The following is a 71760-nucleotide window of genomic DNA, read 5'->3' as shown; positions in this document are numbered from 1 at the left end:
GCTGCTAGAAGGTCTCCCCGGAGTCTTCTCTTCTCCAGGCTGAAGAGCCCCAAATCTCTCAGCCTGTCTTCATAGGAGAGGTGCTCCTGATGTCAGGAGATGTCAGCTCCTGACCTGAGTAACGGTCACAGCAAGAACTCAATCTGCACTGAATTTTGCAGCTATTTCCCTGCTTGCTGTTGGACTCCAAACCACGCTGGACACACCAGCTCCCATTCCAAAACGTTATATTCATCGTAGTGCTTGTCATATCAAACCAATCACCCAGACGGTGAATCAGTGCTTGTTCACATCCTCCTGGATTGGCAATCGTGTCGATGGCCACAGGCAGGGCAGAGACCAGACATGCAGACCGAGCCTTGCCGGAGGCAGGGCTGCAGGCCGGTCTGCGTGCCCCCTTCCCATGCCACTCTGCTCCCCCGGTTGGAGATAACTCTCCATAAGGAAGTAGAAGCTGCCTTCCCACTAACAAAACCACACCATAATCCCCATTCTGCTACAGCAAAATTAAAGAAAAATGACTCATCTATCATAGTTATTTTGAGAATCAAATAAATGTCAGGTAGTCCTAAAAAAAAAGGCCTGCATTAAATAGTCAGACCTGGAGCATTTGATGTCTAGTGTCACTCAGCAGCATTTTTGTTTTGTTCATGTATTTTTTCCCCTTGAAAAAGTGTTTTGGATGACCTGTGGATCTGCTTTCCTTGGATGAAATGGATGCCCTTCATTTCAATTGTCATTTTCAATTGCCTTAAGTCTGTGTGTTAATAAAGCAGACAAAAACTGATTATTATTTAAATCAGGTTTGACTTCAGGGAAATGTGTTTTGCCTTAAAATAAGGCATTGGAAATTATGACTATCTATCTATATGGAAGAATAAACTAATATAATTAAATTCATTGAACTTAAAATAAATGTTTACTACTTCAATTTTTAAAGAAAGGCAAACTGATGAATTGGTTGAAGCTACCAACTTGTTACCTGAAACCAGAATTTGCTCAAGTTATAAAACTATTTTGGACATTTGGACTCTATTTTCCAAGTGATAATATTAATTTTCCACAGGGAAAATATTAATTTTCAATTAATCAAGTATCAGTTCGGTAACTCTTTCTTTCAAAATATGGATAGAAAAAGTATAACAGTTTGTCTTCTTCCTCTGGTTTAGGACAAAAGATACAATCAGAGAAGATAAGATCCAGTAGTTTTAAAATCTTAAAGGGCATGATGACAAGAAATAACAAGATTCACTAACTAGTTAATGGTGATATTTCATTTGTTTATTAAATGATATTTTGAATATGAAATATTTTTCATTAACATTTTTCCCTGATAGATCTACTCACTGAAGGTAGTTTTATTAAATTCATCATTAAAATGTTTCTGTGCATTTAATTGAATTTTATTCCCATTTAAATGTAATTTGACACAAATTGCACATAAAACATTAATCATCTAGTAGAAAGGAAATAGATCATTCATCATCTTATATAGTGGAAGTGTGAGACATAACAATCATCAGAATACGTAAGTATATGTTAAGCTGTGTTACTACTTACAGACATAAAAATCCCATATATATATCTATATGGGTATAGATGTATGGCTCCACATTCATGTACATAAGGTATATGTATACAAATATTGTCTTGGTTAGCAGAAAAATACCAAATTTATTCTAAAGATCTATTAATTCCCAAATCAAGTTGTTTTAATGGTTATTCATCAGTAAGGAATAACCTGTCATTGGTAAAATAATTATAATTATAAATTCAAAACAAGATAATAACAGATTACTTAAATCAAGGCTCCTCACTTACTGTTTTAAATTATTATTAGAATTAGCAATTTACATAATTTTGAATTAAACTAATTCAGTCAAGCAAGGATATTTTTTGTCGTGAAAGTCTTCTAAAAGATTTACAGAAAATTGAACTGGAATGCTATCCACTCAAAAAATCACAGCAAAATAACACAAGTTATTTAGAATTAAATATATTTGTATCAAACATGCTGTGTGTCACGGTTTAAAGCTGGGCTGGCGATTAAACCTGTGGCAGATGCCCTCTGTTATCCCTCCCCCCCTCCCCCCAGAGGGAAAGGGAAAGGGAAAAGGGAGAGAGACTTCTGGGTTGGAAAATTAAAACAGTTTTAATAAACTATAATAATGAAAAAAAAGTATAATAATAATAATAGAAATAATCAAATATATACAAATATATATACAAAACCAAGATTGAGCTCCCCTGAAGTCAGCCACGTCACCACCGGCACTGCAGGGCAGGCTCCGGGAAGGCCCAGCCTGGGCCTAGCGATGGTCGAGAGCTGGATTCAGGAACGCATGGATCGGGATCGGGGGCAGCAGGAAAACAGACGGAGTCCTCCCTGGACACCGGCCATAGCAGAAAGAGAGCGAGACCCTCGTGATCCCCCCACTTTATACCGAGAATGACGTGTATGGGATGGAATACCCTCGTTGGTCAATTTTGGGTCACCTGCTCTGTTCGCTCCCCTCTGCAGCTGCGACCCCCCCCTTCGGCTCTTCACTCGTAAGCAATGAGGAATTCAGCAGTGACCTTGGTTTCTCTCAAGAATAAGTACAGCAAGAGCCTTTCTGCACAACATCCCTACCGGTGCCTCAGTGATAACTACAAACTTCGAGCGTTATCAGTCCTGGAAGCAGACACTGTCTGCAAAAACATGCAGTTAGTTAGAGGAGACTTAGCTGAAAGTAAAAATCACTGAACGGAAAATCGGCCTGGTTTAGGCCAAACCAGGACACTGTGTAAAGAAAAATCATATTTGGGTTCAAGTTAGCATATCAGAGCCTGAGTGTGGAATATTCCTGAAGACTCTGTTTTCTGAGTCCTCCTTTGCCCTTTGCATGATGTAATATTTTTTACTTGAAACATTATTTAATATATATTTTCTGTTAAAAGATGGATCTAAGGCAAAACAGGAGAATTTAGAAACAAGTTATAACCTGACCTTTCCCAGGCTGCAGTGGAATAGATTATTCAAAATGAGAATAATCAATTGTGCCTGTATCCAAGCTCAGAGCTGGAACAAGCAGTAGGCGCTTTAGCATCTATCTGATCTCATTTTCATATCTTGTTTCAGGAACTTTTCTGCTTAAAATTAACCTCCATGACCAACATCTGACTAGACTCGGTCCCACTGTTTTACAGGAAGGATCATCTGTAGATCTTGGCCCAGATGCAGCAGCAGTTATTAGACATTGGAATGGGCTACCCAGGGAGGTTGTGGAGTCACCATCTCTGGATGTGTTTAAGAAAAGACTGGACATGGCACTTAGTGCCATGGTCTAGTTGACAGGGTGGTGTAAGAGCAACGGTTGGACTCGATGATCCCTGAGGTCTCTTCCAACCTGACTGATTCTGTGATTCTGTGAAATGATTTTGGATGGCTGTCTCCCCACTGCCCCCACAGTTACCATCTCCATCACATCTGGATTTTCAGCCTCTGAACAATGACAGTTCTGACTATGAGCAAAGAATGGCTCATGGACAAAAAGGAGGATATATGCCATGCTTTTCAGCAAAGGTTTGCCTTAGGTCTTTTATTACTCACCACTGCAAAAGACTCAGATGAAGGACGACAGAGTTTTTAATAAGCGTGTAGCACTACGCTAGAAGGAACTGCCAGTTCACTGGAGGACAGAACTGTTATTGAAAATCATCCTGAAAAACTGGAGAAATATGCTGAGGGGGAAAAACATTTCTGCTGTTCAGCAGGGTGAGGCATGCCGCTTGGGCAGGAGTCATCCACAGTGCTCACACAAAAGAGGAGCAACCACTCACGTTGTGGTTCTGCAGAAACAGGCTGTACATCGTAGCGGACCATGATCTGAAAATAAGCCAGCAATGGCATGAGCAAGGCAAAAAGTAGCAGGAGACATAAGCAGGAAAATACTCTCTGAGAACACATGCCATGTCCATAGCTTCTGCTGGTCTGTTCTCTGCAGGTTTTCACCCTGCACTTGAGGAAAGATGTGGACCTTTGAACAAAGTGCAGAGGGTATCAATAAAAAGAACACAAGTTCAAGAAAAGAGAAAAAGAGTTGAGGGATATTTAGCCTGACGACAAAGTAGGGTAGTAACCAGTTCACCCATCCATTTCTAAACCCGTTCTGGACTTGATGTCCTAGGATTTACAGATATGTTGCCCCACGAGTGACACCATTCATTCTGTGACATTTTGTAATTCTAAGCAAACCACCAAGAAACTAAGGTAAGATTTACCTGATCGAACACAGACATAACAGTGCAAGCACATTACAGATTCTTTTGATAATTAGAGGGAAAATCATTCCAGCCTAAGCAGAGGTCCGTGTTTGTTCCTGAGAAGCATGACCTACAAATGCACTTCATTTCATTGACTAAAAGGGGAACCCAGGCTGATTAGTTTGGGTGTAAGTTCTTAAATGGTGGATATCTATTGAGTAGAGATGAATCTCACTCTAGTTATTCAGGAGAATAGTGCAAGAAGAAAGCCTCTTTAAAACAACAGCTTTTGCAGAAATAGAGATTGTGTCTGTCAAAGGAACTATATCTACTATCTGAAAAGTGTATGTTCAGCTGTGCTGTCACATAAAGCACTTTCCATTTTCAATACAGCTAATATCAGTGTCAATTAGCTAAATACAATTAATAAGCAGAAAGAAATGATGATCCACTGGGATTCAAGAAAACACTAGTATGGAATACGTGGTTCATTTTCTATTAAGGATGTACCAGCCAAGTAGTATGAGATGTGCTAAAATGAATGTTAGCTTAAGTATATTCCAAGTTAATAAGCTCCAGTGTTTCAGAGTAGAAAAGCCTGGTCTGCTGGGAGTTAAATGGCAGTACTGCTTATCTGCGAGACATATTGCTAACTGGAACAAATAAGAAGGAATATGCACGAAAAGTCAAAAAGGATCTGAAGACATTACAGAAATATTGGGCTTGCTGCTAAAGAAAACAAAGCATATTGTCCTTCAAACATATAAAATATAGTAGAGTTTAATCTTTTGGACTAAAATGTAACTTCTAGAAATCAGTTCATCTGGAATATACAAATCAGTATTCCTCTGTCTTTCCTTTCTGAGAGTGATCACTGCAGCCCGATGCTTACTGAAACCAAAAATCCAACATTTATGTACCAAAGCATTTCAGAATTGAGAGTCACTTTTCATTTCTTATGTATTGAAGTGATTACATCCTGAAGAAAACAACACGATTTAATAATCTCTTGTGATGAATAAGAATACCCTACAGCATGTTCTTTCCTGTCCTCATTGAAGGTTAGAAAGAATGAGTCTGAAAAAGTAGATCAAATCCAATGACTGTAATAAGGGACAAGGAAGGATTTGTTTTGAATGTATAGTGCTAATTAAGAACCCCAGATGAGCAATAGAGGGTCATACCCATGATATTTCACTGAAAGTAGTGCAGATGTTTATAAAGAGACTTTTAAAAACAGGGAAAATCTGTAGTGATCTTTCCCTAGTACATCTTCTCCACTTCTGGCTTCCTTACACTTTCAGCGAGATAGGGAATTCTTACAGCAGTGTTCCCATTTGCAACATGCTGTTTAAGAGCCATCGAAGGGTCCATTTTCCATGAATTCCTTTTATCTCTTTTTTAAATTCTTTACTTTTTTTGGCATATATATAATACCTTGGGGCGATGACCTCCACATTTTAGTTATGCACTTTTTGGAAAAGCATGCCTGGTGTTGTTTCTAAATCCACTGTCTGGAAATTCTGTTGGTTATACCTTTAACTCTTGTGCTGCAGAAGGTAGAGGTTCATCATTCTCTAGTCTTGTTCTCCTTTTCCTTCACTGTGGTATCCTTGCTCCTTGAATACTCTCTTTTGTTCTTCAGCAATGGAAGAAACTACATCCATTAAATAGTTTTGCCATTCTTCCTACTCTTCTAAATAGAATTTTGATCCACTGTGTCAATGAAAAGAATGACCAGAGCCACGAGCATCATGGGTTTGTCTGGGAACCTTTCTTCTTGTTTTCTTGGATTTTTGACCTCATATTCCTTATGTTCTATTTGCCTTTGTGCTAACAGTAGCACTTGAACTGACATGCATTTTTTCAAACTTTCTCTCTTCTCTATTCATCTGCTTCAAGATGCCTATCTGCACTGAAAATTAAATTTAACTAATGAAAGTCACCTCGGCTAGGGATTCTGTTGTTCACTCTGAGGCCTTCAACATTTTTGTCTTTGTGGTCCAAATGGAAATGCAGATGCCTGAACAGCAAGTCTGAACCTATTTACAAGGGACTTCAATGCATGGACCTTTTGGATTTAGTGTGTTGGCACCAGGGTGATCCTAGATGAAAATTGCTGCTACAGAGGATTAGCATCTGTGGAACTTTGTAATGGATTTAGACAATATGACTATGAATGAATAATATGGACCAAAGCCATATGCTGCATCATACTGTGCACATTGGGATGCCTCCCCTGCCTGCAATACTGTACACCTTATTGTAACGTCTGAGAAGTTGATCACATGTATCCATCTGTAAAGCTGTGCTTTAGCAAGGTCTGGTTGACTGGTGGGCCAGACAATCAGACACTTTAGCTGGTTTTACACATTCTTCACTAAGTGAGAGAAAGGTGAAGACTCTGAAAAGACAGAGTCTCTTTCATTTCTGGTGTGTATCCTGATTACTTAGAGGAATGATGATAGCAATGCTTATACCAGACCTAGAGACAATGAGAGAAATAATTCCCGTGGGCACCTCAAAGCCATACCAGCACCATCACTGTCTTTCATTTAATCAAATGTGGCTTTAACTATACGTTCAACCTGAGTATCTTCTTCGTATTTGCCCAGAGTCACAACAGTGGCAGAATTCTGGGCATTTTGCTCAGAAAGGGAACAGAATGGTTTGCTACAATATAAAAATTCTCTGTTTCCTCTACCTTGCCCATAGTGGTTAAAAATATTAACATCACATACTATTTTTTTGAAAATGTGGTGGAAGAGCATCCCAGTGCAGAACTGTCTGTCTCTGGAGACGTCTTCTGAGCATCCCCATTCAGTGAATACAACACAGCCTTACCTGACCGTTCAGCTCATACTGCTGAACAACCACGACGACAGCTCTCCTAATAGATAGCTTTGCAAGTGTACCCAGCGCTACACAATAGGTGAGCTGTGCAACACAAATTACACTGAGTTATGTTCTTTCTGCGGATGACTATAAAATTATATAGGGCTCTCTCCAAAAGGGACTTAACTTGTCTTCTGCAATGAACACGAATGTGCGGCATGAATCATGAGGACAAAGACGAAACTGATTCTTAATAGCTAATTGCTTCACAGGGGAGAGATCACCTTTGTGGGGAAAAAAGGGCCTGTAAATTTAATGCAAAGCTGATGACTCTTAAAGCCTTCACACAGAACTGAGGAGAGGATTAGTTTCCTCATACAGTATTCTGTGTCCTTTCTTCCTTATTTCTTGCATGTAAGGTAGCCAGCTGTTTTCCAAGCTCAGGACGTATCCCAACTGCGTCTGAGTTTCTTCCAGGATTCAGTTTCATTCTGTGATGTGATATAAAGTCAAACAGCTCCAAAATGTCATTTTTCTTCAGTACCTGTTCTTTTACTGATGTTCTTTTAGCCATTTTAGGGAAAACCCGGCCACTGCTCTCTCAAGCTTGAGTGTTATTCATGCTTACTAATGGTGTGTTTGACCATGTGAGAGGAGGGACAGCAGCAGAGCGTGGCCCCCATGGACTGTGACCATCCTTTGAGACCTCCGTTGCCCCTCTCCATTCTGCAATCCCGTGTGCAGGAGGTGGGCTTAGTCACAGATCAGGAGAGAGGTCACAGCACTGGAAAAGGGTCAACCATAATGTTGAGATTTGTCCAGGCCTGTGTAGACCCAGGCCTCCCTCTGAAGGTGGCAAGTTCCTGTCTTATCAGGACAAACTATAGAGGTTTTCTACACCTTTCTTAGAGTAATTACTGTTAAAATCCACAGAATTTTCCCAGAAAGTCAGTGTGGGCCAGCGTACTGGAACCACTTCCTTTCATGTCCTCTACCAGCATTGTAACATAAAAGGTGGTTAGATTGGGCTTTGCTTTTTCTGTCCACTAAAGTAAACGGTGAGGACTGAGCTGTCCTCCCATTCAACCCTTTCTTTTGTGCACACACACACACTCATGCACAAATACAAGCTCTTGATCAGCTCATCTGGATCTGTCCTAGTTTGGCCTAAACTGGGCCAATTTTCCTTTCAGTGATTTTTACCTTCAGCTAAGTCTCCTCTAAGTAACAGCACTTTCTGAAACTAACTGCATGTTTTGCAGACAGCATCTGCTTCCAGGACTGATAACGCTCGAAGTTTGTAGTTATCACTGAGGCACCGGTAGGGATGTTGTGCAGAAAGGCTCTTACTGTACTTATTCTTAGAGAAACCAAGGTCACTGCTGAATTCCTCACTGCTTACGAGTGAAGAGTCGAAGGGGGGTCGCAGCTGCAGGGGGGAGCGGACAGGGCAGGTGACCCAAAATTGACCAACGAGGGTATTCCATCCCATACACGTCATTCTCGGTATAAAGCGGGGGGATCACGAGGGTCTCGCTCTCTTTCTGCTATGGCCGGTGTCCAGGGAGGACTCCGTCTGTTTTCCTGCTGCCCCTGATCCCGATCCATGCATTCCTGAATCCAGCTCTCGACCATCGCTAGGCCCAGGCTGGGCCTTCCTGGAGCCTGCCCTGCAGTGCCGGTGGTGACGTGGCTGACTTCAGGGGAGCTCAATCTTGGCTTTGTATATATATTTGTATATATTTGATTATTTCTATTATTGTTATTATACTCTTTTTCATTATTATAGTTTATTAAAACTGTTTTAACTTTCCAACCCGGAAGCCTCTCTCCCTTTTCCCTTTCCCTTTCCCTCTGGGGGAGGGGGGAGGGTTAACAGAGAGCATCTGCCGCAGGTTTAATAGCCGGTCCAGCTTTAAACCGTGACAGGATCACACCCAAACATCCCACCCACACAAGCTGGTGTAGAGGGATGACATAGGTAGGAGGAAGAAGAGCCTTGATCTTACCTTATCTTCATCAGCCACTGCTGATACATGCAGAAGAGCTGATACTTTAGGAAGAGCTACAGTAGCTTTCTTCTTCTGGAATAAAAAATGACCCAGACACTGAGTCACACATCTTTTCCCATGTCCTTCTTGGCCTCACGCTATTATAAGCCATGCCATTACAGAGTAATGCATTTATCATTATTTTATATATATATATATATATAATATATATTAATATAGCTCTGGATGTCTGGTTGAATACAGTATGAAGATTCCCATGCCCTCACAAAAATCAACTGCTTCCTTAAAAAAATCGGTTTCCTTTAATAACCCAAACAAAGGCCTGACCTGAGTTCAACTGGTAAATCTATTGGACTTCTAGGGAAACACTGCACTCACTTTTAAAAAGGGTAGAAAGAAGGACCCTGGGAACTACAAACCTGTCAGCCTCACCTCTGTGCCTGGGAAGATCACAGAACAGATCTTCCTAGAAGCTTTACTAAGGCACATGCAGGACATGGGAAGTGATTCAAGACAGACAGCGTGGCTTCCCCAAGGGCAAGTCCTGCATGACCAACCTAGTGGCCTTCTGTGATGGAGTGACTACATCGGTGGACAAGGGAAGAGCTATGGATGTCATCTATCTGGACTTCTGCAAGGCCTTTGACACAGTCCCCCACAACATCCTTCTCTCTATATTGGAGAGATAAGGATTTGATGGGTGGATTGTTTGGTGGATAAGGAATTGGTTGGGTGGCCACATCCAGAGGGTAGTGGTCAATGGCTCAATGTCCAGATGCCGATCAGTGACAAGTGGTGTCCCTCAGGGGTCCACGTTGGGACCAGTAATGTTTAATATTTTCATCAATGACATAGACAGTGGGATTGAGTGCACCCTCACCAAGTTTGAAGATGACACCAAGCTGAGAGGTGTGGCTGACACACCTGAGGGATGGGATGCCATCCAGAGGGACCTGGACAGACTTGAGCAGTGGGCCTGTGTGAGCCTCATGAGGTTCAAGAAGGCCAAGTGCAAGGTCCTGCACATGGGCTGCGGCAATCTCCACTATAAATATCCCTGGGAGATGAACCTGCAGAATGAGGAATCAACATTTCTTGCTTCTAGTACAACTGTTCCTTTCACAGTAGACAGCTCCTCAATGATTTTTACTACTTGCCACCACCACCAACTCTTTGCTCAGTTTCACAGTTGATTATTTTCTTTGAAGATTCCTGTTTATTTAAAGTCATGCTACTCCTTTTTACTTTCACATAGCCATTCTAGGAAGAATGGCATAAGCCTGCTTGCAGTACAAACTTGCCAAGTGTAGAAACTTCTCTTTTGTATATTGTGAATGGACTTTATTTTTGGTTCAATTAATTTTCTTAAAGTGAAGATGTTTCTGCCTAGTCTTGGATTCAGTACGAAAAATTATTTGATCTGCAACTTTCCTTCCATTCAGTTGCATGAAAAGGATGCATTTCCTTAAAAGTAAAAGTAGTCTTTGTATATGCACCAGCTCAAGAATCTCAGAATCAATCCATCATCTATTTAATCATATTTAAAGACTCTTTTCTCTCTGTCCTGCCATAGTTCTTTTCTGCTACTCTAATTTCTCCTTTATTATATACTGGTGGCAAGTCTTGTCTACATTATTGATGTCACTAGAGCTATTGCATGAGTACTTCCATTTTGATATGAATAAAGTGTGGCAAAACTGGACGTAAGGGAATTATACCACAACTCAATAATGGTCTTGAGAAATATTTCAGTGAAGCAGTAGCCCCGCTTAACCTGCCCTCTGAAAAAGGGGGAAAAAACATTACTTCAGTTCATTTCTATGTGTGCCCACCATTATACTTCAGCAGTATTTTTAATTAAATGTGGAAACCCATAGAAATCTGTATAATCCTTAGTACATCTGGATACAGTGTCTGCATACAAAGGTGACCTCTTCCTAAAATTATTTCTGCATTCACTGTCTACAGTGATATCCTTCATAATTTTCTTCTATTTCATGCCTGTAACTAGAAGAGATGATCTCGAGAAAAACACTGAATTGACTAGAGAATAATCAGATCTACACTCTGTAAAAGAAACGAACGTTTAACCATTGCTATTTCCTCCAGAAGATCAAATTCTTTGTAGACAGAAAATGTTGCAATACACAGCTGTAGAGCTTGTTACTCATGAAAAGTATTATCTTACAAAGGAACCGCTAAAGCAGCATTCACAAAGGTGAAGCTTCGTTTTCAGCAAGGTCAGTTTGCTCAGGGCAAAGTCACAAAACATTCTTTTCCAGCTTTTGTAGGATGATATATCACCACATCAGTCATGCACAGAAAACGTACAGTTAGGGTTTATGTGCCAAGGGGAGATAATCTAGCCAAATCCCCACCAGCAAAACAAAACAAAACAAACTATATAATAGCTCCAATATCTGCGCAAAGCCTACAAACCTGACTGCTTTTCAGAGCTCCAAAAACAGATAGAATAAGATCCTGTGACTAAACAAACAAGAAAAATGGGGGATGCAAGTTTGCCTCTGCCAGAGAAGATCAAGGAAAGTATCTGCTGATGTAGCACTTCAGTAAGTAATTTCTATGTGCAGAGGCAGGGGACCAGCCACAGGGATTTAATGACAAACGAATACCTGTTTTCTTTTGTGTATCAGCCAGAGATGTGGGTGTTGGAGTAGGACCTGAGATGAGGACACAGGTGCACAATGAATGGTTTGTGTTTTCTAGCACTCTCACTGTCTAGAAGCCACACATCTTTCATTTAACCCAAATCTCTCCATCCATAAACTACCTGCAAATAAATATGTTATTCATGTAGAAAGCGATCCTCATCCCTCAAACTGGGGACAACAGGCTCACCACAAGATCCTCCGATAGCTCTAGGATCCCCCGCTTCTTGAATTCCCCATGAACGCAGAGCTCAAAACAGCAGACTGCGCACAGCATGTTGTTGGCTCGGTGTTGTTGCGTTTTGGACAGCAAAGTTGGGAACCATTGGCATGAATACTCAGAAAATTAAAAAAAGAAAAAAAACTACTTTGGGAGGCATTTGAAATTTGAAATTCTAGGTGAAGGTCTGTATTTAATATTCTCTAAATATTAGTCCTGCATGTTCTGACCAGCTGCCTGGTTTTGAGTGGACTCCATCACTTTCCATGGCAAGCTCCATTAAGCCTATCTGCAAGTATGGTATTAGGTCCTATGTGCCTATTTGGGGATAGGCTTCATGTTTGTTTTGGGTTCTTTTGGAGGCAATGCTTAGCCGTCAGACCTTTCAAACCTATCCACAAAGATGCAGGATCCTTAACAAAGCTCTGTGAATACAGTAGGGAAGAAACTCAACAGTATTAGTGCCCCTATAGTAAGAACTTAGTTTCAATATTCTTTTTAGAGATGGACAAGATGGGAGCTAAATCCAGCACGCTGCTTTTATGTACAAAAATTCCATGAAAAGGTTTTCCAAGGTTGGAAACACACAGCCAAGGCAGAAGCCCAAACCTCTCCTGAGGCTGTCACTTTTTGTGACAGGCTTTGGGGGCTGATAGAGTCTCAGGCACAGACAGTGTCCTGTGGTTTTTCTGAAGTGTATTTGTCTTGTCAGTGCACCTGTGTGGGCTGATAGTTTTCCAAGATGATCTTCCAAGCAGAAGCTGAGATATTGTCTCTCCAAGCCAAGAACGTCAAAACCTGTGACAATGTTCAATTAGAGTAGCTTTATTTCCATTATGTCTAACGTTTAATGTAGATATAATTGATTGTCTTCTGGATATTTACGCATGCAATAGCACAGTTATTCAATAGCTCTACTCTGCTTGGCTCAGAGAATAAGCTTCTTGCAATGCATGCATTGGACATTAAGAAGCATCTTCATTTGAAGAAATATTTTCAGGAAGACAGGGATTACTTCTACATGTGTGTTTCAGAACCAGGTACTGCTGGTGTCCTTATAGCATCAGCTCAGAGCATGCTACATCCTGCACCGAAAATACTCCCCAGAAGATAACACATTTGTCCAGATATTTCAGAGATATTGTTTACAGCTTGTCAGAAATGTCTCAACAGAAGGGTTTTGTCAGAAAAAAACGAAGCATCAAAATCAAAACTTTTTACTACCACCTACCTGTTTTCATGAAACTTTTGGTGAGGAGAGGTTCCTCAGCTGTATGACTGAGGTTTTAGATGAAGAAAAGGCAAAATAACAGGTGTTCTGCCTGAAAAGGTGGGGGTTTTTTTTAATATGGTCAAGACCTAGGATTTGACCTTGGCTCACTTAAATGCCAAACATATTTAACAGATATTGAAATCTAGCATCAAACGGGACCAATGCATATTTAGTTATTCACATTGAGGTGCTGGAGAGTCCAGAGAAAGGCAACGAAGCTGGTGAAGGGTCTAGAGCACAAGTCTGATGAGGAGCGGCTGAGGGACCTGGGGGTGTTTAGTCTAGAGAAAAGGAGGCTGAGGGGAGACCTTATTGCTCTCTACAAGTACCTGAAAGGAGGTTGTAGCAAGGAGTGTGTTGGTCTCTTCTCCCAGGTAACAAGCAATAGGACGAGAGGAAACAGCCTCAAGTTGCACCAGGGGAGGTTTAGATTGGATATCAGGAAAAGTTTCTCCACCAAAAGTGTTGTCACGCATTGGAACAGGCTGCCCAGGGAAGTGGTGGAGTCACCATCCCTGGAGGTATTTAAAGAACGAGTAGATGTGGTGCTTAGGGACATGGTTTAGTGGTGGACTTGGCAGTGCTCAGTTAACGGTTGGACTAGATGATCTTAAAGGTCCTTTCCAACCAAAACGATTCTATGATTCTATGATTCTATACAGTCAAGCAACTCCTGCTGAAGATACTGTTGAGCAGGAGTTCATAAACCCACAAATCAAAACAATGATGTTTCCTTGCCCGTTCCTCAAATGGCAGCCTCAAACATTCAGAGCAGCAATCATTACTATCTTTGTCTGCAGACAACGAGTTGAGGTAACAAGAATGCCCAGATTTCATTCTTCATCCTTGAGCACATTGATGAGTTCTTTGCCCCAAAAGTGATTCCCTGTTTGCATCCACAATACAATGTAGACTGGAACCTCTCATGGGCTGCAGGTTAAATTAATCACTCTGCTTCACTTGAAATGTTTTTTTTCAAGTAACCTGGTCTTCCTGGAAGAGAAACTCAGGACAGGTGTTCCTGGTAGAGAAACTCAGGACACCCCAGTGCCTAGAGCATACTTGCAACACAGTATGGGTGGCCCCAGGTCTGCTCCTGTCCCATCCGCCCTTGGTAAAATACCATCAAGCAGAAGTTACATCTTTCCTTCCAGAGATGCCAGAATCTTTCCTAGGAGCGCCTTAGGCTGCCTATTACAAGGGCAGAAAATATTGACAGCCACTCAGAAATCAGGTTGAGGCAAACTGCCAGTACACAAACCAACGCTGTAGCTTGTAAGCAGTTTAGGAGTCAGGGAGCACAACAGCTATTGCATGCAAAAAGAACAGCACAATAAAAACACAGATGCTTTGTATGGCCCAGAGGGCTGGCTGCAGTAACTCGACAAAGGCCTGCAAGGAAGTCACCCAGCCCAACCAATGTCCTCCACAGTTGTGGACTTCACTACTCTTGCTCACAAACTGATTTTTCAAGGCTCACTTGCACCCTGTACTTTCCAAGTGTCATTCACACATTCCTGCTTTGGAGAGGACAAACACAAGGACAGCACCACAATTGCACTTTCCTCAACAGAAAAAGCTGGTTTTCCTAGACTGGGCAAAATTTGTAAACGTGATATTCACCACTTCCCCTACATATAGCTGATGTTTAAAAGAGGCACGTAGAAAATGAACAGCCAGCAGATCCTTCCGACTACGCTAGCTATGCTTTCTGAAGTGTCCTCTGCTCAAACTGCAGCACAGAGCAGAATGTTCCGTACAGATAAAGTGTCAAAAATTGTTCAGAACCAATCTTCATATTCAAAGACATGTTTGCCTTTAATTTAGCTGTTCTGAATGGCCTTCAGCCACTTGAAGATGTTGAAAAGTACCACAAATGTAAAGAATTACAGCATTTGCTTCAACCATAGAAGCAATTAACTCTCCAGTAGTGTGGAAAACAGCTTTTGAGCTGTATTTATTGATGCATAGATTTCACTGTAGTGTGATATTTGAAGACAAATTGCTGTGCCCATAATTAAGACTGTTGAGGAATTGGCAAGTGAAATATAATGATGAAAGACCAGCTCAAAGGGCAAGTGAGTTAGATTGGTCAGGATGATACAATCTATATGACCTCCGTGCCCTATTCCTGCTCATTGATTTCCCAATTAAATATAACTTTTTATTCAATCAGTTAGAGTATACTGCAGGTTATTGATGCACTGCTAGTAGGAAAAAGCAATGAAGTAAAGATAAAACAGTGGGTGAGCACTGTCTCATTTTAACATTTTATTAACCTTAATGAGGTCATGATGAAGATGATGCTATCCTCTTGGATCTTTTTGTCTTTTTTTCATCTTTATTTTTTTCTTTTAGTTTAAAGTGAAGTTATTCTGACCTACCTAGGGCAGGCAAAGCCCAGTCCTGGGAGGTCTAAGGTCCTTTGCTCTCCTTTATTTGAACAGTGCTAACTTCCATTGTCAGTACTGCTCCTTCACCCCATCTCAGATAGATGAGAGACAAACAAGGAAATGCACAGACACAATCAGAGATGCAGAATAGTTTCTGTACAAGGAGAAATTGGATAGACTAGGACTTCAGCTTGGAAAAAAGCCAAAAGAATGAGACAATGATAAGGGTCTATGAAATGAAAAATTACATGGAGAAGGTGAATAGTACTGTTTAGCCCGGCTCAACTTAAGGTATCATCTGCAGAAAGGAGGTGGAAGGACTGGAGAAAAAGGTTTCCAGAAAGAGTACACCTGCATTTGGGCAAATTTGGCTGGACCAGAATGTTGCCAGAGGTTTATGAGAAAAATGCTTTTGACTAGCACTAATTTAAACTATAATCAGGTTTGCACGACAACTTGTTTCTGTTTTATGCTGCTATTTTGAATCAATCAGACCTTCATGCAACTGACCCATTATTATTTTTTCCAGGAGTAAGCCGGCACGGTTTTTTTTATCCTTGTATCGTAAACTATCTCAATCTTCACCTGTTGCAACACAAATTCAACATTCTCCCTATTAAGGAAAACTAGAATATGCTAAAAATTTCACAGACTTGGGGGGCAGATAATGGTAGAAATATTAGAATAGCAATTACTCACTACCACACTTTTCTCTGAACCCAGTATTTCACCCACGATCTGGGAAGACACTTAATTGAATACTACTGTCTTGTTTTTATTCTGGTGTTCTCCAGCTTGAAGGTGAGGAAATACCTTCTTTATATCCAAAATTAATTCCCTTCCAGATAGCAACATTTTCAGAAGATCGTGAATATTGACGGAATATGAATAAATCCCAGTGTAACACACGAATGAATCACTTTGTGCAGATTGCTATGTCCTAAGGACCTGGTCTGTCATGAGCTTACATTTGTGCACCAAGAATAACAGTCTTGGGGTCAATGGGACTGCATACAACAAATGAGATATAGAGTGGAGACAAGCCAGGCCTTGGGGCAGTGATTTTATTATGTGCATAGGCAACACATAAAACCAGCCCTTCTGTTCAGGAAATGTGGATTGTGAGATCCATTGAATTTGCTGTCTATTGAAAAGCTGCAAAAGCAGACAAGGAGAAACATTTTCCCACTGTTCTCATCCTCTTTCTTACGACAACACACACACATCTCTAGTGTATCTATAGAAACCAAAGAAAGCTCTATATGCCTTGAAGAACAGACACACATAAACACACAAAGAAATTCAGTACAAAACATTTTGCTTTTAAACTTCACTGAGAGACAGCAGATCAACAGTTTGGAGCATGGACAGATGCCCCTTCACCCGATAATGCACATGCCCTTTCCAGGCTCTTCCATTATGAACAATGCCTTCTACCAAAGCTGACTCACTGTCTAGCAATGATATTTCCATAAGACTCCATTTTCACAATAACTGAGAAACCTACCATGCATTTATCCTCATCGCTCCTTGCTGAGGTACAGAAAAAGCATTACTCTAAACTTTACAAAGAGAGAAAGGTAGAATGAGGCTAAATAATCTGATCTAAGTCCTAAAGTAAATGAATGAGAAATGGGATTTGCAGAACTGTGTTTGTTCAGTCTTAAGAAGGAAGGCAAAAGGGAGATGTTATTGCTGTCTGCTGCCTAATGGAAAGTGATAGTAATGCTGGAGCCAGACATTTCTCATAGGTGCACAGTGATAAGACAAGAGTCAATGGACCCAAGTAGAAACATGAAAAAACACCACTAGATACAAGGAAAAACATTTCACTAGGCAGTGGTCGAGCACTGGAATAGGGCGCCAGAGAGGCTGCTGAATCTCCATCCATTTTGAGATTCAAGTCTCAAAATGGATAAAGCCCTGAGCAACCTGACATGGTTGAGAAGGGGTTTGGACTAGGTCACCTTCAGAGATCCCCTCCTACCTACTTGATTCAGTGAGAGGCAGAGCAAGGACAGGGACCCAGCAACTCTGGAGTGCTGGAGATCAATGGTGTCTGTAATCCATCAGGCATCACTTCCCTGTGCACAGGGACCATGAGACTTCCTGAAACAACAGTAGTAGTCACTATTTCTAAGGGTATTACACTAAGTTAACAATGGGATAGTGCAATATTTGAGATCATTCTAGAGTTAAATTCAACTGCAAACATATTACCAAAAGCTCCAAAGTCATATAGGTCTAGATTTGAACTGCATAATGCGACAAAGGAGATATACTGAACTAATAGGAAATTACTATTTAGCACTTTCTAAAGAAATGAGCACAAAAATATTACCTCACATGGTTTTAGGAAATTCTAGCAAATCACCATAATTTGAATGTCAAATTTCTTAAGATAAATGGTTGTCTTAACATGTGAAGTGTATTTACCTACACAACAAACTTGTGGGAACTTCCATACTCTTCACCTTGTATTGCTGAACTTCCACACACTGATCTGTATTTCTCTTACCCACTATCACAGTTTATAAACTCAGATGTAGACCAGCTTCTCAAGATCTACAAAGGATTTAACCTGCGAAGAAATTCTGCTGTGCTCTGTAAAAATATTCTCAGTTGTACGATTGATGCTCCACTTAGACAGACTTAGGAACATGGTTTAGCGGACTTGACAGTGTTAGGTTTACAGTTGGACTCTATGATCTTAAAGGTCTTTTCCAGCCTAAATTATTCTATGATTCTATGACATAATCCCTCCAAGTCTCTGAAACCTCATACAGTGTAAATACAAGAAATGGCATTTTTCCTAGTCATTTTCATTGGAAAATAGACAATTTAAAAACACTGGATTTTATGGCAGTTTCATAGTCCCCAGACAAATTGCAGTTGTTGCCCACATCTATAAAAAAGGAAACATTAGAAGCATGGGGCATCAGAGAACAGTCTTGCATGACTGAAACCACATAACTCCCTTGACTCCGGCTGACCCATGCCACTTGGTATCAGGAGGGATCTGCCTCCAAATATCTCAGCACACTGTTGGTTAGGCCACACTCTAACGTTCTTACACAGGGTGGACTGAACTTCAGAGTGAGAAATAAAAGAAAAATTATAAGCTGAAATTGAGTGTGGGCTCAGAAATTTCCAAACAGGAATTCCAGTAATGTAGCTGAAGCATCTGTGAGGTTATTTGACCAACAGTTAATCACATTAAAAGAAAGACCCAGGGAAGACCAGAGGAAGGACGAAAGGTGGAAGATGCCCAGTAACAACAGAATCACCTACTCTGAGCCTTCCAGAGAAGAAGGATTAGATCGGGTGTGAAACCCAGCCAAAGAAAACTCTCTCACTGGGAGGCTGAGTGAACCGAAAGGGGTTGTTGTGTAAAGCAGGGTAGGACTTATTATGGGACATATGGAGATGGAGCAGAGAAAAGTTGAGAACTGTGTAAAATTTATTATAGGACATTTTAGCGGACTGTGGAAAGGTACAAAATTACTATGGGATGTTTAGAGGAAAGATCAAAGGTGGGGAAAGAGAGGGAACAAGGTGGATTGGGGAGGAGTAAGTGTGTAAAAACAGAGGAAAGGGGACAAAAAGGGCCAGCTGCATGTAAAGCAATTGCTGGTCAGTATTTTGATCCAATCTCCACACCTGATCACAGCAATGTCACAGCTAAACTCTCTTCTTAACGAGCAGTGTGAGTGTGCTCCCTGTTCCCTGTGTGTGCATGATCCCCTAGCAAGCTTCAGATTCACTGATCCCAGCTGATGTCTGCCAGCCACGAGTCTGAGAGGCTTTTAGATCTGGGTGCCAGCAACAGGAGGGGGTCAAGGTCTGAGGGACAGCTACCAGATAGACTGAATGTCTGTGCTGTGAGTGTGTGTTTGTGTGTGTGGGTGTGTGTGTATGCACCAACCAGGCGCTCAGACTCACTGCCAGCTGGACCTCAGGACCCAGCCTGTCTAGCAGACCAGGAAGGCAACTCCCTTGAATCCCAACATCTACATGACCTCTGACAGCATCATTTCTATACTAGCTCCTCCTGCAGCTTACATCACCCTTATACCCTGTTTTGCACTTTCCAGATGTCCTGCAGAAGAGTCCCTAGATGTGAAAGACCTTTTGCAGCTGCAGTGGATTCATATCCAAGGGATTTGGAAATCTGCTGGCTGTGCAACCTGCAGCCACCAGGAACCCAGAGGGTGGGGAGACTGCCTGGTGCATGTGCCAATGCTCTATGAAACTGGGCTGCTATCCTGTTTGTGGGTGTTACTACAGCTAGGGACAGTAGATAGTAGTAGATAGTAGTAGATACTAAGCAATAGTGCACCAGTTGAAATGAATGCATGTCTCAATGTTTTAGCCCTGATGAGCCTTACAGAGCTCTGTGTTGCTCCAGTCTACAATGTCAATGGACACTGGTGATCTAAATGTAGTGTACACTGGTGATTTAAAACACAAAGCAAGGGCTACACAAGGGTGAGTGCAATCTGCCATCTTAATTCATCCTCATGACCTGTGTTACCTTCTGTACACTCAATGAGATTTAGATTTTCTGGATTCTTTCCTGAAATGTGCCACAAACTTTGTGACATCTTGACTGAAACACTTGCAGTCTGATACAAAGCTCACTGCAGCCTGTGGAAATCCTTTTGTGTCTCACTTTTCCATTTGTAAAATGAAGACAATTGTTCAGATTTATCCTATCGATAGGCTTACCTGTATAAACTTGTCAAAGATCATGAGAAGATAAGAACCATGGAGCTACAAATGCATAAATAAAATTAGTTATAGAGACCTGCATATTCATACTATCCTATAGAACCAATGAATCAAAAGCTCAGTAGAAGGGGAACAGCTTTTCTAAGAAAAAAGGAAAAAAACAATTCTGCTCAGGGAACAAACCACAGTAACTTTTCACACAAAAAAATCACAGGACACCATTCCACCAATGCTCTTATCAAAATAATGGGGAACTATCTATCCAAGTTTTCTATTGCAAAAAAAAAGCACCCCATATAGCAGATCCACAAGGACACTGGAGTGAAGCACTGAAGCTAAAAATGAATAGTTAATTACCTGCCATAATTTATTGGACATAGACAACTGATTCCATGGATCTCCAAAATTAATTCATGATGACCTTGAAACGAAGAAACTGTGTGAAGGACTGTCAGACTTTCTTTTTTTTCCATAGATAAATTTCCAAAAGTTTTCAGGATTTGTTAAATATTTTTCATGATAGAAGAGGAGATAATCCTTCTCAGAGCCTCCAGACGTCCTGACCTGAAACCAGTCTGTTTAGGAGAGCAAATGATCCATGTTCACACCTTTTTATCCCCTTTTGAGGATCAATTAAAAGATATAGGTTCACTATACAAAAGGTATTAAAAACCACTAGGGTTTCAGCCTAATTCACTTAACTGTAGTCTGCTGTGTAGATCTCTATACCTGAGCTAGTCATCCTGGGTTAGCTTTGTAATAGATGGAAAGAAACTGGCACTTTATCCTTGTAGGGTATCACATCCTATAGCAAATATCTAGAATAGCTCAGATGAAAGCACATATTTCCTTCCATTAGCTGTAAAGGCAGTCCAGTCTACTGAGTTCAGTGACTCAGTAGATACCTACATTTGGTAGTCGTGATGGATCCTATGCAGTTGCCCCAGGATTCACAGATGTCTCTGACAGACCTGGTAACAAACTCACACCTCCCAGGACCCACTTCTGTGATGTTATCTCATTCTTAACTTCAGAAGAGAAAATGGTGCTGAGTCCTGTGACATTTCAAGACACCATGCTTTCCTACTGAGGCTAAGTCACTCCCTTTTTGAAATAGCTGGGGAATCCAACAGGCAGAAAAATCCACAGAAGAAACACCATGACAGAGAGAAATCTTTTGGGAAGATATTAAAGAGAGACCCATCTGCAAAATGGGATCTGGAGGAGACCTAGTCCTTGTGAAACTTTTTTCTTTTTTCTCTATTGTGTTGCCTGAGAGAAATTTTAACTAAGGTCTCTTCATTTCAGAGCTTAGCAGTATGAAAAAATTGTCCAGGAAAGCTATTCTGGAGCACATCACTCAGGACATGGAAAGAAGCAGTGCCACTACTGCATTTTGTTGCAGAGTTTTCTGACCTTCTGTAAATATAAGCCAGTCAAAACACACAGATGGATGATTGCTCTTCTACAGCATCTTCCCTTGTGGACTCCTTATTCCAAAATAAAAGTTTCTATTCCTGAAAATTGATTCTGTTCTGGGAGCAAACTAAGTACCTGCAATGAAATAATTTTCAGTCTGAAATAGGAGTATCCCCATAGTGATCTACTCCAGGATTACTCCAGTGGGAGAACTGTTCTGCTCAGGTTCACCATTCAGCCATTTTCCACTGCGTCTGTGCTGAAAACCTCCTCCCCTTCAAATGAAAGCTGAGCCTGGGATTCTCTGATTGCTGTCTAAATCTTGCTCTTTCCACAGTGATTCTGCCAGCAAGAAAAACAGATAAATGGTCTGCGATTACATTGGTCACACTGTCTGTATTTTTTGTACCTGTACTCATCACTGGTGGAGAAAAATGGTTCATATGCAGCCGTCTCAGAGATGCAACATCCTTCTCATCTGTTACAGATTTTCCCTTGATGCCAATGGAGCTTTAGTGATTTGCATCACTTAAGAATCTGCCTATTTGTATTTTGCATTGGTCAAAATAGTAAGAGAATAAGTGTGAAAAGAGTCAGTATTTTTGCTGTACTCAAGTGAGATCATTTGAAAACCCCTGGCTGTGGGCTCAGTGAGAACTGAGCAGTTCCTCTTGCAATGGATAAACACTCTTTCAAGGGAATCGTCTCTCTGAGGGGATCCTTCCTTTTACTGTTTCTGTCCGCTCTTAATAGCTCAGCCACATCACAGTATTTGCATAATACGCCTTCTCTGATTTGAGTGCGTCACGTCCATGCAGGGATCAGCATGATCAACCACTCTGGGCTCCTGCATAACGATCATCTGCTGAAGAAGCTTCTTTAGCAAGTCCAGCATTCACGGCTGAGCTGCGGCATTGCCTGCAGAGAAGTATAAAATCTTGCTTTAAAGTCTTCCATACAAATGATCTAACACAGCCCCTAGCAAGGTATTCCAGTAGCTAAGCATTAAAAACATGTGCTTTTTTTCTCCAAAATGCTTCTTATGTAACGTTTGGCTGCCTTGGGTAGAGACCATGATCAAGGCACAAACAAATGAGCTTTACACCACTACATGGTGTTCTGACTTTCCCTACAGGAGTTTCCTCATACAAATATCAATTTTTCACTGAATCTCCTGTATTAGCATTCCTAGAATTGGCTTAGCTTTACATTTCATCCCCAACCCCTTCCTATAAATAGCTAAGTCTCATGTATCATTTAAGGAGAATAAAACATTACTCCTTGCATTCATTTATTTGATTTTACAGCCTTGCTTGTATGTTAATCAAACGCATAAAGTGCTGAGGTGCAGAGGTGCCAAGTAAAAGTCAATATTTTACCATGAACCTCATTTATCTACATTAGCCTGAAACAAGGTAGATCTGTAAATTTGGACATTATTGAATTTAATGACAAAGATCAATTACATCATCTTTGACACAACAGGCATTTGTCAGATGAAGGGGAAAAAGCATCACTTCTTCCTAAGGGAGCTTATAAATGCTGGCTGGGTGGGACTGTCCATCTCTTCCAGTGGACTGATGCATGTGAATACTTAAGTAATATTAATTGTTTTTGAAATACATACCCACAGTTTAAAAGGAGTTTAAAACAGAGCTAAGTTATAGCGAGCTCTCTGAGGGATTGCTCAGCAGGATTGGCTGGAGTACAAGAAAAAAGAATAGAAAGTGTCTTCATGGAAGAGATACACAATTTGGCTGCAAAACTGAAAGCAATTCTGAATGCAGGCTTCTTCTTTCTGTGTCCAGTACACAAATATCAACCAAATTGTTTTATGAGCACTGTGGTAGTGCAGACTGTTAATTACAAAGCTCCCCAGAAGCACAAGCACCGCTCTTCTGAAGGAAGCTTGGGAAACATGGACAATAGTCTCCCTTGATGGAAACTGTCACATTTCACTGATGTCAACATCTAGAGACATGTAACACTTCCTACCCATCCTTCAGCCCTATGCCCTTTCTCCAGCATTGGGTAGGAAGTATTAGCCTGTCCAGGTTGTTGATACACAAGATGGTGTTTGCCAGTGGCCACTTACAGCTTGGCCTCACTGGAATGCAGGTAAGGTTTCCCAAAGGAAAAAGGATTTTTTTTCCTTGCTGATTTTCCAGACTTCCATCCAAGGGTTTCTGGGTCCCATAACAGCCTTTGAACTTATGAGGAATTGAAGAAGTTCAACACGTCTCAGGACTGACATGTATCTCAACACGATTTTCCAAATCCTGGAAGCTCAGGCAAACTGCATTCTTAATGCATATTTTTAGTTAGCAGATAGGCAGGCAGAGACTAGTTATTATGGATCAAGTCTTTAAACGTTCAGATCCTGTAGCCCTGATGGAACTTCATAATAGACTGCTTACACAAGGAAGGGCTACAAGGTTGTATTCCATATTTTCACTGGAAAGTCTTAAGTAATTACCCCCCAAAAAAGCAAGCTCTCTTGTTAAGAAAAGTTCTTTCATGTTGAACAAAACATTGTTTTAAAAGTTTGAGAGGTTCTAAAATGAACCCCTACAACACAAATAACTTTGTCTTCCTTTACATTTATCTTATTAAACAGCCCAAACCACCCAATAATCAACTCAGCTTGAGATGGCCTAGAGTATGCAGCTCAGATGTTGATTCTTCTACACGGAGGAATCCCACTCAAAGTTTTTAAAAGTACTACTGTTTCTCACCAACCTCTCATATATTTAGCCCCTCATCCCACATTTTTGCTTGCAAAGATAGCAGTACATTCATTGCGTAACACTGATTTATTAGCATGATAATGAGAGCAAGTGCTTCTTTTAGTTACACTTGCCCTTCACAGAGGTATTCCAACACACATGAACAGCAAGCTCAGATCCTGAATCCGGGTGCACCTTGGCTCAAGCCAACTGATCTCACTCCTAGTGTATCTAGTGAGATGAAACTGAACAAAAAGCCCTTGGACAGTTTTGAAATGCAACGGGAGCTTCTGGACATCCAAGTTAGCTCCACCAAGAGAGTTACTATTTGCAGTCATGAGTGAAGACAGAAAAAACAGTAAGCGCAAGGGATGTCAGCAAAGCTGAGGATTCAAAGCGCAGTCAAATGACCACACAGAGAGATTCTCCATTATGTCTGGGGAAGGAAAAAATAGTCAGATATGATGAAGAGTTACTACTACAGTTTCTAAGAGCAGGAATTAACAACCCATGCAGTGAACTACTAACTGCACATTGGCAAGGCTTAGTCCATTCCATATGCAGTGAGCCAGCAAGCTGGCTATTGAGCTGTCAGTTGAGACCTGTAGTTGTCATAGTCTACCTGACTGCATGCTGTAAAGTGAAATACAGGGAGGTTACCTTCTCATCTGGGACAGAATGTGTTCAGAAATGGTCAGCTATGATGTCTCATATCAGTCAAGCTGTAACAGACAAAGACAGGTGAAGTCAACCACCTGCAATCCTGTGAATAAACCCTCAAGATCTGTTCACGCCTCACTTTCAAGTAGTTGCACATTCCTCCCACCTTTTCCCAGCTCCAGCAGTGAACACAGTCATCCTGGTGTAGAATTTATTATTCATTCTTTTTCAGATCTCAGGCATCAAAGATCTGTTGGCTCTTGTGAATACTCCTGTTGGGAGAGTATCTTGCCTTGATCAGAAGTTGAGTAACTGCATTTAATGAGCTGTAGATGACATGACATTGCAAACAGGAACTAAGGGTGAGGAGCTCTGGTATGCATTGTGATCAACAAGTGACAGAAGAACAACACCTGAAGCTGCAGTGTCATGTTGTCCAGTGTTCATTTTACCCACTGACATGTTTCATTCACAATGTGCCCAGTTAGCAGAGATCTAATGCTTAATCTGTTTAAACTATTCCAGGTTATTTTGCACAAAACATCTTGGGGAACGCTTAGCAGGCAACCTGAAGAATCTCTTAGCTGCTTAAAAAGAAACAGCTGGATGGCCAAGCCCAAAGATTTGTGGTGAGTGGAGTTAATTCCAGTTGGCGGCTGGTGACAAGTGGTGTTCCCCAGGACTCAGTATTGGGGCCAGTTCTCTTTCATATCTTTATCAATGATCTGGATGAGGGGATTGAGTGGACCCTCAGTAAGTCTGCAGATGACACCAAGCTGGGTGGGAGTGTTGATCTGCTTGAGGGTAGGAAGACTCTGCAGACGGTTCTGGACAGGTTGGATTGACGGGCTGAGGCCAATCGTATGAGGTTCAACACCACCAAGTGTCGGGTCCTGCACTTGGGGCAGAACAACCCCATGCACCACTACAGGCTGGGGGAAGAATGGCTGGAAAGCTGCCTGGTGGAAAAGGACCTGGAGGTGTTGATTGATAGCCAGCTGAATATGAGCCAGCAGTGTGCCCAGGTGGCCAAGAAGGCCAACAGCATCCTGGCTTGTATCAGAAATAGTGTGGCCAGAAGGACTAGAGAAGTGCTTGTCCCCCTGTACTCGGCACTGGTGAGGCCACACCTTGAATCCTGTGTTTCAGTTCAGTCCAGTTCACTACAAGAAAGTCATTGAGGTGCTGGAGCAAGTTCAAAGAACGGCAGCGAAGCTGGTGTAGGGTCTGGAGCACAAGTGTGATGAGGAGCGGCTGAGGGACCTGGGGTTGTTTAATTTAGAGAAAAGGAGGCTGAGGGGAGACCTTATCGCTCTCTACAACTACCTGAAAGAAGTGAAGTGGGTGTCGGTCTCTTCTTCCAAGTAGCAAGTGATAGGATGAGAGGAAAAGGCCTCAAGTTGCACCAGGGAAGGTTTAGATTGGATATTAGGAAAAAAATATTCATGAAAAGGGTTGTCATGCATTGGAACAGGCTGCCCAGGGAAGTGGTGGAGTCATTATCCCTGGAGGTATTTAAAGGACGTGTAGATGTGGTGCTGAGAGACGTGGTTTAGTGGTGGACTTGGCCGTGTTAGGTTAACGGCTGGACTCAATGACCTTAAAGGTCTTTTCCAACCTAAATGATTCTGTGCTTCTATGAAAAAGCATAAACAGGAGGAGTGATGAATGTCTACAGTTGGGCAGAAGACACAAATCTGTGGAGAGAGCACAACTGGACCTAGAAAAGTATGTTTGCACAATACCTTTGTCACACATCAAAAAAGTCCAGAGAAAGAGGGTCTCGCTTACACTATAAATCAATTCAAACTTTTTCCTTAAGCAGTTGTACACTAGTTTTTATTCATGTATACAGGAAGGAGACAGAGCAACTTTAGATGAAATAATAGAATTAAACTGATGTTGTACGCTAGTTTTTATTCATGTGTACAGGAAGGAGACAGAGCAACTTTAGATGAAACAGAATTAAACTGATGTTAATAACTTTGGGGAAGCCAGACTTGGCTGTTTGAAGTGTTTAAGAAAAGCCATGCTTGGAGAGACACTCAGACAGTGCAGGTCTCAAATGGGGCTGTGTAAGTGAGAGGATTTTACATAACCAAATAGACACGTCTTCCAAAAAAATCATTACACAGTGATCTACAAAAAAGAATTTTGCTGTGAAGTTGATTTTAAACTCTAAAGGCAGATGGAAAGTTAAGCACTGGGATAGCACACCCAGAAAAGGTTGGTTTGGTTTGCTTGTAACCCAGACCTTGGGGTGTGGGGGGGTACATGTATCTCTGTGTGTGTGGCAAGAGGGGCACTGAGAATTCTTGGGATAAGCTGCAGAAAGGTGTCTGGAGCTTTAGTAACATTCTGTAAAGGTTCTAGCACTACAGTTTATCTGTTTTATCACTGGTTTTGATCTCGAATGTACAGTTCACTGGTTGCCAGTTAATTACATGTCATTAATACGTTTATAAACTGTTTCATCCTGACTATGGTTTAAACCAAACAGAGCAGTTTTTCCCCTGAGATACAATCAGAGCCAGTCTCAAGTCCTGACAGGAACAGTTGGGTTTTAATAGGGCAAACCCTGGTATTTTATCTCCATCTGCTGGAGGCAAAGCGTGGTTCACTTAAAAAAAATGTATTCAACCTCAGCCCTAAAACTTTTGACTTCATGGACAAAATAATCCTCTCCGTAAAGACTCAAAGATCTTAAAGGCAGCAAGGACGTGTGAGACCTCCATGGAACTCGGGTCACAAAAAGTCATCTGAGGAACAGATAGAAATTACATGATCTCCTATATTCTCCTACAATTAATCTGTCGTTGCTAAATCTTTCACTGAACCATAGTCAGGTGTTGTCAGAGAAAGGCTTCAAGGTTGTTGGTAAGTGAAATAAAATTCACAGCACAGACACCGATTTCCTCTGTCACTGGAAAATAAAAGAACATTCAAGGGCACTAAGCGAGGCATTTTCTTACCACTGTAAGACCAGTGATCATCTCTTTCAGTTGCCCAGAGGGTCTTAAAACTGTTTCTCAAACCTCAAAAAAGCAGCACCACTAAAAAGTAAACCATATTCTCCCTCCTTCCTGCCCCTTGCTGCTACCTAATGCCCTTATGACTTCCCCTAGTCTCACTATTCCTCCTTTCCTCTCTTTTACCTCCTATCACACCTAAACACCAGCACTGAGACCTGCAGAAATTATTGGATTCATCCCACTTAAATTCCAAGGTAACTGGGGCTCCTCAGTTAGAAGGCTGTACCTCCAAGATGTCTGCTGTAGTTACTGGCAACAAAGACGCTCTTCCAGAGGACTTAGAGGAGATGCCATCTAGAAAGAATGTAAGGAAAACATGTTTTTAATTTAGGTATTTTCTTCAGGTTAAATTAGGTGAGAAGGCCTCGGTACTCCCTTCTTGGCTTGGTGCTCAACCTAGAGGCAGCTACATAGGAACTTCTGCAGCCCCCGGTGAGACTTGTTCAGCATGGGTAGAGTCTGTGGTGCTATCTAAACTTCTCCTGAGCATGTACAAATTCTGGATTCTTCAAAAACATTGGATTCTTCAAATATTTCACACATAGATACAGGTGAGCTTATTTTCACGGCACCATTTCTGACTCAAAGCTACCTGTCACCAAATTGCAAGTCCTTTACAACACGAGGGAATTAGGGCTTCTGAAAGAAGAGGTCATCCAAATTTTTTTTTTTTTAGCTTGAGCAAAACAACGTGTTTTTTGACCCATGTCTTGGAAACAACAGAAATATTCTGTCTGAAACTTTCACATATAAAAAAAAATAACCTAAGGCAGGCATTTAGTGAAAAGAACCTCAGTCCTAACAGATAAAGTTTGGAAAGTTGAGAAGCAGCCCAGGAAAGGTTATTATAATAGCAAATTATACTGCACATTAAAATATCCTAATATCAAACAGTGCCACCAATTGCACCTGTGTTCACTGTCTCTGGATTTTGATTGCTTTACACAGTTATTTGAACAGACCCAAAAGAACACAGCTAGTCTGTAGTTAAGTTGGGCACTTTGGCTCCGTTTTCCAGCCTTCAAGTAAATATTCAACCTCTGCAGATTTATCTGGTAAATTTTCCTGATCACTGGTTCTATAAACAAAATGTTCACTGGCTCCTAAAGGGTGAGGATTAATACCACTTGGTCAACAGCACTGAGGAAAGCAGCAACACAACAAATACAGGCCACTGCCCATCAGAAAGACAATTAAAAGCTCTTTCTGAAATGACCTTAGAGTCACCAACCCTGAACCACTCAACATCGCATTCGTGCATGCTTCATGTAGCCTTGTTCCTCCGCTGTCTCATGAGGCAGCTCCTTCTTCACCATTACATAACTCCACCCTTCTTATCACATATTTCCATGACTGCAAATGCCCTCAGCCCTATTACCTGCTCACACCAGGGCATCTCTACGCAACCTCATCCAAGCTCTCAAGAAGCAGAGCTCTGAGATACATTAGCTACATAGAGGAAACCTGTTAACTCAGGAGAAGAGGTCAAGAGTCTGTTCTTCAATATCATCTGATCTCACATGGCTTTACCACCATCCCGAAATGGGAGAGACACCCACCCATGGGCAGATCTGGCTAGTGCCTATCTGACTGCTGACAGCTAGGACTGGCAACAGGGCTGACTGCTCTCCTGCAGTGAATCGGGGGGAAATGGACCACGGGCAGCTTACTTAGCCTGCATCTGGTAGATACATAGTCAGGCATCTGCGGCTGCCTCAAACACTGGGAACATTAAGAAGAAATTCTCTCCTGTTCCTTTCTCACTTGTAGAGCAGCAGAGGGGAAAAAATCTGCCCCTGGAAAAGCAGATGCAAAGCCCCAACTTCTTTGCAATCAAGAAATGACAAGAACAACAAAAAATATGGAACAACGGTACAATAAACAGTAAACCAAGAGAAACAGGTATTCAGAGAAGGAGGAAAGGAGAAGGACTAAAAAACCTACCACACCAGTCTTTTACAAGCTATTGTTGCCTTTGCAACTGTGACTAATTTGAAAAGACCAACCTCAAAGTACAAGAAAATTACTCTTTATTCAGGAAAAAAGTTACTTGTCACAGCTCTTGCTCATCCAGCATCCACACCTCACTGCACCCACATTCAGATACCTGTAGATGCTCCTGGTCTGTGTGTTCAGGTGCATCCCAGTACATATCCTGGCACACCACCCACCTTTGACGGGTGAAGTTTTGTATCGATCTGGACTCAGCTTGCCTGGTGTTTCTTTGTCTTACTCATGCCTTTGCCTCACCCAGGAACAGCTACCTTCTTTTCAGAGGTTCTCTACACATAACTGTTTCCTATGTTGTGCTGCTATCTGTTAATATTGAATGGGAAGTACTTTCACTTGTTGCACACAGGGAACATGTCTGCTCCGTATGACCTTCTATTACATAAATGGCACTAAGCCATGGATCCTAGCAGGGCTCAAGAGGAGACCAAAGTGTCACAAGTACATTCTAGGGCAACATCACAGTCTATAACTACCTGAAAGGAGGTTGTAGTGAAGTGGGAGTCGGACTCTTCTCCCGGGCAACTAGCAATACGACAAGAGGACACAGCCTCAAGCTGCGCCAGGGGAGGTTCAGGTTGGACATTAGGAAGCATCTCTTCTCAGAAAGGGTCATTAGACATTGGAATGGGCTGCCCAGGGAGGTGGTGGAGTCATCATCTCTGGAAGTGTTTAAAAAAAGACTGGACACGGCACTTAGTGCCATGGTCTAGTTGACATGGTGGTGTCAGGGCAATGGCTGGACTCGATGACCCCAGAGGTCTCTTCCAACCTGATTGATTCTGTGATTCTGTAACATCATAGCCAGGCTGAGATTAGCTTTTGTAAGGGGGAGCGGCAATAGCTCTGCTACTGTCCTTGCAAAGAAAGCTCAACACGTTTTACGTCAATACTAAAGAATTAGGCTTAAATTAACAAAAAATAAAACTCATATCTCGGCAAGAGTGCACGAGAGCCCTGTTGAGATCAGGTCTGCAAGATGGGGTTGCCCTGCGCCTTTTAGACCTGGTGTAATCTCAGAGGTCTGCAGCAAATTAGCAACGTGAGATGAGCTCTTGCCTAATTAGCAGATTTCTTGTTGTGCCTCAGTGACTGCACTGCAGAGCTTGGCCACCCTCCTCTAATTTGCATTATCTCAAGCTTTAAAACACTTTCTTTCATTCCAGTTCATCAGGGCCAGCTGGAAAAACACCTGCCAAGTGGAGAACTCCCTTGCAAAGGCTCACATCCAAAATGAGGCCTGGGACTTGGGCAGTTCTGCTCTACTGCTTCAACACTTCTCACACCTGGGCTTCTTGCTGAATCCAAGAGGTGAATCAGACAGAAAGACTTATTCCATTATGCCCATACAAATAACAGTGGGCTAGCACTGGGATTTTTAAAGGATCTTGTTCTCATAATTCCCACACATCAATACATTGCCAGGCACAGGTTGGTTACTCCATCTGGTAGCAGGCACCAGGGTCTCCATTGAGTATGTTTTAATTTTTTTAGCATTTGGAGAGGCAGCGTCACCCTTTGCTACTGCAAAGTGGGCAACAAGAGCAACCCTGTGAGCTTTCCCCATGACAAGCCTCCACCATGAGCCACAGGTGCAGTGCCCTGAGCCCAGCAAGCCTGTGGTGAGATGGCTGAGGACCCTGTCCAACAGTGGAAGATGTCCACCAGAGCTGAGCCTGGCTGCAGGAAAGACTCCAACATTTCCTACAGGGATGGGTCTAATCACAGATTTCGGAGCCCAGGGCAGCACACTGGCACAGCAAAAAGGCGGAAGTTTTAGAGAGATTTGTAACAGAAATAGTAAAACCGGTATGATTAAGATTAAAGCATGAATGAAACTACCTGTATAAAAATAAGAAGAAACAGCAGCGCAAGGTTTAAAATAATGGCTTCTATGGAAAGTGCAGAACACTGTTCCCAGTCAAACTGTTTCCATGGATTTGTTTCCATCTAGCCCAGACAGCCTGTGCTCTAATACCCAGGGGAGGGCAAGCAATGAAGCATAGGAGTTTCCCTGGACCAAAAGAACATGGTTGCAGTTTAACAATTATTGCACTAACTTGGGAGAGAAGTGCCCCATAAACAGAGACTGAAACTCAGTCCCTGTGTCCTGAGCCATCCTTTCTCAGCCCTCCAAAGCCCACACTCTGCGCATTCAGTATTTTCATTTTTGCCATCCAAGGGGACCTTGACAGGCTTGAGAGCTGGGCCTGTGCAAACCGCATGAAGTTCAACAAGGCCAAGTGCAAGGTCCTACACGTGGGTCAGGGCAATCCTGAGCACAAATCCAGGCTGGATGGAGAATGGATTGGGAGCAGCCCTGAGGAGAAGGACTTGGGGGTGATGGTTGATGAGAAGCTCAACATGAGCCGGCAATGTGCGCTTGCAGCCCAGAAGGGGTATCCTGGGCTGCATCAAAAGCAGCGTGGCCAGCAGGTCGAGGGAGGGGATTCTGCCCCTCTACTCTGCTCTCGTGAGACCCCACCTGCAGTGCTGTGTCCAGCTCTGGGGCCCTCAACATAAGGAGCACATGGAGCTGTGGGAGCGAGTCCAGAGGAGGGCCACGAAGATGATCAGAGGGCTGGAGCACCTCTGCTATGAACACAGGCTGAGAGAGTTGGGCTTGTTCAGAGTTGGTGTTGTGGACAGATGTTAACAAGACAGTGCGGGGTGACAGTCTTAGGAAAATAGGGAGGACTGGACAGACAATGAAGCTGCAAGTGGGTCAAGGCTTCTCAGGACTGCAGGTAGGTCTGCAGAGGGAACCCAGGGCAGAGACAGAAGAGGGGACTGAGCCCAAGGGGAGTGAGCAGATGTTACTAGAACCACTAGAAGTTTCTTTCTTTTAGTCTGGCACACAGCACAAGCTCTGTTGCTTATCACTTCTTAGCTGCGCAAATGTCTGTGAAATGCAAACATAGGTTTCCAGTCCCCTTCCACTGCCACATGGCATTGAAGTTTAAAGTCACCTATTGCTGCCATGACATCTCCCTGCTTTTGCAAAAGTTGGAAGACATTGAGAGGCATTTGCAGGAAGAAAGGGATGATGGCAGGGCAAAGATTGTCTTTGGGTTCGCCCTTGGAAAACTAGACATGTTTCTGTTTGTGTCTCTGCATTCATATGTGATGTTAACCAGGCCGTTAGACTATCTTGCAGGCTTGTGGAAGGTTTGATAGAAGCTTGGAAATCTCACTAGTGGAAGCTGCTACTGAAGTCAAGGAGGGTTGTGCTCTGAGCACCAAGAGCAGTCTAATGGTAGGTACTCTGAAATCATAGAATCGTTTTGGTTGGAAAGGACCTTTAAGATCATTGAGTCCAACCGTTAACCCAGCACTGCCAAGTCCACCCCTAAACCGTGTCCCTAAGCACCACATCTACACAGCTTTTAAATACCTCCAGGGCTCGTGACTCCACCACTCCCCTGGGCAGCCTGTTCCAATGCTTGATAACACTTCTGGTGATATCCAATCTAAACCTCCCCTGGCACAACTTGAGGCCGTTTCCTCTCATCCTATCACTTATTACCTGGGACATGTAGGACACCGACGATCAGTTCACACAGTAAATATACACGGTGTGCGCGCTTCTGCAGTGTGAACTTCCAGAACCTGACCTTTATCTGTGAGGACAAATTGAGTTTCTTGGTAATGCAGCGTCATACATTGTTACAGCAGTTGTCTCTCAGTATACTCGGTGTATGTCAGCATGTTTAATCAGGTAGTTTTTCTGATTAACTTTACCATTTTTTCTCTCTTTTATTTTTGAATGCAGATTTTCATAGAATCATAGAGTGGTTTGGGTTAGAAGGGACCTTAAAGATCATCTAGTTCCAACCCCCCTGCCATTGGCAGGGACACCTTCCACTAGACCAGGTTGCTCCAAGCCCCATCCAATCTGGCCTTGAACACTGCCAGGGAGGGGGCAGCCACAGCTTCTCTGGGCAACCTCTGCCAGTGTCTCACCAGCCTCACTGTCAAGAATTTCTTCCTAAGATCTAATCTAAATCTACCCTCTTTCAGTTTAAAATTGTTCCCCCTCATCCTGTCACTACTTGCCCTTGTAAAAAGTCCCTCTCCCGCTTTCCTGTAGGCCCCCTTCAGGTACTGGAAGGTGCTAGAAGGTCTCCCCGGAGCCTTCTCTTCTCCAGGCTGAACAGCCCCAACTCTCTCAGCCTCTCTCCATAGCAAAGGTGCTCCAGCCCTCTGATCATCTTCATGGCCCTCCTCTGGACTCGCTCCAACAGCTCCATGTCCTTCTTATGTTGGGGGCCCCAGAGCTGGACGCAGCACTGCAGGGGGGGTCTCCTATTTGTTTCTAGTTCTAGTATTTGTTCCTAATTGCTTTGGCCACTTTTATCTGGATTTAAACAGTTTGGATTCAGCCTTTTACTTCCATCGTGAGACTGACTTTAATTTCTAGGTACAGGAGCTACAAAATTTCCTCTGCTCTTCAACACTCGGAGCAAATCAGTCACGTTTTAATCCAGCCCACAGAGCTCGGGACGGCAGCGCTGGGGGGCCCCAGGGCTGGGTGAAGCGGGGTGCCTCTTCCCCGGCGCAGGGACGCGAACTACATCCCCCGTCAGGCCCCGCGCCGCCCCCGCCTCCCCCCTCGCTGCGCGCCGCGCGTTGCACTACGGGAGTTGTAGTCCACTCGCCATCTCCGGCGGCCGCGCTCCGGAAGTGACTCGGCGGCCCCCGGGGTGTACGGGGGCGTGTTGAGTTCCGGGACACGGTGCCGATGGAGGCTCCGGAGCAGCGAGGCGTTTGAGGGGCTTCGGCGGCCGTCGCCATGTTCGGCTGCCTGGTAGCGGGCAGGCTGGTGAGCGCTGCCCGGGCCGCGGGCGGGGCCCTCAACCCGCTCGGGGCCGGGGTGGAGCTGCCGCAGGGCCGCCCCGCCGGGGCTCGCCCTTCCCGGCGCCGGGCTCCGGCCGGGGCTGGCCCCAGGCAGAGGGGACCTCGCCGTCCCCGTCACGCCTGCCCGGCGCCTCGGCTGGCTCCTGCCCCTCGTCCCCAGAGGCAGCTGCGCTGTAGAGCCTCGTTGCCTGGAGGCAGCTCCCATGCGCTCTGTTAACGGAGATGTTTGGGCTCCTCGGAGACAACCTGGGAGCTTAAAAGAAGCTTTTTAAGGCTAGATTGTGCGTTGGCTGCGAGGATGTGGCATTTCGGGTAAAGAGGAGGGTATCTTTTGCTCTGGCATTCAGCCATCCTTCTGCTGCCTGTCTCAAGGTCTATTGTATTTCCTATGTGAACAGGTTTCCATGATCCTGGGGTTGTGCCAGCCAGGTGGTCAACAGCCACTGCTTATAGACTTGGCAACCTCTTCTGCACCCTATTTTCCTCCTACGCACATGGGGAGCGAAGGTATTCTGATCCTGTAGTCCCGGGTGGGATATACGTTCAGTGCAGGTAGAACAAGACTGTTGTTCCTTTTCAGTAATATTTTTTACAGTTGTTCTTCTGCTGTGTTTGATTTTTATCTGGCTATTTGCTATTTAGGTTAGTTCATTCCTCACTTTCTGTTATGTTCCACTTTAGGTGTGTTTCTATAAAGGGAAATTCACACAGGCAAAGATGAAAAACAGTATACTAATAAAGCTTTTGTTCTCTTTAGGTACAAGCAGCTCCCCAGCAAGTAGCTGAAGACAAATTTGTATTTGATTTACCGGACTATGAAAACATCAACCATGTAGTGGTCTTCATGCTGGGAACAATACCATTTCCAGAAGGAATGGGAGGATCTGTCTATTTTTGTTATCCGGACCAGAGTGGGATGGCAGTGTGGCAGCTGCTGGGGTTTGTCACTAATGAGAAGCCAAGTGCCATCTTCAAAATTTCTGGTCTGAAATCTGGTAAGACTGGTAAAACATATAGCGGTCAGTGAAACAGATGTATTCCTGCATGTGTAAGGGGATAAATGTTTGAAGGTGGTTTTGAACAAGAAGCTACTTGAAAAGGCAGACCTCTGTGTGTTTTCAGGTAGTCCCTAGCAGGTGTGGTACCAGAAGCAGTCTGTCAGCGTAATAGAAGTCTGTCTGTACATTAATGTTCCTAGCAAAATTTCTCTTGTCTTCTCTTGTGTGCAGTGTTGATCTGGAAGCTCCTTTGAGCAGGCTTGGCATGTGTTCCAGTGCTGCTTCTGCATAGCGATCCTGAGGAAGGGTGACCCTGTAACTTCCATAGCATGTTTTTTAGGCATTTGTCTAGACATGCCTGCCATGTTTTCTTTCAGCTTCCACTGTTACGCGGTTGTATTCTTTGTGGCACGGAGACAGGTTTTGTCATGAGTGAAGTCTGACGCAGTGATTTCACACAGCTGGCCGCTTCCCACTCGGGTGCGGTTGCACTATATAATTCTCCAGTAGAGGGTATCGTCACTGGAAAACGGCTTCCCAAAGGTTTTGATATTTTCGATATAGACTCGAGTCAGAGAAGTCTGACTCATGTGGCAGTTGGAGAATGCTGGTGCTACCTGAAGCAGGTGTGGGTGTTTTTTCCTAAATATATGAGGATTTTGCCATATGTATTATAAAAACGATGAAGCACCCCAATGGCACACCTTTGTCTTATCAAAGGAATGGATACGTCAGTCAAGCAGCTTCAAGTGTTATGATGATAAAAACCCCATCTTTTATAGGCATCAGTGTAGTCTACAGCCTTAACTCGAATCCCTATTTAGGTAAGCGTTGAGATTGCTGTGCTAAAATGTATTAATTCGTAACATGGCGTGCTTTCTTTTGAATCAGTCCTGGATGGTAGTGTGACATGAGATAAGGGCTCTCAAGGTGCAGAGCAAGATGAATTGTGATCATGTATGTTCCTCAGAAATTTGGGCTTTCTTCAGAAGAGATAACAGCCACAGGAAGGGTTTTGCAGGCGTGTTTTTGTGTATTCCAAAGCTGTGTTGTTAGTGAAACAGTAAAGTTTATTGCCGGTTCTTTTGCCAGCTTTTGCAGTATGTTTCTCATGCTTGAAAGACTTACTGTATTATATATCCTTCCAGACAGCTTCATAGGAGAACACATTTTGAGACGCTTTTTGAATGATTAGCCATAATTTCCAAGTAAGGGTTGCTCTTGAGGAACAACTCTGTGCCATGGCTGAATGCATTTGCAGTGCCGTGAGGCAGTGCTGTGCTTGATCTGAACAAGAGTCCAGAGGAGGGCCACGAGGATGATCAGAGGGCTGGAGCACCTCTCCTATGAAGACAGGCTGAGAGAGTTGGGGCTGTTCAGCCTGGAGAAGAGAAGGCTCTGGGGAAACCTTCTAGCAGCCTTCCAGTACCTGAAGGGGGCCTACAGGAAGGCTGGAGAGGGACTTTTTACAAAGGCAAGTAGTGACAGGACGAGGGGGAACGGTTTTAAACTGAAAGAGGGTAGATTTAGATTAGGTGTTAGGAAGAAATTCTTGACAGTGAGGGTGGTGAGACACTGGCAGAGGTTGCCCAGAGAAGCTGTGGCTGCCCCCTCCCTGGCCGTGTTCAAGGCCAGGTTGGATGAGGCTTTGATGAAACTGGTCTAGTGGAAGGTGTCCCTGCCTGTGACAGGGGGGTTGGAACTAGATGATCTTTAAGGTCCCTTCTAACCCAAACCATTCTGTGATTCTATGATCCTCAGAGACCTCTGCTGTTCCCATTGTTGTCTGCAGCTTCTCTCTTGACTGTAGAGTCAATATAAGCTACACAGCCTTAGTTTCCATGACCATAAATAATTGTATGATGAAGACGACTATGAGACTGTAGAAAGGGGAGACCAGAGAGGGGATTACAGAGAGCTGGAATCCTTGAGAGACATTACTGACTGTTGAAATCTGCGTTTTCGATTTGACTACCTCGAGCTAATTTTTTGAGCAGGCTGTTGATAGACCATATGCATCTGTGAAATCATGAGGAGGAGGGCAAATGTCAACGGTACGTCCTTCACCAAACGTTTGGGTGCTCAGATGTCTCCTGATTCCGAGTAGTAGGTAGCAGTGCTGTTCCACAAAGAGGCTGAATAAAGAAGTTGAACTGGAGTTTTATACACTGTGCAAGAAGCATTAGGCGATTGTGTTCATAGCTCGGCTGTTGAGGCTTCATTCATGTAAAATAGCAGTTTAAAGCTGAGCGGCTCCGTTGTCAAGGTGTTTTCAGCATTGTAACCTTTTCTAGGGGTGTTGGGGGTGGCAAGTGAATCTGTGTTTCTGAGAAACACAGAGGTTGCACAGATATTTCTAACTTGGTAAGTGCAGGCTAATATGAGGATGCTGCGAGCTGATTTGGTGAATTAGTAGTAAAATGAAGTTGATGTGGGGTTTGCAAAACCGAATGTAATAAAGAGGCTGCCTGTTACTTTCATGAGCTGGAACAGTGTGTCTAGATTATGTCATCTTATTGTTAGGTTATGTGAGGAATATGTGCCTTAAAATTATGAGAAAATATGTAATTTTTGTAACATGGATGTAATGTATTTTGTGAAATCTGTTTAATATCCCCAGGAAGCAAGTTGATGTATTAACAGCTGTGCTGCAGAGTGAAAATACTGGAGAGTGCTGTGTTTGCTTGAACTTAATCCCTTGTTGAGAGGAACAGATTTGTGTCCCTAATTATTTGTCAGCTCCCTGTGAAGCAGTGGTTGTAGCAGAGTTTCTTGCTGTGTGATGAAGAGGGCCAGCATGTGGACATGAGTGGCCAGCTGAAGTGGCATGGTGTTTTATTACACAGACTTTGGGAAAGGTTAAATGTGTCATTTGTAACTCTTAAGTTTAGGTTTAGTGTCTGAAGTGCCCTAGAATTGTACAGGTTTTGTGATGTGTGTAACTTGCCCATGTTGCACATTGATGTAAGGACTGGTTGGGCTGTTAAATACGGTATTTGGGGATGTGGTATTAGACTCCTGGACTATGAGGGTCAAGTAAAATGGTGTTGCTCCAGGTTTTTTTGTTTGCTTCTCTCCTTCTTCCTGTCCCATGCTCAGTTAAGAAAGCCAACGCAGGTGAACATTGCAGTGTTTCCAAGTGGGATACCAGAAGGTTGTCTCAATACATGAACTAAAGGGGAAGTCGCTTTTGTGGAATACACTCTTCAATGTGAAAGAGTGATTTGTGGAGTAGAGACTAAATTATGAACCTGGACACTTTTTCCTTGACTACAGATGCTATTTAAACTTGGGTAGCTTTCGTTAAATAAGAAATTTCCAAATTGGGTCTTGAAAGTGTCTCACAGGAATGTCATAGTACTCTCTAAAAGAATCCTTTCGAGCTCCTCTATAGTCAGGAAAAGTTTGTTGAGTTGTATTTCTGAGTAGCCTCGGTGCAAAGTTAGTATTATCTAAAAGCAAGCTTTTCTGTTGTTGTTCTTGCTAACTTTTAACCATTCTTAAAAGCTATGCTGTGAGGCTAGAAATGTGTTTGTGTGGTTTGTGGGGTTTTGTGTTTGTTCTTTTTGTTGTTGTTTTGACCCCTTAATTGACCGAGTGAAGTCTTGCATCTGCTGATATTGATCATAAGTCTAGGAGTCAAAGGCCTGAAGCATCCAGCGTTATCACATGATTCTTTTTGGGGCGTTAATTATCATATAAGATGGTGACCAGCTTTGCAGTAAGCATTAAATCAGAATTATTTTTTTTCTTTTCAGATGCAATCTTCATGTTTGCTGGAAATAAGACTATTAAATCAACTCCCCTCACTGTCATCGTCCCCCCCCTCCCCGTCAAATTAGTAGTTAGAATTCATGCTAAAAGCTGAATAATGTGTGTTTGTGAGGTTTTGGGTTTTTCTGGTCATTTCCCCACCCTCCCATGGGATGGCAGTCACTGTGTATTCTTTCAGACTATTACTCTTCCTGATTCTGGATTTTTCATTACAGATTAAATGTTTAACAGTGTGTAGTCAAGGTAGGATAGAATATTTCTGGCTTTAACAAAGCTGAGGGGCTTCTTTAGTGCCAAGAGGATTAAAGCAGCAGTACACCTTTGTGAAAGAGGCTGAGTTGATCTCTTGAAATTGTGCAATTTTGGACTTGTGTAATAAAATGCAACTGTAATAAATGGTACAGTAAGATCCCTTGGTGCCTGTTGGAGCTGCGCTAGTAGTGCTAACTGTATTCAGTCAGTAAGGTCACTGGCATTCCTAAGGGAATCACTGTGAGCTTTATCACTCCACACAAGGAATTGTGGTCACTTCTCATGGTGTCACTAAAAAGTTCAAGTTTTCTGCTTGGGCTCCTGATGCCCTTGCGCAGCGTGACTGCTCTTGGAAGGCAAGACAGATTCTGCTGGGTTTTGCCACAGGGAGTGTTTTTAGGTTGCTTTGGAAAGTGTTGTGGATGGAGTGTGTTGCTGGTCGTCCGTTTCAAAGCAGGAAGTCATGCTGCAGGGAAGCAGTTAGGGCCTAGAGGATCAACCTGTAGAAGAATGCCATTGCTGGCAATTGTCACTGTTACTGGCTTGTCTGTACTTTTAGATCTGGAGAGGAATAATTGCTGGTAATACTTTAGTGCATGTAATTATATATTCTTCTCTGCGTGTTGTTTTACTGATGGAGAGTAGATGAATTTCATGTGATTGTGCATAAAGAAGAGGCTTAGAAATACTCCTTGCCTTGGGATTGTAAGGGTTTTTTTATTTTTCAGGTGTGCCTGAAAGTGTGGTAGAAGTAGAAAACAAACCTTGAGCTGGGATTTTGCACCCGTACTGGAAGTGCGTTGACAAGTAGGATAAAAGTTACAGGATAGTCTTTTCCATTACAGACTTTTTTCTGCTGTGCAGCATGCAGTGATGTGTGTGATGCTGTTTTCCACTTAGAAGTGTACCCTCTAATATAATGTCTGCATTTGAGGCATACACATGGGTAAAGTTTTTCACATGATTGGGCTCAAAAGTAATGAGGGCTCACTATCTTGAATCAAGGGTTCAACAAAGGGAAAGAAAGGGGTGGAAAAAATATTTTTCCGACTGCAGTTGCTCTGCTATGACATAGTACGTTGGAGAGTGGAAGGTCTGAACGCAAAAACCTTGGCTTGTATTTCAGTATTGAGTAACACACTGTGTTCTTTGTATTTGTAAGGTTTGGAATTTAGTTGCAAGAGCCCGGCATTGAAATACACCCCATGCTTTCAGGTGGTGTAAGGATGGCAGGGAATGCTTTTCTCTTGCCCTTTTAGGCAGACATTTTTCCAAGAGAGTGGTTCCATGGGAGTGCATGCAAAGTGACAGAACGAATGTATTTTATTATTTAGATCATGAGTGTCTTTCTAAAGTAGTGATATCTTCGATGGAGCCTGTTGCTTGAGGTTGTTACACTTTTATTGTAAATGTCAGCTTCTCGGGTGGAGATGTTACAAGGTGTAAAACTTCTACCAGCTCTGTTGCTGTTGGGATTTTTAATAATGAACTTGTGTGATATTTGCTTTCTAATAGCATTTCTCTTTCTTTCTTAATACTTTAATAAATTTTACCTTATCAAGCATCTATCTACAGTAAAGGCTGAGATTGTACAGCAGTGACATTTCTCAGAAGAGCTTCTAAGTAGCACTTCAGGAGATGAACTCTCTTCTTACTGGCCTTGTGTTCAAGTAAAATTTTAATAGTGAGTGCTTTGCTCGTAAATGTAGCGCTATGGTGCAGTTGTAGGATCTGGAGTGAGGAGTAACACTTGGCTTCAGTTGAAAAGGGTGCTGGGTTTGTGAAGGTGCTTTCCTTATGGGTTGGGTGTTGGCTTCTTTGTGGTAGTGCCTTGTGTCCCTGCAGAAGAATGGTCAAGTTTCTGAGATCTTCAGTCTTGAGCCTGTGTTTGACTTCTCAAACTTGTGCTGGTTTTGCTGGCTGAGTTTTTGACCATGGAACTAAGTCTGATGGTGCTTTAGATTTCAGTTAGCCTTTCTTGCAGCTCAAGATAGTGTTGACTGCTCTGTAGGACAGCTCTTGATTAGCTTTGCTTTCTCCTGCTAGCAAGAGGCCAGAGAGTGCTACTGAAACATCACTTCTGTGTTAAGAGGGTACTTGACTATTGGGTTCGCTCAAACTTAGGTGGAGTATTAGTATTTGCTTACTAATAGCATTGTGGTCCCCCAGACCTTTTTCCTGTATTTTCCTTCACAGATGCTGGCAAAGAGGAGAGCATGGTTTAAGTGACTCTAGATGCCTGTCATTATTTGCAGAGACCCTAGCTGAAGCTGGGACTGAAAGTACTGCTTAATACTCAGTTGAGAAAGGTCAGCAGCGATGGCAGGGAGCTGGGATGATGCCTGTATGAGGGGTGTGCAATTTAGGGGTGGTTTTCTCCCCGATGGTTTTCTTTGTCTCTCTTGCCGCAAAGTCAGAGGCCGTTCTGTTCTGTGGCTATTCCTTTGATCCTTGCTGCCCTTGGTGGTTTTGGGCTGTAGGGATGAGACATGGGGCTGCCCAGCCCTCCTCAGCAATAGCTTCTGGAAGTAATGTACTGTATTTTTTTTCAGTGCCCAAACAGGTTCACACACAGCTGGTTTGAATGAGTGAATTAAACAACTGTGCAACAGTGCTGCATGTTTCCTGTTTTATCTGCCATTGTTATAATGTGAATTTAAGGGTTGGTTCCAATAGAGAAAGGTTCTGCTGTCTTTTACTCACAGATCATATTTCCTGTTGAATCCATTTACTTCATAGGGAGCTTTAAAGTTATGTTTTTCCATTTTTTTAGAAATTTCCTTAATATCTGCTGTGTTTTTTCAATGTACCTATCACACTGTTTCATCTGTTGTGTTTGTGTGTACTGGTACCTGTGCTTGGACTGTGTGATTGTTTCTGTATTGCTGAGATAGGGAGATCTCTCTGGTGGGAGTTGAGGAATACCTTCTACAGAAGAAACACGGGGATTTAAGTAACGCAGTCTTTACGTGTGTGCTACATCTCACATGTGCTGTTTGTGATGCTTTCAGGGAAGGGAAGTCAACATCCCTTTGGTGCCATGAACATCCCTCAGACGCCAACGGTGGCCCAGATTGGAATCTCAGTGGAACTGCTGGAGAACCTGGCCCAGCAGACTCCTGTTGCAAGTGCTGCTGTGTCATCAGTAGATTCATTCACGGAGGTAGCTTGGATGTTCTGTTTTCAGAAATTCTGTGAACTACAAAAGTCTTAAGAATTGAGCCTCTGAAGAACTAATTAAAAAAAAAACAAAAGCTGCTATGGATGGCTATAGGATTGTAACGAACCTAATCATTGTCAAATCATTCAGCTGGATGCTTTGATATTTTGAAATGACTTTTTCTTACACTAGAAAACTGCATCTTCTGTAAAGGATTGGATTTTGCCTGCTCAGTGGAATCAGGCCAATAGACTCACTTGTGTCGATGTCACTCTACTGTAAAAATATTTGATACTTCCTTGTAGGAGCAGCTGTGACTAAACGCATGTAAGAGACAGTGGACCTTTGGTGATTTGTAGGTGCTGGAACTCCAGTGCATAAACTTGCAGGGATGGTCAAAAATTACCCAAAAGTCAAAGCAGACACAGGTATGGATGCAGATAGATATACAAGTGTACCACTGACCCTTGAGAAATCCTTCTGAGGTAGTTCTGCAGAACTACATAATCATGCCCTCTCCTACAGAAAGATGTTTTTTGGCTTGTTTTTTGTTTTTTTTTTTTCCAGTTCTTTCCCTGTGGACCAGGCGTTGGGCTGCAACACTTGCCATTTTTTACCCAGCCTGTCTGTTAGTTTGAACCTCCGGAAATCCTCAGCCAGCACTGGCAGTTAGTTGGCCATCTAACAGCAGTTCAAGGCAAGCTAGATCTGCATGGCAGGTCTTGATTTCCCTAACACTGACAGCTCTGGCATTATCTTTAACATTTCAGAAGTTGGTGAGGCGTTTCTTGAGGCTTTTTTTTTTTTCTTGCTCGCTTTCCTTACAGATGCTTGCTGAGGTAGATTGGTAATTGAACAGTAATCCTGATAACGTAGCTGATGGCCTTTGGCAGTTTATACACATAATAGCTCCAAAGAGGTAAGGTCTCTTGGAGAAAGGTATCGTGATTAGGACATGGTATCATGACAGCTATTTTGGTATAGTACGGTTAATTAAGCTTTTCTGTAGTTGTTAGGGGCAAATGACATCTAAATAATATTTCTGATTCCACCAATTTTTATAATAGCAGTAGTTAAGTCACGAGGTAATAATGTGCAACTTGAGGTCATCTGCAACGTGGCTGGTAGATTTTTTTTCTGGCAATAATATTTAAAGAAAAAAAACCACCTCATGATTACATAACTTTTTTACAAATGTTATTTCCAGTTAGGTGGATTTTTCTATTAAAAAAGCATAGTGTGTTAACTGAAATTGTGTATCGCTTTGAAGGAATGCAGCTGAGCCAAAGGTTGAAGTAATATATAAAGTGATAGTCAAAGGAAACCTTTGAGGGAGAAGATAGCGGAGAAAGGGAGTATGGCTGGGAGCATCATTGTGAATGACTTAATGGCTTTTATTTAATACTTCACATCATCTCTTTGGAACTGCTACATTATAGCAATAGAAGTATTTTTTTTAAAGGCAAAATCATCTGTTGCTACTCTAAGTTAAGGGGTTGCTCTCCCACTACATTTTTAGTAAGTTTTATGAAACTTTATGATTGCATGTATGTATATATTTTTATATATTATAAAAAAAAGATGCATGGAAAAAAGTGGGACAAAACCACAGAGTTCTGCATGTGAGTGGGGTGAGACTGAGGGTAGGCTCCTGGGTTGTAGGACATCTTTTTCATGTTTTCCCCAGCAAGATCCTGTGGCAGAGGATGCCAAGATAGCAGCCCTTCTCTGATGAAAGCTAAAGGAAATTTCCCTGTCGCTGGATTCTGACAAGTTGTAACGAGGCAGAGTGCAGACTTTTCAGCTTGTTTAACATCTAGTGTTTTGCTGTGAGCTGGAATGGCAGCTGTGACCTGGTCTACAGTTGGTTTAATTTGGAGGAGAGGGACAGCTGTTGCCACCGCATCACTTCTCTGTCACAAGAAGAAAATGTTCTTCCCAAAGCTGTTTATCCAGTTGGATGAAATTGGGCAGGGAGAGGGCGAGTGAAGATTTCTGAATATGATTTCTGGATGCTGGATGGATCTGAGGGCAAGACTGAGAGTTAGGATGTTTTGAACAATTTAAAATGGACATCCCTGGACCTACCATATCCACTTTCCCATTGTGTTTTAGATGGCAATGCTAATTTTACTTCATATAGGAGTTGTGTATCTGTTAAACTTTTGCACAAAAATTCAAACTGAAAAAAATACTTACTTAAAATGTCTCTCATTTATTTCAGTTCACTCAGAAGATGTTGGATAACTTCTATAACTTTGCTTCCTCGTTTGCTGTTACTCAGGCACAGATGACCCCAAATCCTTCTGAAGCTTTCATTCCTGCAAATGTGGTTCTGAAATGGTAATGGCAATGATCTCTAGTAACGTGTTCTTTTATCTAGGCATTAAACCAGCTGATTTCTAAGTATTGAACTACTGTCCTGCTATTCAGGGAGATATAGATAATGCAGAAATGTTTAGAAGTGTTTGTTGTTGTTATCTTGAGTATAGAGAGGTTCTGTCCAGTGTTTCTATATTTATTTGACAGCATCTTCATATCAATTTTTTGTTAGAAAAGTGCTATACAGCCTGTGAATTTTTTTTTGCTTCTGGAAACGTCACCTTTGACATACGTGGATTTGCACTATATTGCTGATTATGCAAATGCTCTGGAGTCATGGGAAGACAGAACACACTGATACTTGTCAATTTGTGCTTATTTGTTATGCTTAGTCTCTTCCTTGACACAGTTCCAGCATAGTTATAGTGCTTAAAAATATGGGAGAGGTGGAGAAATCGTGTTGCTAGTTGATCTGGTTCTGTCACCAAGACCCTTGAGCACAAATGCAAAAGTCTCTCTGAGAGTTGTTTCCCAGGGACTGGTTTAAGAAATAACTGTCTGTGGGGACAGCCCGTGTAGTCTGGAGATAAACTAATCTGCAGGCAGTCCTGTAGGATGTCTGCAAAATTCTTTCCAACAGTTTATCAGTTTAGCCTCTACAGTATTAACCAAAACCCTTTTTAAAACAGTATTTTGGGCTCTCTGCATACAGTGTTATCATTATACAGATCTCATGAATATGCAAGCAGTTAACGTAAGCAATATATTTTCTTTGGGAGTGTAACTTGATGCAGATCTCCTCTATTTAGAAGGTAACTCTATGCACTCTGTGAACATATGTGGGTAAGGTCTCTGACACGAGAAAGCAAAGGGAAGACAGGCTAAAGAAGCAGGGTAAGGGCTGCTCGTGGCCTGGATGATGCTGAATTTGCTTTTGGTTGTTGTTCAAAACAGTATAGTGAAGTGAGGCATATCTGTAATAAACTGAACACATTTGTGTATAGAAATCTGTTAATGTGATTACAGCCACAGAAAACCAACATTTTTTGGCCTCTGTTTGTACGTTTGTGAGTCATAATGTGTTTAATGATAGCTCGTAATATGTAGAGTATCTTAGGTCTCTGCAATGGACTGCCTGCAATGGAAATTCAATAGTTTGGCTTAGAAATTCATTCATAAATAAGCCTTTCTCTAATTTGAGTGGATTAAAAACCGTTTAGAGTCTGTTCTCATTTGAGTTGTGCTAGGAACTATGAGATGTAGGAGAACCTTTTTTTGTTTTCTTTGTTTAATTGGCAGTACCTTTTGATACCTTACAGCTTGGGTTTGTGGGGATTGAAAGAGGTTTTTAGGCTTTTGTAGCTTAAAGCCTGTAGGGTTTGGTTGGTGTTTTTTTTTTTTTTTAGAAAGTCACAGAATTTGTATACTTTCCCCTATTTCTTCACTGTAGGTCAATAATGAATTCTGATGAATTCAGTTTATTTGTGGTTTTCTTGTTTCTGTGAGTATGGAAAGTAAAATTAGGATAGTATGTGTGCATACATGATTCCATTATGTGTTAGAGAGTTATTTTCCTCATTAGATTTTTACTAAAATATTGACGTATATAATAAATGTGGAAGTTAGAATTATTTAGTGAGGGTGGAAAAATAATGGGGACTACTTTGTCTCAAGGTTTCTGTTAGAACTAGAAGGCAAATCGATGCATAGCCTTGAGTGCAGGATTGTCTGCAGTCCCCTCTTCCGTACCTGTGAGCAGGTTACACGTAGCCTGCTAGGAAGCAATCCAGAACTGGAGGTTGCAGTCCTGTGCAAGCCTGCTCCAGTGTGTCAGGCTTGCTAGTGTGTCCCTGCTGTCCCCTGAACTGAGAAGTGCTAAGCTGGCTCTGTGCATGTGAGATGGAGCAGCACTGGAGGGGTAGCACAGGGACAGCTGAACGGGATTCAGAAGCAGGGCTGTTACACTGGAATACGGGGAAAAACAAGGTATCCCTAAATGGCATGATGTTCTCTTGGCTTGGTTTTAGAATCATAGATAGTTTTGGTTGGAAAGGACCTTTAAGATCATCGAGTCCAACCGTTAACCCAGCACTGCCAAGCCCACCACTAAACCATGTCCCTAAGCACATCTACACGGCTTATAAATACCTCCAGGGATGGTGACTCCACCACTTCCCTGGGCAGCCTGTTCCAATGCTTGATAACCCTTTCTGTGAAGAAGTTTTTCCTGATATCCAATCTAAACCTCCCCTGGCACAACTTAAGGCCGTTTCTTCTCGTCCTATTGCTTGTTACCTGGGAGAAGAGACTAACACCCTCCTCACTACAACCTCCTTTCAGGTAGTTGTAGACAGCAATAAGGTCTCCTCTCAGCCTCCTTTTCTCCAGACTAAACAACCCCAGTTCCCTCAGCCGCTCCTCATCAGACTTGTTCTCCAGACCCTTCACCACCTTCGTTGCCCTTCTCTGGACTCTCTCCAGCACCTCAATGTCTTTCTTGTAGTCAGGGGTCGAGGTGTGGCCTCACCAGTGCCCCCTAGTCCTTCTGGCCACACAAGCCAGGATGCTGTTGGCCTTCTTGGCCACCTGGGCACACTGCTGGCTCATATTCAGCTGGCCATCAATCAATCAACACCTCCAGGTCCTTTCTGCCAGGCAGCTTTCCAGCCACTCTTCCCCAAGCCTGTCGCGTTGCATGGGGTTGTTTTGCTGAGGTTTCTTCTGTAAGATACGTGGCCTGATTACTAGGATGCTGGGCAGCCTCAGACTCACACTTCTACCTGCCCAAACTTTGATTTCCTAGTCCAAAAAAATGTTATGCACAAAATAGCCACTTTTAATTCGCTTACAACTTTACTTGCTTGCCTTTTTTTTTTTTGTTCCCCCCAGGTATGAGAACTTCCAGAGACGTCTGACACAGAACCCTCTGTTCTGGAAAACATAAGCTTAAATTGTGTCACTTGAAGTGTTTTCTAAACTGTGCTATGTGAAAGATGCAGCAAATAACTCCCCTGAAGAATTTTGGGGGAAAAAAACCCCACAAAACGATTAGTCTGAATAGACAAACTTGTAACTTTTGTATTACTCTTGAAAATTATTTAAAATTAAAATCCGTGAAAACTACTTGCCTAGGCCTTTTTTTTAACTCATAACCATGACAGCAATAGACTCATTTCCCTCCATTTGGGGACATTTCCCCGATCATTTTTCTTCCCACATCAACATGAATCGTTAGCCAGAGTTGGTGAAGTTTTTTTTCCAGGAGGGCTTTGTCTGTTTCTGGGTCTGCCCTCACCTCAGCACCACACCCAGAGGCACATTGTTACTGGTTTATGCTGAAACAGATGCAAAATCCATGACAAGCAGTCAAAATTCTAATTATGCAGAGGAGTTTTTTGTTGTTTTGTTTGTTTGTTTTTAAAAAGAGTTACAATAATGAAATGAGCCCAATATTTTTCTGGCACACAGATCCTCCCTTCTGCTGACAGCTAAGCCTGAAGCCTTCCCTGTAGCACTTGTAGAGGTAGTACATTTCTCAACTTTCAGCCATAGAAGCAGAGCTCCCCACACTATCAGCAGTGAAACATGAGCATGAAACACCCCAAGGAAAACGTGCGCTCCTACATTTACTAGGAAGGGCAAATTCAATCCGCATTTGCATTAAATTCTTTGACTTAAAATTAGAAGCCTCAAGAACTCGATTTAAAATTACATTGCAATAGCCAGTCACCACCAGATGGAGTAAAGCCCCAGCAAAGAAGACCTTAATCTCTGAGGAAGAGAGACCCTTCTAACCCAACTACTGATTTAATGACAAGAAACCTGCCTTCTACTTCCACCTGCGCTACAAACTTTCTTGCTGACTCTGGGCAAAATCTCTGCCTAAAAATTAGGACTGTAGTCCAAACCAATCATTTAGCCAGTTTCTAAGTCTCTGAAAGTTGGTGAGAAAGACAAGGACTTCGATGTACTTCTTCTCTCCAGCGTATTTGTTTTTATGAAGGGATGAAAGATTAATCCCTTCAGGGAGGTACTCAGTGTGCAATAGTTGAAGGAAACGTCAACTTCCCAACTTTATTGTACTCTTCATGCAGAGTTCCTACAGGAGAGACATCCGTACCACTTGCAGCCTCCTGGAAGAGTGTTCTGGCCGTGCTGCAACTATCAGTCAGGAGAACTGGAGCCAGGCAGAGCCTGACTCTACCTCTCCCTTATCTGCCTTTTGCTGAGATGGGAAACAGAAGGAGCCAGTAACAGAATCTGTCAAAGAACAGAACTACAGGCGGCTCGCAGACAACGGCGAAGAACACATGTTAATGTCTTTCAGGATATTTTTGGTAGGTTTCTCTAATGCCAGGGTCAAACCACACTTTTGCTGAAGAACTTAGGCACTGGAGCTCTAAAGATATGTGGGTGAGCACAATTTCAGCTTACACAAAGGTATACATTAAAAGGCTAAAGGTTTTGGAGAATATTAAACTCTTCAAGTTCTTTTGCAATGATTATAACTCTACGAGCTCTGTATCTTCCAGAAGATGCACAATGAAAATAATTTGATTTGTCCCTTTTTTATTTTTCAGTCTAGAACTAGGCAACTGTAGGAAAAAAACACCTTAGTGAAATAAATACACAGCTTCTATGTTCACTTGAGCTTTATGGGTCTGAATGTTGAAAAGGAGTTTTTTTACCCTTTTGGTGTATATTCAAGACATTATTAAACCTAAAAGCAGCTGGGGCTGACTGCTATAAAGGAGGATTTTTTCTTCCCTGTGGCTTACTCCAGCTCTACCTTTGCAAGTTCATGTTCTCTAGTTCTTCCCTTCATTAACACCTTGAATCTGATTTCAGTTCTATCCAGGTTTCTCACGGCAAACCTGCTGGAACATTTGTCTGCATTTTAAGAGAACAGTCTTGGGCACATTTGTAAGTTAACACAGAAGTTAAAGCTGACCCTCATTGTGTTAGGCCTCCCTCTAGTAAGCACCACCCTTCCTTTCCTTCCTTTCAGAAGGAGAGCGGCTCATTTCTCAGAACGTACCGCTTAGATACCAAAAAACAACCACGGCTGAAAAATCCCAAATCCCTACTGCTTTTGTACCCCATTTCACTCTCAGCCCTGGACATGGGAAAACACAGAAGACCTCGTCTAACAGCATGCTACCATAAAGCGTTTGCAAAGGCTAAGCGGTACCAGCCTCCAACCCAAGTGTTCTCAATACAGCTTAGCTCAGCTGCTCCAAGCAGTTTCCTTGAAGGCTGTAGGGAGCCTGAGCGCTCCCCCTGCCTGTTTGGAGCGCCCTCCCAACCACAGCCCCACCCCCAGAATTTTTCAGACTCTGCCAACCCCACATACTTTCCACAGAACAAACTATGAGGTGTACAGGCCATCGCTGTTGCATAAATGCTGGTTCATACTGTGCCAGGAATTCTGTAGATGCAGTAGAACGAGAGGTTAAAAACTGTCTCCAAGCTCCAGTCTCACCTGTCTTCCTCTCCTTCTTCAGCTGATATGTGTTCAGCTGTGCAGGTATTTCAGTCTCCTCCCTCCAGCACTCAAGCTTGTACCTGGCTCTGTGGTTTTACACTTGGCTTCCTGATCACCTCCCATGACCAGTCAGCCAAGGGCACCCCTTCAGAGAACACGCATGCTGGCCACTTGGCTTGGGTAAGAAAAAGAAGATCCAGAATCCAGCTGAATTTAACACTAGTTTTGGACAGACTTGTAGTACAATGGTACTGCCCCACCTCCCCAGTGGCGAGGACAAGGATTTAAAAAAGAAAAACAAAAAAGCGTGGGGGGAATCATATGTTATAGAGTAAGACTTGCAAGTACAAGTAAACACTTGCCAGCTCTGGGTTTTGTTTTTTGCAGGCTCCCAAGGACACAAATCAAAACTGACTTAGTTATATTACTTCAAACTGAACAAGCAGTTTATCTAAACAGAGCATTTACAAGCTTCCCAAACTGTAACAAACGGGAAAAAGCAACATCCTGAAAGATAAAAGTCAGATAAGCATTTAAGAAGTCAGTAGCAGACAGGACTACTTAACTTAATCTACTGATCAGAAAAGCACTATTATGTTGCCAATGATAGCGCACTGGTATTTATATAACATCTTAATACATTCGTCTCAAATAATATGTTATGGTGAAGGATAAGAAGAGTACAGTAGGAAAAAAAGTATGTAAATGGTTCAGCTTCAGCAAATGTTATTAACCTCCTTCCTCCTTCAGGTACACACGGCTATTGTGCAATGCCTTGGACCACTCAGAGAATACAAACACCAACATTTCAGCTCTACGCTGGCAAAATATGCACGAAGTGTTTTCAACACAGATTAGCTAGTTGGAACTAGATGACCTTTAAGGTCCCTCCCAACCCAAACTATTCTATGATTCCGATTCTACGATTATCACAGTTAATGACGTCTGCCATCTTATCCATTTTCCCCCTTTCATTTTTATTAACTGTACATATTTTAAACCTATAGGAAATAGTATTGATTTTAGAATTCATTAGTCCTAGGGCAAGTAAAACGTTGATGGGGCTATTTGGGGATACTGACAATAGAGGCAATATTTTATTTCCAATAACTAACTTTGATTTAAGATAATTGTAGTAACTAAACAGCCAGAATCCAAACAGCAGAGCAATGTGATCCACAAAAAAAACCCCAAACAGTAAAGTTTTTCCCCCAATCAGTAACAGAAATGTTGAAAAGCACATCCCAATTTGAGATTATGAAAAATTAATCAATTTCAATGTGCAACTAACTTAAGGAATGAGTTCAAAATATTTTTAGCAGTGATTTAACATTTATTTATACTATATTCCTAAGTGTAGTATTTCCTTCGTGTGGTCCCTGGATAATATTCAACAGTTTCATTAGGTTTTCAGTCAAAAAGGCACAAATACAGCTGCAAGCGCACACATACCACATTTCTAGGAAGCTCCCGTATAGTTATGTGCCAGCTGCATGCAAAACAATGCCACAGGCCGTAAGTGAAAACTCTTTGTGGGAAATAATTAAAATGGACAATTCAGAAAACTTTACAAAAATACTTCTTTTTATTAAAAGCAGCAATTTCAAGCAGAACAATACACAGAATGTAAACATCACTAAGTTCAGCTCCAGCCTGCCGAACCTTTGAGAAAGTCTACACTAAATGCATCTACCGTACTAGCGAGTTAACAGACTATATTATAATTTGAAAATATATTTTCTATTTTGAATTAAGAAAAAGGAATTTATCGTAGTCTGTCCCAGCGCCAGATACTGGCATCATCACACACAGCTATCAGGATACTGCTATCCCTGCTGAAACTGGTTTGTCGAATGGCAGCAACACATTTAGGATGAGTAAGAGTCGTACACCTATAAATAAAAGAAAATTATTCAGCTGCAACGTTAAATCTGCACTTGCTGTAACATTACAGAGCGCTGTTTCACCGACCTCTTACTTATGTGACCTAGGAGGAAGGGAAGAGCAACAGGATTATGCCCTTCATGGTGGATTCTGCATTCCAAATGTGGACATGGGAAAGTAGGAATTCCCTGTTCACCCACCGCCATTTCTCATCCACCCAATTTTCATTGAATCACATTATTAAGGACTTCATCATCAATGTTCTTTCCCAGTGGAATTGGGTTATTAAAGACTGCAGAATTTTGAGGAACTTTGTTCGTTTATGTATATATACACTCACACTTACATAGATATTATATACATAAAATACAGAAATATAAGTATATATGATTTATTATATAGTGTATATAAAAATGTAATGCATATATTATTTATATACACAGTGTATAAACATTTCATACACATAATGTATCCATTATTTTTATATATATAATATTTTTTATTTACATGTATTTGTATCTTTTTTATATATATATAAAAGACATGCTGTAAAACTTCCTGGCCACACAGGTGAGGAACTGGAAAGCCATACTGTTTTCTCCACATTATGCCCATGGCTAACCTTATACTCTCATTACTCTAGTCCTTTCACCTATTTCTCCTTTGTCATGTGCTACACCCACCTAGCACATCTTGTAATTGCTTTGTAAATTTTCCACCTAATTAGTTTGTAAGCTCTTTGAGAAACAAATGGTCTTTTCCTGTATCTACATATGGTACCCAGCACAATCTGATTGGGGCCTCTTGGCACTACTGTAATATAAATAGTAAAAATTAATAAACATTAACTTTCAGGGGCTCAGAATGTTTGTTTACCTAGTAGATAAAATGGAAAGTGACTAGTACTGTTAAAGAATTACTATAGTTATCAGTAAAGGAAAAAGGAAAGTACCCCAACTCCCTGTCTTATCAAAAATAAAGTAAAATAAAGTAAGTACTCACTTGGCTTTATGAGGATCCTCTATTTCTAAATCCCAAACATAAAGTTTGCCAACCTGATTGCCCAGAGCCAGCATCTTTAAAAGAAAGCAGAGGATACAGAAGTTTTAAAATACTATCTCAAAGAATGAAGTCAGAATTTTATAAAGGCTCTATAGCTGATAAATTGTGTATGAGTGTTAGAACATGAATGATTTAACTTGTTGGAGGGGTTAAAGAGGCTCTAAAATTTGCCTCCTTTCTTCCATTTTATTATCCATCTCTGCAGATGGGGGAGGAAGATATCAGTAAACATACCTTTGGTAGAAAATAAATATTTATTTGGTGAAACTTTTTCCACCACACAGAATCCAGAATGAAAAATATGGAGCTCCTCCAGTTTCATATAAAACCCCTTGCAGCAAACCATTCTGTTTCTCAGACATCACATGGACCAAGACTTTTTCCATGCCCATAAACATGGAATCAGTGAAAAGCTACGCACCGTCAAATACAGCAAAGTCAAAGCTGACACATACCTTTTGCCAGAAATCCATTGAAAACCTCATGTACCATATATCACACTGGCTGTAATCAAATCTCCCAAGTATGGTCACATTTGACTCACTGGGCTTGATTTTATCTATATCATCTTCCATTTTGCCAGGCTTCCAGCACACAATGGCATTTTCACAAGACTGGGGTGAAAGAATGAAAAAAAACCCACCTATATTTATGATTTGTACTGCACACTTAGTCTAACTATAATTATAACCAAACATTTCATCTCACAGCTTCCCCAATGATATTTAAAAAAGTACAACTGAAGACCTCACCTCTGTCCTTAGATTCACAGCCACATCACCAACAATACATCCCTGTCCATCGCCAGGGGCCTGCTGCCCTCACAGCTTTGCCAGATAACAGGATGGCAGGAGCCCTCCCTCACCCACTTCAGAGGAAGTCAACCAGATGTGCTCAAACACACTTCCATGAGCAGTTTAAATTAACCTTGATTTGAGGACCATTTACTCAATCCCTTCAATCAACAGCACCATGCATGCACCAAGTTCTGGCAACGAGGCAGTTGGACCACCTAGTTTAATATCTCCAAGCCAATGTGACTAGTGGACACAACACATTAATCAAAGTTACTCTGTTGTGGGATCCCTCATCAGTATCTATATATTCTCTTTCTGTATGTTCCATGCAGATTCTGGCTAGCTGTCCCTGTACTTTTAGCAGAGGTACAGCTGTAGTAATAATTTTACTTTTTAAGTACAAGCTGCTTACCCACACATCCTGACAGCTGACAAAATTCACAATACACTTCATAAAATCATTTGATGCAGCACAGTGTCAAATGCTAGTAAAACTTCTATTGTTTAAGATCCTCAAAACAAGCAAATAAGAGTAATGTAGCTGAAAAAACTGCAACGTTACCTTGGAAAGAATTAGATCCCCCAACCATCGTACACAGTCAACATAGTTTCTATGTATATCTCTCGTAGAAAAGTCAGGAAAGTGAATTTTCTGGGAAATAAAAGGCCTATGGAGAAAATTGCCAAGTGAGGTTCAGAGAAACACAGAAGCACAAGTCTGATTTTTAATGGCCAGTTTTAAGGTATCTCAATGTTAAAACAACAAGCCTGTCTTTTTTTTTGTTGTTGTAACAGTTTTGTAACAAAGCCGATTTTGTACGTTGCTTTGTTGTTTGTTTTTTCTTTTTAAATAATGGGAACAGTCCCTGTTTTCATCCTCATTCCTAATGAAATAACATTTCCCACTGTACAAGTCTGTGCAGAGACAGTGCTAAACAAAACCACTCCTTCAGATGCTGAATACAGCTTCCATCACCAGATACTTCAACAACTAATTAAAGCTCTGTTTTCCTGATGCTGCTTCTGCAACATCTAAATTGTTAAATAGAAAAGCACACTAGAAAAAAAAACCCATAATTTAAAAAAAAGCACGCTTAAAAAAAGCATCATTTAATATTTGGTAACATTACCAAAAAAAGGGAGAGTTTTTTCACAGCTAGTCTCATTGCTGAACATGTTCAGTGTGTTTTAGACTCTTCAATTCTCTCAATGGTTTAACTGGAAGTTAAGATTAAAAAGTTGAGGAACTTCATAAAGGAGGATTTATCTATCATGTATCTAATTGCTATGTTTACATGACAATTTACTCATATCTGAGGTCAGATTACAGAACGATGAAAATTAAGATTATTACTACATAAATATTTTTGTCCCCACCCCAAAGTCAGATAACAGATACAATTAGTAATAACTACTCAATGCAAAACTATCTGCTACATTTAATTACACGGATTTGATTCCCTCCTAGAAATTCTGAGGTGAGAGGAAGAAAAGCCATTGACATCTTGAAACACGATGAAATACAAGCTTTAATTAAGAATTATAAAGACAGTAATTCCAGACATTTCCTAGTCAAGCAGATAAGAAATAATTATGATATTTAAAAATAAAAGTCTCAGGACTTTGAATCTGGATTCAATAAAGTTCCTCTGAAGCAAACATCAATAAGACACATATTCTAGAGAGATCAGGTATCCAGCACAATCCCTGGTCACTCACTATCCCCAATAACTCCCAATTTGGATAGGAATTAACCTGGGCCATTGATGAGAGTATTCACATTTTGCAAAGACAGCCAAGAAGATGAAGACTACGTACCTGTTGGTTTTATTTGGGTTGTACTCATAAGACTCTTTGATGGCATTTATCATTCTCTTGGAATTAATTCTCCAGAGTTTTAGAGAGTGATCCATCCCACAGGACATGATTTTTTCACCAAGAAGATCATAATCCTACGTGTATAAAATAATTTTGAGCACCCTCAGCCTAAGCTGCATTATATCAACTTAGATTTTATTCCATCATTTCCATCAAACCAGCATTTTCTGTGTAGAGAATGCAATAAAACTGCGTATTTCAAATAGAAAAGTACTAATAACATAATCCTGCTCACTGCAAAGCAGCACAGTATCTTAATAATTATATTTACTCACTCTCAAGAAAGAGAGGCATATTCAACAGCACTGACAGACAATGAATCTACAGCTAGTTCTCCCCTTCAGTAAGTTCCCTAGGTTTCATTTTACGGAGTAACTTTGGCAGAATTCCAGGGCTACGACATAGGTGATGATTATTTAGAACCACAAGAGAATAATACAGTGTCAGGTTTCATACAGATGCATCCCTCACCTTTCAGGTCACACAACAGGAATGGAAACAGTTCTTAAAAGCAGCGTATTAAAAGTCAGCTGTTCTAGTTGGTATTTGCTGGGTACCAGTGTCTGTTCACAGCCACTGAAAAGCAGCACAACTCACCTGAAATAACTTCTTTCCCTCACTACCATGGACTCTCAAGGTTTATTTGCTCTTGCTGCTTTGGCTTGATATGACCTCAAGAACTTCAAAAGTGGGACCATCATGAAAACATTTTACTCTTTCTAGCCCCACTGAGCTCTATTTTATTTACTGCTAGGCTCCACTATGAGAAAACTATCCACTGAAACATATAGAAAGTGAACACCTGTCCTATATATTGAGAGGTGGCCAGATCAGTCAAACCACCTTAGATTTAAACTTGTCTATCCCCTTAAAACAGTATTTATGCACTTCAGGTTTTTTTAAAGTAGGTATAGTATCAAAAACAGTGCACAAGAGGATAAAAAGTTGCATACTGTAGGCTTACTACCCTTTGTAAATCTAAATCACTGCCCCCCAGTCTTCCACTTACTGCACTTAACACCTCATCCCTGTGCCCTTCTACTCCTCCAAATATTGCAACCAGCGTGTCTGTCTGGATGTTCCACAGTCTCAATGCATGATCTATAAAGAACAAATAAAATTACATGCTGCTTTTTATATGTACATATGAATAATATATTTCAGCTTAACCACTGTCAATAACAGGTGTTCATGTAAACATCAGAAAGGCACTTAATTCTTCTTCACTTGTTAGAAACAACGGAACTGCATTAACTAAAATTGCCATTACAACTAAACTATTGTTAGAGTAATTCTGGAATTGAGAAAGTGTGCCCACCCCCACCCCTAGGGACAGCTTCTAGCAAAAATATGCTTGGATCTTTAGATCATCCGAAAAGCAAAGCAGAGTCTAAAAGCCTACTTGTCTGAGATCATTCAGTCTTATCTCAAAAACAATTTTATGTACCAAAAAATGCCAGAATTCCTTTCAGCCATTCTTACATTCGCATTCAGAGACGATTTGATTTTCCATTTTTTTAAGCTTTAAAATATTATTCTTTATGAACCACAGATGGGAGAAACTCTTTCTATAAACAATATGTATTCCAAAGTCAATCAGACTAATCCACTTGTTTAAAGAAAGTTTTAACAATTTCTAATGAAGAACCTCTACTGTATTTCCCATTTGGAAATGGGAACCGCTGCTGTGGAATGGGAAACTTTTGGATTCTACAAGTACACTGCACTGAATTACAGCAACACCAACTGGAAGGCCACACAGTCCCAAATATTTTCCTCTTTTTCTACTCATCTCTCAGCCAAGCAGTTCTGAGACCCCAGTATTCTCCTGCCTCATGCCTTCTCGGATATAGTACCTGGTCCAGAGATTGCACATTAAAACTTGTAGTACTGTGGCTGATGTCAAAATGTTATTAAAAAGAGAACCTAAAAAAATATATAGAACTCAAGAGATTCAATGTTACAGACCCACAGCACAAAGTTGACAGTTGCAAGAATCAGAGAGGTTCCCAACTGCTATTCTCATGTGGCTTCATCAGTAACACCAAACATGCTAAAGTCAAAAGACCCCTTAGGTGAATGTTTCCAACTCGAGCATTCCTGAAGGCTTGCTCTTGCAGCAGATCAAGGACTCCCTTACTTAACAAAACAGTCAATATTAGCAAGTTGTGGCTGTTTAAACGTTCTGGACAAGCTCATAAGACACCATACCAAAAACTCCTTTCTCTCTTCACTAATACATGCTTTTTACACAACGTCCAATTAAAGTCAGAGCTGCTGCTGAGCGACAGAGAATCGAAGTTTTCCCCATGCACACAGTGGTGAATGCTATCTGCGTCATTAAGACATCCCCACTAGATGGCAACATGATTCAACAACTGACAAAAATTCAACTCAACTGTTAGAAAGCAAAGAGCAATCCCAATGCTCACGTTTCTTCTTTCCTAATAGCAGCACTGTTCACAATCCCTTTGCACCACAGGTGGAGTTGTGTTTATTGTAGGCCATGGATTTAATATGTGCAACATATAGCCATAAAAGAGCAAGATTTGCTCTAGACTTTCAAGGTAAACTTGTTCAGTGCCATTCATAAATAAATTCATGGAGGTTTTGGCCATTTTCAAGACCAAAATCCAACCCAAAGTATCCTGATTTATACAGAAACAAAAGAGGGGTTTTTTTCCTCACCTTTGCTTACAGATAAAAGGAGATTTGGATCTCTTGGATGGAATTTCAGTTCATTGATTGCATTTCCATGGCCCACGTAGTGCTGGGATAGAATTCAGAGACCAAGTTATCATTGCCCCTCATGTTTACATCTATTTAGAAGACATAAGTTTCATGCCTTACTGAAACGCAAGCTGCATCTTGAAGTTCTGAGCACTCACCTTTATGCACTGCATTGTAATAGGATTAATTATCCTAATAATACCCCTGGACCCTGCCACAGCTAGCAGAGGATGGCTTGTATTGCTATCGTATGTCCATGCACAGGTATAGAAATTTTCATCTGCCTACAACATCTCATGTTAAGGAACACAGAAGAAACAGGAGGTTGTTTGGGTTTTTTTTTTAAACAATGTGAGTTTTCTTTAAGTAAACTTGTTGCAATTTTATACAAATGGCCAGGAGTGTCTGCTGGACCTAGTAAGAAAAAAGCTACATATTTGATTATACATCTGCAAATACAAGCAACGTCACCTTTTCTATAGATGGCAGTTTCCTCACTCCTGTTCCATAACATACAACGAACACCACCTCTCTCTTGGCATCACTTTTCAACCTCTTTCTCCAAAACATCCAAAGATTGGCAATAAAATGAGGATGAATCAAGACTGAGTTCACAAGTTATTGACTTGTATACTGCAAATGATCAATACAAGTTATTACCACTTCAGAGCATGAAACATAATTCTTAGGCTTTCAACTCAGTTCCAGTTCACAGGGAAGATCACTGTAAAACAGCGAACGTGAAACATTACACAAATATTAGTGTTGGGAAGGTTAAACTGATGGAGAATCAGTTTTCAAATATTTTAATACAGCATGTTCCATGAGTCTGTTTTTAATATTTTTTCAATAGGAGGGACTCTAGGATGTGGGAAAGAGGTAAGACTTGGACCTAACATAAGGAATGTGCCACATGAGCAAAATATTAAATCACAGACAAAACCTTCATATGCTTTTTCCTACAAAGCCTCTCATTTTTGATAAAGAGGAAGCAAACAAGTGGCGCTTTAACTTAAAAGGATACATCAGCATCCACATAGGATTGCAACAGACGGATTTCTCCTTGGGAATGACATTCATATAAAGTAACCTGGAGAAAAAAAAAAAAGTGGGAGAGATTGCTGCTTACTTGTGATATTTCAGAAGGAAATCACATGCACCTGTGTACTAACTTCCTGATGGGGAGAGGTAGTGTGCCTTTATGGTTTAGATCTCATCCATCATCTGTTTGTTTCCAACAGGTGGAAATGGTTTGACTAAAGAATGCTCACAGCAGTCTCAGTAAAGCACCACTCCAGGACCTGTCAGCAGTCCTTCCCAGATATTAAAATATATTATTTGAGTTGTCTTAGTGAGATTAAACTCTATTTGGAATTAGTTACTGCAGCCATCTCTAACCAGACTTGGTCTTTTAATGAGCCACTGATACCTTGTGTTTAATCTTAGTTTAGCACTTTTGCTACCTGCCAGGTGGAACAAACCTGGAAATGAAAGGCTTCTTGTTTATTCACAACACTTGCATAGAATGCACTTCAGGGGTTATTTTCAAGACTGAAATGACATAGGTCCTTGTTCAGAAAAAGCCTATAAATTCACTCCACACAGGCCATTAATTTAGCTACTGAGCTGCCTGGCATCGCTGCAGACACTTCTCATCCCATTTTAGAGTATATGACCTTTTGGAAAGAATAACATCTAGGAAGAGTAATTTTAGTGCAAAGTTACATTTATGCACCTCTCTTCCTTATCCCATGTTTATATTACTGAAGGATTTTTTTTCTTTACTATATAAGGCTAATTCCCAAATAGCTAACCTGTGACTCCATAAAACAATCCAGAGGATACAACTCTCCCAGATAACAGATGCTACACACCTCAGAAATAAAGCTTTCTGTATGAAGTATCTTGTGTCCGTACTAAATACGGATAAAGGGATTGGTTGAAAAAAAGAATGCAAGTAGAACCACACAGAAGGGCTTATGGTTAAAAACAGATTACTCACTCTGTTGCTGCCTACAGTGGCAAAAACAAGAGGATCACCTTCTTTACTGTGCCAGTTAAACTGGACTCCAAACAAAGGCTGACCATGGTCCTCCTGTAGATGTAAAGTAAGATTAGAGACAAAAAAAATAAAACCCACAGGCATATTTCTGTAAAATTCAGCTGCAATGGTAAACAGTTTAATGGATGTGTTTTCCTCCTCAAACTACTGGGTTCACATCCAGTATAATTTCAGATAGTGAACAGTTAAAAAGAACAGTTTTGTAACATCACATTTTAACTTGGCTGTCTAAAGGGAGGTTAAAGGAATATTCTGACAAATCCCCCCCTCCTTCTTCCCCCCACCAAGCTTCTAAAAAGTGAAGGGGAAGAACTGTTGTCACACAGTTAGGGCCAGAGGCTGGCAGAACTTCTAAGTTATATTTGCAGCTCTACTACTTTGTTTTGCAATTTTCAACAAGGCAACCTCTGCATCTAAGGCCACATCTATACGCATTTTATATCATTATAATTACTTCCACACAAGAATTTAAAAATTCACAGAGGAGAACTATTAGGACAGAAAAGAATTACACTGGTATAACTGTGGAGAAAGGCCACACTTAACTGTTACAGCACAGATAGTTCTTACAACTCTATCACAGACACGACAAACTCTCCAGCATGTCAAAACGCTGCTACACAGTTCAAGTCTACAAAGTGTTTTCAGATCGCCTTCACAAACAGTTACCAGAGAAATGCTAAGTATTATTTTTATACAGCTTACATCAGTTTAATAGAGAAAAAAAAGAAGCAGATATGTTTATGAATTGTGATGAATACGGTGGTGCTTGTTAATAATTGATAACAGTATTTTGGCCTGTCCTGACAGGATGTTTTCAGTAAGAATAATGTTCATTAAAGTGCCTCCCCACAGGGGACTGTCTGGGACAGTGCAGGCAGGAAGGAAGTGTCTCATGACGGCTGTTAAGCAGCCTTCAAATGGCAGCGCTTCAGAGACAACACCAGAAATACCAGCCCTGGCAGCTCCGGCCTATCCAAGAACCAAAGAATCAATTTGAGGAGGGGGTGTGGGTGGGGAGTCCAACACTACTCAGAAAAAAAAAAAAAGCAAGGAAGTCTGGAAGAATTTAAAATGGCATTACTTACTGAGAAAGCCAATATCTGTTATTAATAGAAATAGCCAGAAGAACTAGGAAGAGAAGGGATAAAATCTTTCAGAGATGAAGGCCCTCCTGCAATTCTTAAAGAGAGGTAACAGCTTTCAAAGTTGAATATAGATTAAAAAGAATTGTTCAAAGTTTAACTTGAAGTACTACCCATCATAACATGAAAGAACAGATTAGTGGCTTTACATGATGAGGGATATGGGATAGTAGCAAAGGGCAAAGTAGCAAGGTTATTATGACCCCAAGACAGAAGGAAAAAGCAGGTATTCAGCATCTGTAAAGCATTACAGTTTAATTAGAGATGAAGAATGAGGAAAACTGTATGCCATAAAATTGCATACACAAGGCCATGATTTTTAGTGTCCAATACATTATAAATTTTACTTTCTAGGCTTATTTTTTAAGTATATTTAAGTCTTCATTGAAGAGAATGGCTGAGACCTCAAATACAGAATACTTGGAAAAAAATTTTCCACTAATAATTAGTTGGTTTTGAATTTCTGTGTGAAAGAGTTCATGCTGGTGAATACTGAGGACTTTTGACATACTGAATGAAGACAACACAGGTAAAATGCATGGATTCTTACTGCTTTATTACAGAGATACATTAGCAGGTTTTGAGCTTGTTTTCCTGGAATAACTTTGTTCTCTGTCACGTGCACTGCTTCTGCTAAATTTAGGGAAATGGGAAAAGTGAAGAGGAAGATGGTTTTCCCCCTTAAGATAGGATATTTTTCCAGCCTAAGTTGTGATAACTTTGTGATTTTCTAGGTAGGACTGAGACTAGGGTGATATGTAGTAAGTAGAGATACAACAGAGCGCTATACTGTTTCTATATTTCTATATTTGAATACATACCTGAAGTATTTAGTAAGCTTTTTCAAAGACAACCTATTTCCCTGGAAAAATTACTCTGTGAGACAAATGTCTTTAGACTACTTACATCATCCGTGCTACGTTCCTCACATCAAGTGCTACAACCTCCAAGAGCCTGACCATACATATCACAGTTTTTCTGGTGTTTAACGGATAAAGGAGTCAGGCAGAGGCCCTTGCAGGAAGTCACTAGGAATATCTGAAGAAGTTTTGCTCACCTCATTTAAACTACCATCATCCTCACTGGTCAGAGACAGCACATAGCTATTTTGATAATATGTGTCCACTCTAATTTTTGTCCCAAGTGCTAAATCATAGAATCACAGAATCATAGAATCATAGAATGGTTTGGGTTGGAAGGGACCTTAAAGATCATCTAGTTCCAACCCCCCTGCCACAGGCAGGGACACCTTTCCACTAGACCAGGTTGCTCAAAGCCCCATCCAATCTGGCCTAACCAAGGAAGCAGGTTTTTAAAAACATTACACTTTTAGGTGCTGCACATTATGGTTATCCAGAGCTGCCAAGTATGTCACGCAAATCTGACCACTGGTTTGTACAGACAGAAGAGTGACCCAGATGCTGGTCCAAAAGTAGAATTGTGAAATGCCATCTTGACCCTGGTATGAATAAAGGGCACAAAACCCAAAGTAGTCAGGTTCTTCATGCACCAGAGAAAGAAGGAAGAGGAGAAAATAGACCCACAGTTGTTACAAAAGCAAATAAATACATTATCAATGGTTAGTTCTGCCCTTACTCACTCAACGCCTACTCAGGTTCGGTCAGACAATAAGACTAGAGCCATTTTTAGACTGAAGGCAGCAAAGTAAATACTATGCCAACACAAAAAATAATCACCTGCAACTACATGAACACATTTTAATACGCTGTCACCCACACTGCCAGCGGGGAATCAACTGACCACATGTGCATTTCCAGTTCCCAGACGTGGAAGCAAGCCATTATTGGCAGTGGTTTTAGTTACCTCTCCTTTACACATCAACAAGCTAGAATTTTGCATGTGGTTGGTTATGACTCCCAGCTCAGGGGACAGCGAGTAGAAGCTGAGAGACAACACTGGACTGCTAACAACCACTGCACCACCCCCTAAGCAAAAGCAAAGGGTAGGGCAAATAATAGCATTGTTTTAAAGGGAGCACATCAAAGCAGAATACATATGGTTCTTTGCTGAAAGACCTATAAGCAAAACATATATGGATGTATGTGAGGATGTGCATCTGTTAGCTCTATGTGCTCATTTATAAACTACATTTCCATTCAGCCCACAGAGAGCAAAGACTTTTCAGTACACCTTACAGTAACAGTACTGCAAAAAGAAAAAAAAAAAGGCAGTTTTTTATTTCCTGTCATTTTCCAAGTTATATTTTTGTTTTCCTGATGCTTAAATTTCACCCAAAATAACTTCCAGAGTAGTGTTTAAAAAGCATATTTAGCAAGCACTGAGTTTTTCAGGCTGAATCATAACCCTTTCACATTCAAAGCAGACAATAATGGCCACATTGCTTTGTTTCCCCAAGGAAAAAAAGTAAGAAGCAAAACAAGATGGAAAAACAAGAGTAGGGAAGTGAAAAAACACATAATTTATATATCCCTAAAGAATATTAAAAATAATTTCCATGTCTTTAAATCATGCTGACTCTTCATTTATTTCAGCACATGCACCTTACAGCATAGTTCAAAAGCATACTAACTATGGGATGTGATATCCAAAGAGTCACAAGTGTCTTTCTGAACCCATATGCAACATTCAACTGTTAAGAGTTTATCTCCACAGTATCTGCACAATTAGTACGGAAGAACAGGAAAAATAAGAGAGCCTTCCTCAAACACGAAGTAAAAAGGAGTTACCAAATTTGGCTGCTACCTAGTCTTTGTATTAACATGTATCACAGAATCACAGAATGGTTGGGGTTGGAAGGGACCTCTGGAGATCATCTAGTCCAACCCCCTGACAAAGCAGGTTCCCCTACAGCACGTTGCACAGGGTCACATCCAGGCGGGTTTTGAGTATCTCCAGAGAAGGAGACTCCCCACCCTCCCTGGGCAGCCTGTGCCAGTGCTCTGTCACCCTCACAGTAAAGAAGTTCCTCCTCATATTCAGATGGAACTTCCCATGTTTCAGCTTGTGCCCATTGCCCCTTGTCCTGTCACTGGGCACCACCGAGAAGAGTCTGGCCGCCTCCAGACAAAAATGTATGTTTATTATTATTAGCACTAATTTCAGTTCAAAGAGAAATGGGAAAAAAAAGATAGTAAAAGAACCCCACTTAGCTGAAACGCTACATTTACTCCCTCACAGCTTGATTCCACTTGCACAGGAATCTGTTACCAGGCCCTAATCCAAATCCACAGAAGTCAGGGACTGTTTAACTTCATAGGGTCACCCTATAGTGGGGCCTGGGTTGAAGTCGGGTTGAGGGATTGTTCTGTTTTCCCAGAAGACATTTGAAAAGTACTAACTACTTTGGAATATTTGGTCTGCAGATAGAAAACAAATATGCTTAGCAAAACTCAGAACCTCTTAAATGTTTGATTGCTGAAAGGCCCGTGCCTGTGTTTGAAGCATGACTTGAAGCCACAAAAAGCACTACCTGTGGGGTGATTCATGCAAGTTACAGGAACAGCTGCCTACCCAGGTGAAAATGAAAAGAGCTTCCCTTCCTCCTACACCCTGAAAGGACTGGAGATAATTTTTATACTTTAAAAAACACATTAAGATCAACTTGTTTCCCAGATACTTTGTCAGTATAACTTCATATCACAATTTCTCCAGTGGAAAAGCTCCTTTATGAGGTGTCCATGCTCTGAACCTCTCATCCCCTCCCGCTCACCTACCCCACCATTTCAGTGAGGCAGTCTGAAGCCAAAGTTCAGAAACAGCTACATCAGCACAGCTCAACAGTTAAGTGTGGGGGGATGACAGAAACCTCTTAAAGCAATTCTGCAGAAAATATCCACTATGGAGCTGCACACATCCTCTTCTTAGCTAAATATAAAGTTTAACAAAACTCTCATCTTGTTTCAGATGCAATCTTTCCTTTATTTAGAAATCTTATAAAAAATCAGATTAGATGGCACATTTACAGCTTTTGCCACATAAACATCCCACACAAGGCTGGGGAATGAAAGAACAACATCCTGAGAGTGTAAAAGAATCAAAGAGAAAATTCATTCAGTACACCATAGTCTGTCACCAGTGCAGGAGAAAACAATAATGCCCTAAAACACAAGAAGAGGGAGTAAAGAGCATGAATCCGCATCCCTTAATACCATCAGGTATTACGTGGGAAGATAAATATGACCTAGATCAGGTATGAACACATAATTATAACACTCACAATAAATTAACCAAATAGCACTATAGAGCATTTATGACAATTTCCAGAGCACAGGAAATATCTGATCTGATAAGTGTGAGGAAAAAGCTACTCCAAGATTGTTGGGTTGTTTTTGGTTTTTTTTTTTTAAATACATTTCAACAAGTAGAAAAATCTGTACAGGTTCTGTGCTTTGCATCAAGTTGTCACAGGTTTTGTTTTATTTTTTTTGTTTATCCAGTTCCTTAACTTTATCTCAAGCAACTACAGCTTCAATGAGATACACAGTTATAACATATCACACATAACTTTGCAAACTGTACAAAAATTGGCTTAATTGCAGCACTACCTACTGTTTCCTGTTTCTCAGTACCCTTTTTCTTCAGAACTTCAGCTATTCCAAATAAGAAAGGTATTTTCTTCAAACGAGCATGAAACATAACTGTATACAGATATTTAAAAATATCTATCTTGACACCGTCTTGCAGTCAACATTAATATTACTGCCAGCAAAAGGCACCCAGCATTCCCGTGTTGAAGCTTACACATACCTACCTTTAGGCTATTTACACATTTGAAGGAATATTTGCACTTCTTTGACTTCCATTTTCCTTTCCCCCAGCTTTTTCTTCCCGGCGCATTAGGAGTGTTTGTTGGTGTATCAGGGCGTTCAGTGTTAGTACCACTTTCAATACTAACGGCATCATCCTGAAAACATTCAAATGATATAGAATGTAATAAAGATCTCATTAACTGCTGTACAAATTCAACTAATTTTGCAGCACTTGGCCTTTTCACTTTTTCTTTTCCTGCATAAGAACAGAAGATCTCCTAGGACTTCGTGTTATTTAGATTCACGTATTTAAATCTATTACTAACATAATAGCACTTCTCCCTAGAAACAGAATATGAGTCACTTGAGGACTAATCCAAGAGGGACAGAGGTGAACTGTGATCTAGTGAAGTTTCTTCAGAATACTGGTAGCTGCTCTTAAGAAAATATCTAAAGAAAAAGTGGTTTCTTTCCCTAGAAAACATCTTTGACGTAGATGAAATGAGTGCTTCTGAAGTACTGAACGAAGAGGTTGTTTGTGCAAAAACATTATGCATAGCCATACCAAGAATCTGACTGTTCTGAGAGACTTCTGGACACCCTCAGCAGCATCAGGCACAGCACAGCTCTGCCAAAAGTCAGCACTGCCACTAGAAAAGGACGTCTTACCCCTCCCTCCTGCTCTTTCCTACAGATACTTGCTTCAACTAAAACCTAAGTCAAAAAAACAAACACAAAAATAAAATTAGCTTGCTGTCTGATCAGCTAACCGATTCAACTGGCTCTCCAACCGTCAGCAGCCAGAGCTAAAGTAAGGATGGGGAGAACCGAAAAAAAAGGGTGTGCAAAACAACCCACCCAGTCGCTGAGCAGTTTTAGATCAGCTTTGGACAACTAACAGAAACTACAATTTCATATGCAGTCTGACTGCAGGACACTACTGAAAAGGACATTTCTATTCCGCACTTCTATTCTATTCACAGCGCACTTCAACTTCACCTGTGTCATAACTGGCAACTCTGTGCTTCCATATGAGTAAGTTCAGCTTGTTAAAAATCAACATTTTTTTTTCTGGCAAGGTAGTCTGTTCACTTTCCATCAGAGTAGTGGGGGAAAACTCATCCCAAGGCCATGTCATTTCTAGATCTCAACTAAGGGAGACAGAGGCAGACAACAGTGTCACTGGAGGAGACTAAGGGTAATATGAACTGCACCAGGAACTCCACCAGGAATAGGGAATAAGGTCATCTATAAACATTAATATACCAATCGCCACCAAACATTTATTCTTTGTCCCAGTTTCATATCTGTATCATCAGAAGCCGGTAGAGATGTAGGCAGCCATCTTTGGTTGCCCAACAACTCTGAAAATCAGGACATCAAGAGGAGAAAAAGGAGGAAAGACAACACAAAAGCCTGTAAGTGAACTGTCCAACCCTGGAGTCAGTCCCTTCACATTGCACCCCTAAAAGAGCCAACCCTCCCCAAATAAGCATAACCGAGTTTAGCAATTTTTATATTTTCCAGTTTCTCTCCTTTACCCTAAGAAATTTCAGAGCTTGCCAAATTCTCGTCTCCCAAGTGCACTTGCTAGCAAGAGTCATAATACTTCACAAGACTGAAGTTTTCTCTGGACTAGTCAGATACTGTCAATATAAGGACACCAGGTACTTGGTATGATGCAACTACAACATAAATGACAAACTTGCATCCAGGATACTTGTGGAACAAAACGCACTCTTTTTCCAAATCAATACTATTATGCCAACTTTTAAGCAGAATCTCGGCCTTTCAAGAGTAGTGGAGTCCAGTAACAAACTCTTGAAAAGAGAGTCCTTTCGCCACTGAGACAGGTCACCAGTAACCAGACAGCCCACATCCCGTGGACACTGATAGCCTACAACCGACACCAAAGCAAACCTGAACGCCTTTGTCACCGAATTACACTTGGATTCACAAATGCTGCTGAGCAGTAAAAAAATTCAGTAGCAGTGCTACGGAGCACCTTGAACCTGCCTGTTGCCTCACAAGCAGCACTGCCACAGGTTATGGGGGATGTGGTCAGATCCCTCACTCTCTGGATAAGCGCTCTAACCAGAAAAAACCCAACACTGCATAAAGCTAATACCCAAATAACATCCCCCACTCAGTAACTACATAAAATGATTGCCTGATACCTCAGATTGAGTTTGCCTTTCAAGTATCAAGCTATACTATATCAATCATATTACCTTTGTCCTGAACGCTTCTATTCTAACTTAGAAATTACAGTCGTCAGCCCCTGCTGCCTTCTTCTGCTGGCAGACGCTTCTGAGCACTATTCCCTATTCCTTATTCACTAAAGGGCTGCACATATAAATTTATGCTGCATGCTGACGGTGAAGACGCACAATACAAAACTGCAGGAAAGATGGAAAATCTTCCTGTTTTGCAGCAACAAAAAGAAAGTCTGACATTTTGAAGCGGACTTCCAGTCAGAGCCCACTTAAGAGTTTGGGCCTCAAACCCTCCCTCACCCACGTGGAGGAACAGTGAGTGTCTCTCCCACCGGGACCTCTCTCTACCGGCCCCCCCACCCCGAGGGGCAGCCACCGAGCCGAGGCGGGCGGGCTGACACCCTCCTCTCCCCTCTTCATCCCCTCTCCCGCCCGGGATGCGCCGGGGCGGACGGGGACCTCGGGCCGCGGGACACCCGAAGGGGCCGGCCCGGGAGGTCCCCTCACAGCAGGGCCCGGCGGGAGGGAGGGAAGGCGGCGGCGGTGGCGGCCCCCCCTCGCCTCAGCGCTCCCGCCCGCCCCCGGCGCGAGGCCCCGCGGCCGCCGCGCGCGCTCCCGCCTCACCGCCCACTCCCCAACCGCCCCCCCCCCCGCCTCCAGCCGCCTCTCCCCGGCCCGGCCTCACGTTCTCGTCGCCGGACAGATCCCCGGGGTTACTGTTCTCGTCGCTGCTCAGCTTCTGCTTCTTCGCCGGCATCTCACCCCCCACTCCCGCCGATGCCGCCGCCGGGGCTTCTCCCCGCTCAGACATCTTCCCCGCCCCCCACCCACCGCCACGCAGCCGCAAAGCGCGGACGGGGAGGTCGGAACGCCTTTGCCGTAAAGCAGCTCTGCGCCCCGTTCCCCGGCCGGCGAGCGGCGAGCTGCCACACTGCTGAAAACGCGCCCTTCCCGCGCCCGGCGGCCCGCGCCGCCTCAGGGGGCAGCTGCGTGAGGGGACGCCGCGTCCCCTGCGCGCCTCGGCGGGGCCGGGCGTGAAATTAACCTGTCCTTTAACAGCACGGGAGCGTAGCGGCACTTTATATCGCTGCTTTTAGCGCGGCCGTGCCAGGCAGGGCCGGCCGAGGACGCGTGTGAGGTAGAAACAAGCTGTCCCTGTGGCCACGGGTGTTAGCGGTCCCGCTGTCCATCTCCGCGCGGTCCTCGAGTGCCGTTTCTTGTGCCTGAGGGGTTTTTTGTTGTTGTTCTTCTTTTACTTTACAAAAGTCCTTTAGTCTGAGAATGGTGTTTCCGGAGAAGGAGGATAGGCTCTGCTCTGCTGCCTGCTCCTGTACTCCCTGGCAAGTTCCTACGACTATATATTATTATAAATTAAATAACTGCTATAAATTAAATAACTGCAGTTGCCAGATTTTTTTTTATTTATTTCAAAAACCACGGCTCCCAGAGTCATAGTAATTATGAACGGTAAAAAAAAAAACTCTACCAAAGAGGAAAAGTAATCTGCCCAGAGGCACAACGTCTTATCTGCTTTTCTTGTAGGGGCAGAAACAAGACTTTCCTCCCTGAGGGAGACATTCCAGTCTCAAAAAGTGATTGCTTTGAGGGCAGTGACAGAGGTGAGCCATGCCCTGTGTGTAAAATTTAATCTGGCATAGCCTTTGGAGATAAAGAAGAAGAGATATGCCTAAAATGGTGCATGCACTATGATGTTTTTAGCCATAAACGGTCTCTCTTTTCTTCTGTAGAACCGTAGGCTCCAATGAAGCATTACATTAGATACAGCAAAAGGTTGTAGTTTACAATTAATAAAAGCTCTGCCGGGGTCTGTGCTGTAAGATCAAGGTTTTGATAAAAGTGTTTGTGGGAAAATATACAAAGAAAGAACAGGCTTGTTTTTAAAATATGACAGGATGTTTTTAGACTGACGTCTTAATTAAGACTAAATTATGACTGTACTGCAGATCTGTCGAAAGGGCAGGCACAAAGTTTTCAGTGGTGAGAGTTTTTAATTTCTCCCCATGGGTGCCCTTGAGCTACTGGAGAGAAGACAGCTCCCCATCATTTTGCAGCGGTCAGCTGATGTCCTCCAGATGGCCAGCTACGCATTCAACTCCACCACATTTTACTGGCTCATCCAAGACATAAGGAAAGTGAAAGCCTCAGCTAGCCTGTACTTCTTG

The 71760-nt window shown here is 41.9% G+C and overlaps 2 protein-coding genes across 4 annotated transcripts; one reads left to right on the top strand and one right to left on the bottom strand.

The window, feature by feature from the left end:
* Positions 1–34929: 34929 nt before the first annotated feature.
* On the top strand, positions 34930–48711 carry HIKESHI (heat shock protein nuclear import factor hikeshi). 2 transcript variants are annotated; one of them, XM_068425156.1, is made up of 6 exons: positions 34957–35047; positions 35481–35589; positions 35840–36077; positions 43118–43269; positions 45491–45609; positions 48478–48711. In XM_068425156.1, the coding sequence occupies exons 3-6, from the start codon at positions 35927–35929 to the stop codon at positions 48530–48532; spliced, it is 477 nt and encodes a 158-aa protein (XP_068281257.1). In that variant the 5' UTR covers positions 34957–35047; positions 35481–35589; positions 35840–35926; the 3' UTR covers positions 48533–48711. The 2 variants fall into 2 exon arrangements, with proteins under 2 accessions (XP_068281256.1, XP_068281257.1); XM_068425155.1 differs by lacking the exon at positions 35481–35589 and having other exon boundaries at positions 34930–35047.
* A 3925-nt stretch (positions 48712–52636) lies between these two features.
* On the bottom strand, positions 52637–70388 carry EED (embryonic ectoderm development). 2 transcript variants are annotated; one of them, XM_068425089.1, is made up of 12 exons: positions 70263–70388; positions 67364–67516; positions 61427–61519; positions 60449–60514; positions 59583–59708; positions 59383–59464; positions 57704–57795; positions 56635–56768; positions 55379–55484; positions 54475–54633; positions 53960–54033; positions 52637–52965 (listed from the first exon to the last, which is right to left on the bottom strand). In XM_068425089.1, exons 1-12 carry the CDS (start codon positions 70386–70388, stop codon positions 52839–52841), a joined length of 1338 nt encoding a protein of 445 aa, XP_068281190.1. In that variant the 3' UTR covers positions 52637–52838. The 2 variants fall into 2 exon arrangements, with proteins under 2 accessions (XP_068281190.1, XP_068281191.1); XM_068425090.1 differs by lacking the exons at positions 57704–57795; positions 59383–59464 and having other exon boundaries at positions 70263–70385.
* Positions 70389–71760: the final 1372 nt, after the last annotated feature.

This window comes from Nyctibius grandis, chromosome 2 (genome assembly GCF_013368605.1).
Source record: "Nyctibius grandis isolate bNycGra1 chromosome 2, bNycGra1.pri, whole genome shotgun sequence".
Taxonomy (NCBI): Eukaryota; Metazoa; Chordata; class Aves; order Nyctibiiformes; family Nyctibiidae; genus Nyctibius; species Nyctibius grandis.
This window is presented reverse-complemented; position numbering and strand designations above follow the sequence as displayed.

Bases quoted from the DNA above. Each gene is read 5' to 3' on its own strand.
- HIKESHI (XM_068425155.1), top strand. From the start codon at position 35,018: ATGTTCGGCTGCCTGGTAGCGGGCAGGCTG. The intron at 36,078-43,117 runs GTAAGACTGGTA...TGATGCTTTCAG, and splicing joins AATTTCTGGTCTGAAATCTG to GGAAGGGAAGTCAACATCCC. The intron at 43,270-45,490 runs GTAGCTTGGATG...CATTTATTTCAG, and splicing joins CAGTAGATTCATTCACGGAG to TTCACTCAGAAGATGTTGGA.
- EED (XM_068425089.1), bottom strand. From the start codon at position 70,388: ATGTCTGAGCGGGGAGAAGCCCCGGCGGCGGCATCGGCGGGAGTGGGG. The intron at 60,515-61,426 runs GTGAGTAATCTG...TTTTTTCTCCAG, and splicing joins CCACTGTAGGCAGCAACAGA to GTTACTTTATATGAATGTCA. The intron at 55,485-56,634 runs GTACGTAGTCTT...TTTTCTCCATAG, and splicing joins AACCCAAATAAAACCAACAG to GCCTTTTATTTCCCAGAAAA.